The 72,089-nt window shown below is 41.5% G+C and overlaps 1 protein-coding gene and 3 long non-coding RNA genes across 4 annotated transcripts; 3 read left to right on the top strand and 1 right to left on the bottom strand.

Moving 5' to 3' along the window:
• Window positions 1-357: 357 nt before the first annotated feature.
• On the top strand, window positions 358-29,558 carry LOC311430941. Its single transcript, XR_014689128.1, has 4 exons — window positions 358-435; window positions 2,159-2,520; window positions 14,164-14,482; window positions 29,179-29,558. It is a non-coding gene; the product is annotated as an uncharacterized lncRNA (long non-coding RNA).
• LOC311430934 lies at window positions 5,504-10,650 on the bottom strand. The gene is made up of 2 exons (XR_014689122.1): window positions 9,093-10,650; window positions 5,504-6,808 (listed from the first exon to the last, which is right to left on the bottom strand). It is a non-coding gene; the product is annotated as an uncharacterized lncRNA (long non-coding RNA).
• Window positions 29,559-30,727: 1,169 nt separating the features above from the next.
• On the top strand, window positions 30,728-32,352 carry TMSB4X (thymosin beta 4 X-linked). The gene is made up of 3 exons (XM_084507892.1): window positions 30,728-30,848; window positions 31,495-31,608; window positions 31,893-32,352. The coding sequence occupies exons 2-3, from the start codon at window positions 31,509-31,511 to the stop codon at window positions 31,925-31,927; spliced, it is 135 nt and encodes a 44-aa protein (XP_084364018.1). The 5' UTR covers window positions 30,728-30,848; window positions 31,495-31,508; the 3' UTR covers window positions 31,928-32,352.
• An 18,064-nt stretch (window positions 32,353-50,416) lies between these two features.
• LOC311429639 lies at window positions 50,417-52,903 on the top strand. Its single transcript, XR_014688316.1, has 2 exons — window positions 50,417-50,462; window positions 51,792-52,903. It is a non-coding gene; the product is annotated as an uncharacterized lncRNA (long non-coding RNA).
• The last annotated feature ends 19,186 nt before the right edge of the window (window positions 52,904-72,089 follow it).

Consider the following 72,089-nt stretch of genomic DNA (forward strand, 5'->3'; position numbering starts at 1 on the left):
CATACATAGTTTTCTGGTTTTCACATTTCATTTCCAGACAGCATAATGTCTGTGGTCAAACCAGTTGAATAGCTACCATACTACAACTTACAATTTTAATGATTATGTCTTTGTGATAGCCATTTCATCTCTTTCATCTCACAGTCTTCCCATTTTTACTGTGTGTTTATCTGAATCTTTTCTGCAAGATTTTAGTAGCTTCTTTATAACCATATGCATGTATTATTTTTTATAATCATACTCTTAAACATTTCATTTTTTTATCTTTTCTTGTAAATATTATTTTTCTTCAAATCTTACTGTCATTTCAAGACTGATAAATATCTCTTTCCATGATATATAATCTTCCATTCACAAGAAGGAAAAGAAAATAATCTAACCAAGGAAGTAAAAAAGCCTGAATGCTGGTGCTACAGACCTGATCTTTCACAGTCGGTGAGAAATTTTTACTGTCTTCAATGTATTTAGGATCATTATAATGGCAATACAAACACATTCTTATAAAATTAATATAAAAATTATATATAAAAGTAACAAAATCTGATCAGATTTTCAGGGAGAAGAAAGATTTATAGCATTTTCATCTTCCATTATCAATAAATCCTATTTCTGTATAGCAATGCCTATTGTCTGTGCTGTTCGTATTTATTTAGAGATGTATATATATAATTTTTCTACATCAACAGTGAAAGCTCAGATAAATTCTGCAATCTTTGCTCTGTAAAAACAAACAAATAAAAACAATCAAACACTGTAACTTTGAATTTAATTCCCCAAATTTGCATCCTCTACCAGAAAGTTTTCTAGCTTAAAACCTCTCTAGAGGTTGTTTTGGTGCATACATTTCAATATGTATTGTTAGACCTTAGAAAAGCAAAATGTGACTAAGAATTAGTGTAACATCTGGGATAGGCAAGCTATTTCAAGGAGACCTTTCATGTTGGAGTCAAGTTTTCATGGCTAGTATCTGATTTTGTCTGCTGCACAGAGAAAACAGGCCCTCTCCCATGACATTGGGAAGGGTGCTCTGGGATGGAAATATGTTCTGCTTCCCTTCCCTTCCCTTCCCTTCCCTTCCCTTCCCTTCCCTTCCCTTCCCTTCCCTTCCCTTCCCTTCCCTTCCCTTCCCTTCCCTTCCCTTCCCTTCCCTTCCCTTCCCTTCCCTTCCCTTCCCTTCCCTTCCCTTCCCTTCCCTTCCCTTCCCTTCCCTTCCCTTCCCCTCTCCTTTTCCCCTTTTTTTTTCCTGGTTCTCTCTCTTTTTTTTTTTTTTTTCTTTTTCCTTTCCTTATTTTCTACTTTCCTTTCTTTTTTATTTTTCCTTTTCATTTTTTTTTCTTTTCCCTTCCATTTCTCCTTTCCTTTCTCTTTCTTTCTTTTCTGCCTGCCTCCCTACTTTTACAAATAAACAAATAGATAAATATGCATAATAATTTAAAAATTATATATATAAAAGCTATTAGATGGATAAAAAAATTAGATGGATAAAAGCTATAGATGGATAGATATAAATACTTGCAAGACAACCTCCAAGCTTCCTCCTACCTGTCAAACTAGGAAGAAAATGGGAAAGGCACTGCCTAAGTTATTTCTAGTACTTTGAAACCTAGGCATTGATTAGACCCATGCCAGTACTTGTTAAAGGCAAAAATCACTTTTTTTTTTTTTTTTTTTTTTTTTGAAGGAAACTTGAATACTTCAGTCAGAATTCTATTTTGAATTGGACTTAGATATTTCCAAAATTACGGTTGAGCCCAAGTATCCAATCTGTTGCCCTAGGAAGTTTCAATGAACAATTCTTCTGTCGTTCCTGGCTCTAGCATAAGTCACCTAAAAGGATTGCATACAGATGCAACTGAACTGAAACTCTAAAGCTGTAAGAAGAAAGTTTTAGAAGATTCTTTTCAGGGCCTGAATAAGCTGATGAAATTGATCTAGACAGGAATCACTACCCAAAGGCAATGGAAAGCAATGGAAAAGCCTCATGATTTATGCAAGGGGTAGAAAATAAATATGCAGCTTTTGCTGGCTGAGCAAATCCTAGGTAACTGCTGACTGATGAAAACCACTTCTGCAAAACACCATCTGAGTTTCCGTTTCCTTTAACCACTCTAAGTTTAAGAAATAATTGCATATTTTCCATCAACAATGTTTCTTTCAGCGTTTGAACAGTGGAAGAACTCCACCTGAACAAGAATCATCTTTACAATAACCCCTGAAGGAATAAAAAGATTCTGCACAGAGCACTCTTTCTTCCACACCTTGTGACCACACCTTTGCTACCACTCTCTTTGAGCAGCCTCCTTGGAGGTTGAAGCAAACTGCCTCAACCCTGAGGAGCCTGCACCTGGAGGCCAGGAGGAGGGAGGCCCATGGGCAGCAGGAGCTGTCCAAGGTTCATCCAGACACTACCACCCAACCCCATCCTCTGCTCGCCAGCACCTGGGAAAATATTGGCATTTAAGCCTCCTTCCCACTACAGTTCTCAGTTGGCTTTCTGCTCAACAAAGGATATGGCCTCAGGTGAGTTTTTACTCTGTCTAATCTATAGGTTCTCGACTCATCTTTTAATTATGGGGGAAAAAAGTGCAACCACAGGTATATAAACATGCCTAACAAGTCCTGTAACCTGTTTCCTTTCAGCAACTGTATTTAAGAGATTTGATATTCAAGAACTTTATTATGAACAGCAAAGCCCTTCAAAAATCTTAAAATCTGCTTCCCTGTGGTTTTAGAGTACTATTTATGAAGCAAGTTGATCTCAGTCTTTCACTGATCTAAGTGCAATTTCTTTGTCTGACAGCAGAATATCACCTTTATCACAGGTTAGTGACACTAGCAGGAAATACACTATTAGTAGGAAATCAGTCAAAGACAGATACAGACCTGGAGGAAATAATATTCCCTTGCCAGAAGATAAGCCCAGAAATTATATATCTTTGCTCAGAGCCCAGTGTAGCATGTTTGATATATCCTTCAAATTTCAAACAGTGCTTTCCTTCACTGACAAAGAGCAATTTGAAGGTGCTAAGAGGGTATTGTGTATTAATTTGTATTTTAATGGCATTGCCATGCTCTGAATGGTACTGCTTCTGTCTACCAATGTAATCTGAAATATTTAGGTTTGTCTAGTCATAAATTGGACTTAGTTTCTCGTTATCCTTTTCATGATCTGCTCTCATTAAAGGTGTTTAATTTTAGTGAATATAAGCACTACTTCACTGTGACAGGGATAAAAGTTGAGTGGTAGTTTGTGTGTGTGTGTGTGTGTGTGTTGTGTTTTTTTGTTGTTGTTGTTTGTTTGTTTTTGACCTTGAAAACAATGAAACAGGTTTAAGAAGGCCTAACTCTAGTGCTTATAAATGAATAAGGAAATCCTGAGACAACAGTGTGACAGTAAAAGGTCTCAGACTTTTGGGAAATCAAGCATACACAAATATCTCTCTGAAATGCTGTACACTAATGCCTGCAGCATGAGGAACAAACAGGAGGAATTAGAGGTCTGTGTGTAGTTTCTAGGCTATGACCTCATGAGGATCACAGAGATGTGGAAAGACAGCTCACACAGCTGGAATACTGCAGTCATTGGTACAGGATTTTTGGGAAGGACAGGCTAGGATTGTGAAAAGGTGAATTTATTCTGTGTGTGAGCAAGGGTAATGAGCTAGCTGAGGGAATGTGGGTTGGAATTAGCACATAGATCAACATGAGTTGTATTGTTATTGGTTAAAGACTGCTTGATAAGGAAGAAGAAATACATGAGGACTTGTCCAGACAACTGAAAGAGGTCTCATGTTTGCACATCCTGGTCCCCATGAGTGACTTCAATCACCGTAAAATCTGTGGAGGGCACAAACAGCCCAGGATGTTTCTGGAGTACATCAATGACAACTTCCTGACACAGGTGGTTGAGAAGCCTACAAGAGAGAACACTATAGTGGACTTCACTTACAAACAAGGAAGGTCTGTTCAAAGATTGGAAGGTTAGGGACAACCCTCACTGCAGTGACCATGATGTTGTGGAGTTCTTAGAGAAGGAACAAGGCAAAAAGCAGGACCCCATTCCTGGTCTTCAGAAACAAAAAAAGCATTTCTTACCATAAGGATGAACCAGGCTGCCCAGAGATGTTGTGGAGTTTCCATGCTTGGAGACATTCAAAACACCCCTGGACAGGAGCCGTCTGGTTTAGCTGATCCTTCTCTGAGCAAAGAGATTGGACTAGATGACTCCAGAGTTGCCCTCCAACTTCAACTGCTCTCTGATTCCATGATTGTGTGATTTGTAATTTAGAACAAGTTATAAAGGCATTTAATATACCTTTATAGCTCACAGAGATTATTTTATTCAACAGATCTCTAGGAAAGTTGTTTGTTTTTTGTTTGTTTGTTTGTTTTTATGGAAATCATCTCAGTTATCTATGGAAAGATGAGGATAATAATAATGTAGATCAGTTTAAAAATCTTCAGACTTTGGTATATGTTTACCTATTCCACAACTTCACAACATTCCTTGTCAGGGTTTCCTTGTTGGTTCACAGAATTTATGCAAACTACTTGTAAACAGTGATAAACTACAGTACTTTCAATGGACAGTACAGTCACAAAACTCAAATTACACACCTAAAATGAAATGGAAAACCTTCAGTATCATAAATAACAAATATAATAGCACTAATAATATTATAAATTAGTTTATTTTATTAAATATATATCTGTAGTAACCTTGCCAACAGCATTTTCTCCTTTCAGGTACTTTTGTTCCAACAGAACAAGTTACTCCAGCTTGCTGGTGGACTTTTTTGTCAACTCAACAGCGCTATTTATCCCAGATTTTTTATACCTACCTTCATCACATAAAGCAAGCAACCTTCCTGTCAAATGAATTAAATTATTTAGTGCAACTGGTCTTCAAAGGGAATCCTTCTGAATGTGCTTGAGCAATTCCTGATTTCTCAAAATGGCTGTATGTAACCTAACACAAGCACTCTATGACTGGCAACTGATTGCATCTATGCTGTACTGGGAGGTTAAATAGGTCAGACCACAGGGAACTTAAATTTATAAGCCTGGATTTATTTTCAGAAGTATACTGCTTTTTCTCTTGCTTTATTATTTTCACCATTATAACATCTCTTGTCTGACAAACTGCTTTGCTTTATGCCCATGTCCACACAAAATACTCCCCAGACAACACACAGGGCAACCAAGAGGAAACAGTGACTAATAGGGAAAGAACCAAGCTCCCATTTGGACTAGAAGAAAGGGCCTAAGAGCTGGACAAAGCTGAGGGCCTTTTCTGTCACAGTCTGGAAAAATAGGGTTCAAAAAATAACAGCTAGTACAGTAGATTTTCATTAAGTAATGGGAGAGGAAAAAGAATATTTGCTTTGGAAAGTGCTATATCAACATGGAGAAATTACCTGAATTGTGAAGCCAGTTGTACTTTCATTGAAAAGTGGTATTTGTTGTGAAAGGACTGCAGAAGTTTGAAAGAGACAGAAACTATAAAGCTTTGGCCTGATTTAATAAGAAGTGTGATAATATTACATTAATAGAAGGTCATATCCACAAATAATATAATATACTGGTGATTTGGGGAAAAGTTTTCGTGACATTTTTCAGTTGCTATTACTAAGCATAAATAGCATAGATTTATGCACCTTAAATAATTATGATCTCACTTGCCAGTGAAATTTTGAAAAGTCTTTCTGTCTTTGTCTATCACTCAACTGGTTTATTCTCTCTCTTCCATTATTCATTTTGAAATAATTGTTTTTGCAGATCACATAGTTCTCTGTCCACCAAAATGAGCACCTGCCTGTCTTTCAGTGCATTTTCCTGTCTAATGGAAACTGGATTTGTACTTTCTCTTATTTAATTCACTGAAGGAACAAAAGTAATTGTTGAAGTCCAGACTTTTCATGGTTCATATCACCAGATAAGTATCATTTATTTAAAGTGTTTGAAATAAAGCTGTTTAATAACAGACAAGAGAAGCAGAGCAACCACACAAGGAGGCACTTAGGGGTTACATCAACAGACGTAGGTTTGCTCCTTAGAATATTAATAGTGTAACAGGAATGCAACATTTCTCTTATAGAGGGGGGATGCTTCTATTTTCCCCAAAGAAGATATTAATGTTCCTAAAAATATTTTTTCTTTTCCTTTTTTTCTTGGCATTAATCTCATGGACTCCAAAGTTCTTCTTGAGAAAATAAAATAATTATTTCCATGTGAAATCAACTTTCTTTGTGTTTGAACTTTCTTTGCATCTCAGAACTTACTCCCAAAATCTGCCTGAAATTGTACTGGCACAAGTGGATTGGCTGAGAAAAAGTTATAAGAGTTATAGGTATGTGCCTTTGGAGTCAATTTGAATTCAATAGTACATATAATATAGGCTGCTGCTCTACTTCTGGGAGCTTTTAGTTTGGTGCTAATTAGGCTTATTAACCAATTCATCTCTTTTTCACCATCAGGAAATGATCTCATGTGGCATTGTCAATGCTAATGCAGGTTTCATCAGCTCCCCTACAGTCAGAAAGAGACAACTTTTTCCAAAAGGGCCACACCCTAACATCTAGGATCATGATCTTTAACTATAAGAGGAGCCTGAGAATTTGGGCACACATCCTTGTTTTTAACACCTGTTAGCGAGAATATTCCTGCTTCCACCTTGTTGCATGCTTCAGATCCTTATATTGCATGAAGTGCCTTCCCTTCACTTCCAGCATCCATGGTTTGTTGCCAAGCACCAGGTAAGGGAAGAGACTTTCAAATTTTCCTACATCTCAAAGGCTTCCTGGAAAACCTGAACCAGAAAGCAAAGAGGACATTAAATCAAGAAAATAATAAAAATAAAAACCATTATACTTTTAAAAGTGAGAAATCAAAAAAGGCACCTAATCAATGCTTCTCTCAGCTACTCAACTATATGGAATTAAAGCCATGCAGTCAGGGCTTAGTTTGATCCAGTATTTGAAAAAAAATGTAAAAAAGAGTTAATAAAATAATTTTGCTCCTTATAGTTTGAGCAGTGCAAAAACAACTTTCTACCTTGGAAAACAAAACAAAACAAAACAAAACAAAAAAGAAACATTAAGCAATTAGTCCTAAACAAGTATAGAAAACTTGTCAAATCTTGAAAATTTTCATAAAGTGAAACATATGGGAAAACAATTTAAAATTTTAATGAAATAACTTACATTTAACATTGAACAATATAATTTTTAATTCAAACTTCATGAAATGTCTAGTAACAAAAATAATGAAATATTTTAAAATAAAAATTCAATTTGATACTACTATGTGAAATCATTTAGTTTTGCAAATTTCAGATATATCACATCTCCAACATCAGTGCTTTTTTCTAAATGTTTCACTAAAAAGGTTTGTCAAAACTACAGCTTTTTCCCCTATCTGTAGAAATTTAACAAAAAGCCTATTTCACTGAACAAATCAACTCTCCCAGATTCAGGGAGTAGTTCCTCAAGCAGTTTCATATTTTGCTTTCATTTCCATTCTATTAGAAGGTGTTAAAAATAGACCAAGTATCATTATTCACACACATTTTTTATCTTTCAGTGTGCTTAATTGTGTTTAATGAAAACTTGAAAAACCAGAAGCTTTCTAATACTTGCTACTAGGTGTCACTACTTGTAGCTACTTTCTCTAGTAGAGAGAGAAAATTCCACAGTAGTTGTCAATGCATTTGCAATCTGCAGAAACACCTGATTTTCTTTTTACTTCAGTGTTGAAGTTTATAGCTAAATGAGCTAAAACTAACAGCACCACATATCTTTGTTTAACTGTTGGCCAGAATGGAGCATTGGATGGCGATCCTTGAACAGGATTTGTTCCATGATGACATTAATTACAGTAGCCTGCACATCAGCAATGAATTTACTTCTAACTGGCTCTTTCCTTTTTCAGTGCAGATTTCTTCTTTCTGGTAGGCTTTCTGGAGCAAAATGTTTCCACAGAAAATCTATGCTCCTGTGACTGGCAAAAAATTCTTCTCATGATTGATTTTTTTTTTTTCCTATTTTTAGTTATGGTTATAGGACAGTTCAATAATTCATTCAACTTAAAGCTATGATGTCAAAAAATGTTAAACTTATCTCTGTAAGCATTGATGATAGCAACCAGGTAATGAAACAAGTAAAGAGAAGATCTATGCAGAAAAAGCCATTTTCTGGACAAACCAGCACTGTCGTGTTAGTCCTAAACAGCAAATCTACTGCTTATTCTTCAGTACCAACTAATGGTACAGAATCATAATATACACATTTCTGTTAAAAAGCCAACAAGACTTTTTGCTTTGGTTTGGTCTATTTTGTTTTGATTTGTTGTTAGCAGCCCATTTATGAAGAGCAACTTGGGAAAAATTACAATTTTGAAACATGAATAAGGTCTTCTCATGTACAAAACTGTGTTCATGATTTCCAGTCTTCAATGATAGTATACTTCCATTGCCAGGTAAATATCTTGTTCTTTTGTTGTATTTACTGTTTTATTATGCTCTTTAAAAGATTCAGATTTACAAGGACATCGTTCTTGGTCCAGACAACTAAAAAAAACATCTTCACATCCCAGAAAAGAAAGTAAAATACCAGTTTTACCAATACAAATAATAGCTAACATATAATTTTCTCTCCCTAAACAAATATCATGAAACACCTTTTATTGGCTTTTGTCAAACATTGTTTATTTTAATGCTGTGATAATAGCATGGATCACTGCATTTTCCAGTTCTTCTAAAATAACGGAACAATAAATATATTTTAACAAGTGTGGGACATTATTAATCTTCCAGATATAGTCAAGGCAAAATTTAAGAGCTGTCTGCCTGTAGCTGCCCTTAAATATGAGCTACCCTTAAATATAGCTAAACAAAATATTTGTTTAGCTATAAGACATGGTGCAAGCTGGAAAATGAACATGCAACCTAAAATTGCAGTGCAACCTGTAATGCTGAAGCAGAAAAAAAAAAAAAAAAAAGAGAGAGAGAGAGAGAGAGAAAGAAACCTCTGCACTTCAACAAAAGCAGTAAATGCTGATTTTGGTGTCCTTCTTCTTTGCCTCTTTGGTCATACCTCTCCTGATTCATACAGCATTGCGTAGGGTCTTGAAAGTGGTTAGCCTGTTACTGCAAGGCTCAGGAAAGCATTCAAAATTTCCTCTTCTGATGACTTTGTTGGTCTCTTGTAAAGTAAGGAACTGGCATGGCAGAACTGCTGCCCAGACAAATGTTTGCTGAAGAATTAGTTTAACAAAAGACCACGTGCACTTGTTCCTGTTCTGCCAGTCCCCACCCGGAAACCTTTTCCTGTGCTGAGGTCACCCTCTGCAGCTGTCCCCAGACAGGACTCCTGGGACTCATGCAAGGCAGACAGGGGGAGAGAGGGGCATCAGGGATGTGTTCAGTCTATCCTGAATGAGACATTCGTCAACTCACTCTGTCCTTCTGTCAGACTCCATTCTAGGAATACTTTCGGTTTATATTTCAAGCTTCATCCTTTCATCCACAGTATTTCTACAGGAGGCTTTCCTTCTGCCCTTAGAAGGAGCATGCAAATCACACAAGGTTTGTAGGAGCTGGGTTCAGAACAACTACAAAAAAAAAGGGTGCCCATGAGGCACGGATTATCTGTGGAACTCCTTGCCAAAGGAAGCTGAGGATGCCAAGTTTTTCATGGGGAGGCTGAGCAAACACATGGACATAGCCATTGAATGTTAATGTACATGCAAAACATATTGAAGTGGAGATTCCTTGAACTGAAAATTGTCATGGGCCAGAGGAGTACTTGAAGTATCATCAGATACATTGGTCTATGTGTCCCCTTATGGCCACCATCAGATTTTTGCTTTTACCATGAATGCTTTGTAAACATTCAGTAGCTTAACACAGACATCAAGTGGCCTCTTAGTGATGAAAGTCCAAACAGGAACTCTCACTACAGCAGAGTCTCTGTGAGCAGCATATATGCCATGATTTCTCTGCACAGGGCCAGTCACTGCAAAGGGAAAAAAATTGGATTCCTGAATGGAGACAGACAGAGGAGGCATAACAGGCCAGTGAATGGAGACCAGTGAAGGCCTCTCTCTGCAAAGCACATATCAAAAATCTGGTGGGTTTCCTCTTCTCCCTCCAGTTATCTAGCAATGGCCAGGCTCCTGCCTTCCTAGTACTACCTGTACCTTGCAACTCAGGAGCTGGGTTGCAAAACAGGGTTGTGCTGGCAGTCTGGAGTTATTTGAAGGGAAAATTAAACACTGAATGGGGAGTTACAATGTACCATCCAGCTTCCTCATGGTAAGAAAGGAGAGAGGGAAGGTCTGCAAATTTCAGATACCTGCAGAGGGTGGATTCTCTGCAGCCAGACTGAAAATCTTGTGGGCACAGACAGGTAAAAACAGCTGAATCCAGTGAGGATTCAGAAGGTGCCTGAAGCCGGCAGGCTTGCACCATTAAGTCTTACTGATCCTGAGCACAATGCATGGGAGCATGCACTTGCACACCTGACTAGGTGTGCAGACACCCTGTCGATGAAAGTACTGATGGGCATCTCCTGCAGGAAATGCTAGCAAGAGATCTGCCAGCTGGTGGAATTCTGGTTGACTGCAAAGAAAATCCTAAAATCATGCAGAGGGAGGTTCCCAGCTGCCTTAGTAAAAAATACTGCTATTTCAGCTGAAATGCATATTACTTGTTCCAAGGCAACACTCTCCCTTTCTCAGGTTATCTACCAAACGGTTTAACACCTTGTCTCTTCATAGCTACTGTGGGTATATATAAGAAAGGCAGAGGGACAATAAAAGATTTTCTTAGGAGCATGAGCATGTAAGCATGTTTGGCAGCAGAGGACTTGCAGAGAGGAAGCAGGTGACAGATGATGGTCAAGATTGCCATCTAATGGCCAGAAATCGGAAAGTGGAGAAAAGGAATTGGTGATAGGGCTGCAAGGCAGTGAGGCAGGATGCTAGGAGCGCAGGCTTGGGTCTGAGGTTTCCTGCTTGGATTTCTAACTGGAAATTAAGTTTATAGGATTATCAAGAGATGGAAAAGGGCATTTAGATTTTACAAGTAACTGCAAACTATGTGAAGAAACAGCCAGTGCTTATCATATAATTACTTATTCTTCACAGTGGTAAATGTTAGAATCTCTCTTTTATTTCCTTTAATACCTTTGGTTATATTTTAGAAATTAAGTGGTGCAGAGAGAAAGAAAGAAGTCTTGTTCTTGTTTATAGAAATGCTGCAGACAATGTACTTCCAAGTTCAAAAGTATTAATTGCTCACCACTCATTAATTGCTCAAATAGAGAATCCAGTTTTCTTTCCCAAGACTATCCCAGAGTTACATGATAGGGGAACAGTTTTCACCTGTAGGGTGCAGTGTTTCCCTAAAAATATAGTTGTGTAAATGATCCTCAAAAGCATAGTAAAATGCATTCTCCTATTCTGTGCAAAAAATGTTTTTGTTTTTGTTTTCCCTTGAAGTCAGCCTTTACAACGATTATATTTTCTGAAATAAGGTGCTTTTATTAATCTTTAATCTTGCTAATCAGGAAAATTACTCTGTAAGGTTCATATATGCATTGCTGTAACAATCTAATTACAGCGACACTTTTTGACAGCATATCTGTGCTTAATAAAGTGCTTAAGTATTACATTTAGCATGTGAATAGACAGTGAGAATAATCATGTGCTTAAAAGTTAAGCAAATTATTAAGTTTCTTTGTTAACCATGGACAAAGTTAATATCCAAATTGCTGTCGGGAATTTTCCCTTTTTTCAAACCAGAATAAAATTAATTGCTTTAAAAAAAATGCTAATGATTTTAAAACACCTATCTATTTCCCTGGAGGAGTTACTGTTTTACCTGGAACACCAGCAGTTGTTGCTGGAGCTTTCTCAGAAGTGTTAGCAATGTTATGCTGAGATTAACATATTTATTTTTTTTTAGTTGGAGGAGACAAAAACTTTTTTTTTTGAAAAAAAAATCAAATTATGAGTTCTGTTCAAGAAATGTAGCATATAATTCAAATATGTAGCCTGAAATACTCGGGAGCAATCCTTCAGGCAAATATAATGAGTAAATACAGTCAAGCAAATGGAAGAAAAACACAATTGGCCCCCACTACAACAATGAATTCAACATCCATTTAACCTGTCATGATGCAATTTAGTAGGAATTCTACTTGGACCAGAGATGTACTTGGACCTTACAAGTGCATTTATAACCCTCTTGCTTAAGAAATTAAAGCACAAAGAACATTGGCCACACTCAAAAAAAAAAAAAAAAAAATCAGCAATTTTATTTTTTGGCATCTGTGACACAGTGAAACTACATTTTTCCCTGGTGTATCAAGTAGGGGATGCCCCACCTTTAATTTTAATGACTAGGCTGGGCTTTGGTTGTAGTCAGTGGTGAGAATCACATACTGCCGAAAAGGATTTATCTGACCTGCATTACACACTTAATTTAGTCTTTAGCAATATGTATTTCCATTTACAGATGCAGAAAAGGAGCCTGAGGTTACTCTGAAGTCATAGAATCATGGTTTGGGTTGGAAGGGACCTCCAACCAGCTTTCCTGTAGGCCACCTTTAGGTACAGGAAAGCCACTGTAAGGTCTCCCTGCAGCCTTCTCCAGGCTGAACAACCCCTACTCCCTCAGCCTGTGCCTATAGGAGAGGTGTTCCAGCCCTCTGATCATCCTCATGGCCCACCTCTGGACTCGTTCTAATACAACCACGTCCTTGTGCTGGGGGTGCTAGACCTGGACACAGCACTCCAGGTGGGGTCTCAGAAGAGCAGGGTAGAGGGGAACAATCACTTCCCTTGGCTTGCTGGCCACGCTTCTTTTGATGCAGCCCAGGATATAGTTAGCATTCTGGGCTGCAAGCATGCACTGCTGGCTCATGTTGAGCTTCTTATCAACCAACACCCCCAGGTCCTTCTCCTCAGGGCTGCTGTCAAAACATCTAGATGACTAACCCTTTCAGACAACAGCTTTAAAGAAAATAAATTCTGATCTTATCTTTTATTTCAGGAACCTTTACGCTTAACATGTCTGACATCCTGAAACAACAACAGCAAAAAATAATAAAATAAAAATAAAGCTCTTCTGCACTCTGTATTTCTCCTTCAGTTTCTTTCTCAGAACATATGCAGGGACCAAGAATGGCAGCTCAGACAGCCTCACTCAGAGCTTTAGTGTGACACAACTATGCAGAGGTGGCAAATGAGCGTATGATAAATTCAGCAAAATGTTGTTGGCTGCTACTGTTCTGAAAGGGCAGATGAACATGGAAAATAAAGCAAAGCCAGACTTTTTTGTTTGAAACAGAAAGAAATAAAATTATTTTTTTTTCAGTATTTTTAAGCGTTTGTCCCTATTTTAAGCATCTTTGTACTTTCAAATCCAGTCTGGTATTAATGTTAGAAAACTAGGATTCAAGTGAGAACAGTTGTGCTGGCAACTATATAAACAGACTGGCAGACACACAAGAAATCTTTCTGTGGGCAGAGGAAGATTCTGACAGGTATGCAATTAAAAAGAAAATGGGAGAGTTAGGAATATGTGAGAAGGCCTGGAGAAGAAAGGGGATCAGGCAAAAGGTGGCTCCCATAAGAAAAAATAAACTGCGATTTATTTTGTAGTAAAATACAAATGTATATACACATGAATGTATATACATGTATATACACATGCTTAAAACTGCTTGGCATGGAGATAGTTTGTTATATTGAAACATCTGGCTATGGAAGACCCGAAGAAAGTACATAGTGACCTCCAAAATAAAATCAGGATACATTTTTGTCTTCATGAAACTGCAAGAGGTAAAAGAGCTCCTTTCAGTTTATGTGGATATCCATTGATCCTGTAATAACTGTACAAAAAAAAAGAATGAACACAACAATATGCTTCACAATATAATGAAGTTCTAAAGTTCATAGAGTCTTACAATGCACCACATAATATTTAAACAGGTGTGAGTGACCTGGGGTAAGATGATGCCATCCATATCCTGCCTTGGAAATAACTTACTGCATTCACAATATGAATTTTTCCCTGTAAGAATAAAACACTGGTTTCCACCATATTAACCCATGGATTTTTGTTTGTTTGTTTGTTTGTTTGTTTGTTATTTCATGCAGCAGGAAATTCCTGGATGACGCCATGGGGCAAATGTACTAATTTTAACCGCAACATCAGTCAGGATGTGGAGTCCTTAAAGGATCTAACCAACAGCAGGCTGTCTGAGTGAGATCAATTTCTTCCTACAGCTGGATAGAGAAATACAGGAATACACCTAAGCATTTGCCTGTATATTCTATCAGCACAGAGGGCTTAAGTCTTTTGAAAGGGAACAACTCATTTCCTGTTTCTTTCAAACACCTCATCCTCTGCCAAATACACAGGAGAAAGTGTCCTGTAAGAGGCTGTGAGTAATCTCTGGACTAGGGAAGGAAACAGGTAAGCAACTATCTTTTGCTTCATTTATCTTATTTACAAGGCTTCTGTCATACTGGCATCTGTTAATAAGATCCTTGCTCAGACCTGTACTTTTCTGATCGTTCTTTTATCCATATGATCATTACAATATGAAGTAAGATGGTTTAAGTGCTGGAGCATTTCAGGCCAGTCTTTCTCAACAGCAGCTGCCCCTGTGGTTATTCACCATCCTGTGGCTGCTTCATCATGCTCCTGCAGCCTCAGCGACTCCTTTGTAGGAGGCCTTGGTGATTTGGCTGAGGAGAACCGCAACAGACACCACAGACACTTCCCTCACAAAAAGAAGGATGACACTTGGACCCACCTTTGCATCTCATTGTTGTTATCTCCCTCATGGGAGAACCTTAGCATATACTGTGACTTGAGTCTCCATTCAAACAAAAAGGAGAAGCCAGTCCTTTGACCCAACTTAGGCAGCTGGTCTGTCTGGAAAGACAACCCCAATATTCATCCTTTGTCTTTACTGAAAGACCTGCTGGTTTCAGGCGATATTGTGGTGGGACAGAAGCCCATAGTCGTGGCCAGCTGCCATGGGTGTAGGGAGGACTACATTTCTGTGGAGGTCCAAGGGCTAATAGTGGGGAGAGAAGGCAGGCAGGTAGTGTGGGGTACAGCAGTGACCTAGGCTGCCAGCCAGCAGGAAACACTTGCTTTACTCCAGTTGTAATGAAGATGAGTCACAGAAAATGAGTGCAAGATCCTACCCCACTTCTGTGAGTGCTGCAGCTTTGTCTAGTAGTTAAGACGTGGCAGAAAAGTGTGTTAAAATAAAAAATATAAAAGCAGGACATAACTTGCTTTGAAAAGTAGCGTGGAAAAATCTTTGGGGTAACAGAGCTCTCTCCTGACCTTTAATGTGGAAAGGTCTGCTGTTCTTTTCAGACAAACTGAAAAATTATCAGTGTAATTCTTCATTAGAAGAATTACCATTATTTGTGGAGCCACTGTCTCTCCTGAATATCATCTTACTACAAAGGACCAGGTCTAAGACATAGAGAAGTCTTTCTATTCATGGGCTATTTCTACAAATATATAATCTGTGGCTCTTTATTTTACAAGACTTCCATTAACATCCATGCACCTTAGACCAGGGCCTATGTGAGAAGAGGATGTTCAGGGCAAAGGATTACCATTAGCTCCATTGATTTTTTTTTGTGAAAATTATACTCCTTTCCCACTCCAAAATACTGCACAGACCATGACACAAACTTAAACCTTAAGCTTCATACTTCCTCCTGAGAAGCTATAACTAACCAGTAACTAAAACTATTAGATGATGACATGAACCTGCCTACCAGCCCTCAGTGAGTCCAATGATTTACCTGGAAAATACAAGAATAGGAAAGAGTATGTCCATGGATATCCTAGTTCTTGTGGAAGATCATCAATCAGTCAGTAGATCCTGGGACAAAAAGTTAGCTATTTAAAAGTTAAGTGGCTTCTCTAAGGTAGTCCCTCTATACTCCCCTACAGGCAATGGGATGGCAGGGAGAGGAAACGCTGGGGAGTGATTCATTTCCCTTAACCTAAAACACTGTCCTTGAATGGGGTGAATCACCCAAGAGGTGCCTTTGTACTGATTTTGGATAGAGCATGGACTACAGCTGCATAATGACTTGAGGTTGGATGACTCTCACCTCCCATGACACTTTCAACAGCACCTGGGGTAACTGCGAAACATCCATGCTACACAGTTGGATGTACATTCCTGTCCATTACTTCTGCAGGCAAAAGTAAAGTTTCCAAGCTGCTTCTGTTTTATTGAAAAAAACCTGTGTCATCTAAGCTATTAATAAACTCCACCCCCTCACCTTGGTAGAGAATCAATTGCTGATTCTTCCTCTTAGCAGGCACTTTTCCCACGTGTTTCTCATCCTGGACATATTTGCTGAGTTTGCCTATGAGTACACCACATAGGAGTATTCTCCTAGGTCCTACTACAGTCAGAATGTTTTACACCTACTGCTTTCTCCTTATGCAAAGAAATAAATTGGATAGGGTTAAATCTCTGTTGATAATCATTTATCATCACATGATCTTCAGCATATTTAATTTTTTCCTGAGGCTTGAAGTTAGGTTGCCAGGTCTATAGTCCCATGTTTATCTATATTCTACTGTTAAAAATGAGTATTGTCTTTGACCCTTACTGCTTTTCAGAAACCTCCCTCGTCTTTTCTGCATTCTTTGAAGAACCCTCTATGCCTATGACTTTACTTTGGTTTACTCTATGAATATTTTCAGTCAAGTTTCACCAGAATGGGTCGGCTTGAACACATTTATCTCAGTCACACTGTCTAACCCAATTTTTCCTCCTTCAGTTTTGTCTTCATCTGTCTAAATTAATGTGATTAAGCCCTTGGCACAATTTACCTTTTTGAAAGACTAGCGCTAAAAGACACCTCAGCCTTTTCTAGCCCATCTGCTTCTCACTCTTTCTCTTTACTTAGCAATGAGTTGTGGCATTCCTGGTATGTGCCTTTCCATAGAAAATTCTGGAGGAAAACAAGGGTGAATTTATCAGATATAAGATTAAAACATCTGAGCATTGGTATAATTTTTTTCTTAACTAGTTGTTAGGAAACACTATGCTTTATCATTTAAACAACAATGTTAGGGACTGATAGAAAAGAGTACCTTTCATGTATCAAAGCAAATGGGACAGATGTGTGGAAAATACCATAAATATTTCTGGTGTTTTCAAAGACATAGAGAGTTCCCTCGTTTAACTTAAAATTTCTTTGGGGGTTTTAGTTTTAACCACTCATATTTGCTCAGAAGAATTTGTTTCATGGACATAAATATTTATCACTCTGTCATACAACATATTGAGGCAGATGGGCCTCAGCACTTCAATAAAATTAGGGGGGTTTAGGGAATAAGACCAATCACCTTGTAAGAAAAATCTTAGGAGGTACAGCAAATTTGTGGTCATAGGAGCTCCTGTGTTTTCAAGCCAGGTCCATTCTTGCCCTTTGTCCTTGACCTTACACTCATGCTTGTGCGATGTTTCCATCCCACCAGGGCCGGGACTGAGGGTATACATAGGGTTTAAGATATTATTCTGGGATGTTAGAGTAAGGGTTTGGGGCAGAGGAACCTGATTCACCTGGAGACTGCCGCATCCTTGGAAACCTTGGTGCAGAGAGTGGGCAGTAGCATGTGCTGCACCTCTGCTCCACAGAGGTCCAGGGGACATCACTGGTGGGGTCAGTGGTGCTCAATATTCCCCTGAGCATCAGTGCAAGAGGTGGGGGAATGGACCACCTGTGGGAAATGCATGTGGTCCTACCACAGACAAAAAAAGAAAACACATTTACAAGCAGAATTCCTCGTCTTTTGCAGGCCTCCCAGGTTGTTCTCTGTAGGTTTCAGGAGATGTGTGGGAGCAACACCATGGAAGGCTTGATTTTCCCATGCTTTTTGGTCTGCCTGCTTAAAGGTTCAGTGAAGCATTACCTACGTTGGTCATCTGAATTATGGCATACTGGATTTCATCCATCAAGTGCTGCTGATGTATTTGTAAAACTTCAGAGGAATATTGATATTAAGCAACCACAAGAGTGCTTTAATACATCATTTGAAAAGTGGCAGATTTATATAAACTATTTAAGATGTTGAGAGAAAAATTATCCTAAATTCTCATTTATATCAAGTCATTTCATAGTGTCTCTTGAATTCTTGCCCAAAAAAAAAGGCTTAGGCCAAAACTTTGTGTCAGAAAATAATTAATCCATTCTCTGAGGGAGGCTGATCAGTTTCACTTTATACTTCATTCTTTCTCCATTACCAGCACCTCCTTTATCTTTCATTTCTTTACCTTGCCCACTAATTGAAAAATATACAGTAGCTTTTCCTCCCCCAAACAGTTTTGACTCAAACTGCCAAAAGTAATTTCTGTTTTCTCCCTGTCTTAGTTAATGTCAGACCCACTCAGACCTACTTATACTATGGTGGTAGCAGGGGGAAGGGAACAATTTGACCTCTTTTGGCAGTAAACCACAGGACAAAGGTGAATGCTAATGGAATACTAATTTAGATATTATCCATAGCATATCTCTGCTTGTGCAAAAGAAATAATGGATGCTTTTAAAATTTTAAATTCAAGGTAAGTTACTATTCAAGCTGGGTGCAGATGGGCAAGCACCCAGATTAATAAGTATAAGTGACTTTTTATGCTGGCTCACTTTTCATGTTATCTTTCACTCATTTCTAATGGGGCCTTGGATGTCAGAAAGATGGCTCCCAGAGTCAATGGCTGAAATAAACCGAGCTGTCCCTTATGTGAGTTCTTTGTCTGTGGCTAGGGAGAGGAGAGGAGAGGAGAGGAGAGGAGAGGAGAGGAGAGGAGAGGAGAGGAGAGGAGAGGAGAGGAGAGGAGAGGAGAGGAGAGGAGAGGAGAGGAGAGGAGAGGAGAGGAGAGGAGAGGAGAGGAGAGGAGAGGAGAGGAGAGGAGAGGAGAGGAGAGGAGAGGAGAGGAGAGGAGAGGAGAGGAGAGGAGAGGAGAGGAGAGGAGAGGAGAGGAGAGGAGAGGAGAGAGGAGATACATAAGGTTTTGATAGTCTGTAGCACCAGTGACCATTTGCTGCCTTTTGCTGTCTTATTCATGAGCTCTGCTCTGTTGCTCTCCGTAAATGGAAACAATACAATGTATGAGCAATACAACAGCAAGCAATAAACCTGAAAACCTCAGCATGTCATTAACTGAATGACTAGTTTACTCTCATCTGGGATAACTGCCTAGGCATTCAATAGCAATAATACCTCTATGGCTAGAGAAATAACTCCCAGCTACAACTGAATGGTGACCACCATGCCTTGCTCCATTCTCTGCCTGACAAATAGAGACTCTTTGAGAGGCAGTCTCAAAGGCATGACAAACATGTGTAAGAAGGGAACCTAATCAGACTGCAAGTGGTTACTTTCAAAAGACAAAATTAAAAAAACAAACAAACAGGGGGGGGGGGGGGGGGGAGGGATCCTGGTGAAGATTAGAGAAAGGAAACAAATGACACATAGTGAAAGAAAAGTAACAGAAAATATCTCTTCATCTCTTGTCCTCATGCAACAAAAGTGGGTCTCCAGGGGACCTGGAAGATAGTGCATATGCAATGGGTAAAATGATTTTTCAAAAAAATTTTTTTTTTCAAATTATCAGATGGTTGTTTTGGAAGTTCTTGTTAGAAGGCATGGAGGAGAGCTTAGTAAAATGCACAAAAAACTTTATGAAGTAAATGTATGGTTGTGTTCTTTGATTTTCTTGAAGGAATATAAAGCCTCATGCTTCACTCCAAAGGGCAGTGGGGTTTCCACATCAATACCAAATGTAAATAACAACAGTGGTCTTCATATGGATCCTTGCAACTCTTCCATGTTAATCACCTAACATACTTGAACCTGTGTATTTCTCTCTACCCTGTTTTTGTTTGTTTGTTTGGTTTTTTTGTTTGTTTTTTTTTCCTGCTGCTAATCTATGGCACTATTTTATTTTATTTTTATTTTTAACTATCTCTTTGGAGTACCACAGGTGAGGTCTCCCATAGGCTTTTTTTAAACTTAAGGTAGTTACTGATTCTCTTTTACCCTCTGCTATTATAACGTGTTAGGAAGTAACATCTTAATATTTTACAGAAGCAATACTAGCTCACCATAGAATATTTTCCTGAGCATATGTTAAAACTCTAATTATAATTCAGCTAATGAATCCATATATACCTTCAATTAAATAAAATGTAGGCAGTGCTGTCTACCCACCAATGTATTTGCCCAGCAGACAACTGCAATGAGATTATGTGGATTTCTAGCAAATCTGCTTCTTCAAAGCTTTTGGGGAGACTTATTGACTTACAGAGTTTCAAATGATCACATTACAATTTCTTGCTTTTCATTTGTGCTACAACTTCTGTACCTCTGGCTCAGTGACTGTCAACCTGCAAGCTGTGGACTGCTGTGAGCTGAGAACAACTGTGAAAAGGCTTGTGGAAAACTATAAGAGAAAGCAATTTAAAAGAATGATCTTAAATGAACTAAACAACTTTTCTTCTAAGAAATTTCAAGGTGTTCACTGGATAAAAAAAAAAAAAGTTAAAACCCACTTATTAATGCTGATGCATATACATTTTATTGTGCTGGATTATACATGTATTTTGGAGCAGCTTCCCAACTGTGGAGTGGTGAAGATGATGAGAATGCATGTCCTGTATCTAATGTATGCTTATGTTCATAGCAGTGACTTTCCTCCTGTTGCCAGAATAGTCTGAGAAATGTTTTTACTGTAACCACTACCAAATTAGTGCCCCTCTCACCTGACTACAGGTTCCCCATCGCTGGGTCCCTGATTCTCACTAAAACCAGGAAACTGAAAAGCCTCAGTTTTCTCTTCACTAATTCTTTCCACAGTCCCTGCTTTTCTCTCCCCCATTAGGAATTAAAAATCCGTAAATGGTAGGGTTTCATCTTTGGTTATGCTGTGTGTTAGTTTTCTGTTCTGTTTTGTTTTGTTTTTAACGTTAAAAACAGACCAAATTAATCTTCAAGAATCTTTGTTTCACCTTCAAAATAAAGTATATTATTTTCCAAGTATTGTCTAAACAGCAGCTGCCAGCAAGACCAACAAATCTAGCAAAAGTTATTTTTGGAGCACATAAACATGAAGCTGGAAGCCTACATGCTGTAGATAGCTAGAAGATGCCGAAGTGATTGTGCTGTAATATGGGCTGAAGAAAGACATTTGACTGAACATCAACAAAATCTTTTATTTCTTGTTATTCTAGACATTCACTCAGCCAGCCAGCAGAATATCCTCCTGTAGCTAGTAAAGTCATATTCTTATTGTCTGCTAACCTCCATTATATATATATATCATCGATATTATATATATTATATATATAATGTATAGAATAAATATAATATATGTTCTATATATTCTATAATATATATATATCATTATATGTGTATTATATATTTACTATTTTTTATTATTTATTTATATTTCTACATTATTATATATAACATTATTCCAGGAGAGGATATATAATTTCAGTTTCTTCACATTATGTAATGTAAGAAAAGGAGCATTGTATCTAATGATTACCTGTACTCCCTTAATGTTCAGTGTCTTGCTCACAGCAGATTGTCCAAACAGTAAGCACAGAATAAAATGGCCCACTGCCATTGGAACTGGGGCAGCTGTTTTTCTCACCACGAAGTGATAAATTAAGTTCTTGCTAGGGCTCTGCCCAAGCACCAGCAGGAGAGGGTCTCTTAGGACCACTGTAAAACATTTTCTCTCTCTCAACAAGAAAACCATCCCACATTTATACAGTCCTAGTCTTGAAGAATCCTGCTCTGAAGAATTTGAAGAAATTTTGAGATTGTTCTCTTTCTAGCAAAGATGGTGATACTAGCAAACTACATTTGAACATTAAATTTGTTCATGAAACAACTCTGTGGTTAATATTTCAAGTCAGTCTATATTTTCATGGGTGAGGATTTGTGGCAGGGTGGATGGTAGAGTTGAACAAATACTGGGGTTGTGCTTCTGTCATGCAAACAGCAGCACATACTGCACCTGACAGTACTCAGGAGGGATGGGGTGCTACGGGATGATGTATCTTTTCAGGAAATCCAAGTTCATGAGTTGAATTTGTCCCCTTAAATAACTTTGTCTGAGTCAGTTATCCATCCAAATATGAATGACTTTCTATTGCCCTGCTTTTTTGTTTTCGTTTTAGTGGTGTATAAACTGGACATACTGCATTAACCATTACTGCCTTGATAGGATTTCTTTTTTTTCCAGCAAGATAAAAGATGTTAATCTGAATCTTCCTCAGCCTAAGAAATATAGCTAAAACCATGGAGCCAACATAGCATACTGCAATATAATACAGTATTATATTACAGTAAACATATAGTTATTATATTACATCATATAATTATATATATAATATCTGCATAAGATATTTTATATATTATGTATTTTGTATTATTATAATGTGTTATATATTACATCCCTTATATATATTATGTATATTATATATATATATGGAACAGTTTGTTCAGAGAAGCAGTGAGGTCCCCATCCCTGGAGGCATTTAAGAGACGTGGACATGGTAATAAGGGACATGACTTAGTGATGAGACTCTGTAGGTCAGGTTGATGGTTGGACTTGGTAATCTTGAAGGTCTTTTCCAACCTACATGATTCTATGATTCTATATACTGTATTTACATATGCATATATGTAAGGATCATCATCACCACAATCTCTGGCCCTATTTTCAGAGAAAATGGGAAAAAAAAAATCATATTTGAGGAGTCAGGCCTCCTCGTTTGTGTTAACACTATGGCATTCTCAAGTGATCTCACTTCTGGATCTTTGATAAACTTAGTCAACAGTGATGCACAGGTAACATACATGTATTTCAGTACATGTATGCATCTTTTCTTCTGAAGCTGATGTTCAGAAGTTTGTGTTTCCATGGATAACAATGTCAAATCTGTGCAAAACCATGGTAATTACCAGGAAAAATTTAATTCCTACAAAACATATTTCTGCCAAGCATGCCAGTGTGGGAGAACTATCATTCCCAGATGAGCTATGAAGTTTATCAGGAGAAAATGACCCCTAAGAGAATTTGTGAGTGTATCTAAACCAACAAAGTAACTTCTACATTTGCTGTGTATTGCAGAGGCAGCCATGGCATTTTTGGTCTTGGACACAACTCTCTATATCTGGCCTGTGCATTCATGGTTTCATTTAAGACCTGGAGTCCTGGAATATTTTGACTAATATTACCAGTATGAGGAACATTAAAATTGTGTGTCAATACAAACCGCAGCCCACTGGTGGCAGTAGTTCGTTACTAGTGGACAAAACTCTGCTTGAACGGCGTGGGCTGTACATATATGCATGATTCATGGAGAGAGACGAACTTTCACATCTCAGTCTACCGGGTTGCTCCTCTTTCTCATCCCACAGTTCTGATTTTATCAAGACTGTAGCTTCGAAATAAAACTTATTTTACAGGTGTAGGAGACAAATCAGCAGAAGATGAAGAGGCAACACAAATAAGTTAATATCTGTTCCCTTTGGAAGCTTTGATATGATCCCTGGTTTCACATGCGTCCTCTTCAAGGCACATTGAATAACTGAAATAAATGGAAGTGGGGCTCAATCTCATGCTTACTAATATCAGTAGCAAAACACACATGGAACAACAACAACAAAAATTGAACTTGCTTTTTTTTTTTGCTCTTTCTGCTCCTGTGCAATAGTTTGCATTCAGGTGGAAAGTAGCTATACTCCTCCCTATAAAAATGAGCTCTCTGTCTGCCTGCCTGCCGTGACATGTTTTAGCAGTCACCCCACTACGTCAATATGTATTAGTATTACTGTTGTTGTTTTTCCTGTGCATGTGTGCAGTAACTTCCTACCAGCCCTAAACCATGCCAGGAAATGCTTTTGTTTCAGTTAGTTATAAACAAACTTGTGCCTAGTGATAACGAGCAGCAGAGGTGACATGAGCAAGCAGATGCAATGGACCCTGCTGCCACCAGACACTGTGAGCAACTCTGAGGGCTCCTCTTCCTGTAAGGAAAATGGACTCCATCTGCCACTTCTTTCCTGCCAGTGACTGTGTCCTTGTGTGCATTTCTCTAAGCCTGACACTTTGAACAAAGAAATCACAAGTGTTATCAAACTTTAACCACTATCTCTGGTCCATACTGTTCTGTGGAATAACCTGAAAACTCCCAAGCAATTTCAAAAGTGGTGCTTTCCCAAGCCCCCTGCCTTATTTGTCCCAACAGTGACAGTGAGATTGTTTGAAAAACTGAGACACAAACAAGCCTGGAAAAGCCCTAAGTGCCTGCTGTGCATGGGGTACTCTTCAGCCCGCCCACCCAACATGAGCCCACCCAACAGGGCCATCCCTCCCAGTCCCACCTCTGATAGGGCTCAGGCTTCATAACTCCCTCCACCTTGAAAGGAAGCATCAAGGCAAAGAACAGGAAGCCTCGGAAGCTGTGTGGATGCCAGGATGAGCTTTTGTTTCAGGCATGTTGGTGGGGTGATGAAACCTTCACGCTGTGAGAGCTGCGCCTTTTGTTCTCAAGAAGGAAACCCCACACACACCCCAAGTCCCTACCATTTGTGGAGCATGCCAGAGGTAGTTGAAATGCATGGCTATGGCAGTCAAAACACTTCTCCTCCCTTGCTTTTCACAAACTGGTACAGTGAAGAAAGCATCCTGTCAGTAAGGTTTAAACAAGATGTGCTTTACCCCAGCAGCTCCATCCTTTACTCCCTAGCCTGGTGAAAGCTCACATAAGGATATGAGTCAGGTTTTGAGTGGATTTCATAGACATCTGGTCCTACATCTACATCTACACCAGATTTCTACATCTGGTCCTGCAGCAAGTTTACAGTTTTGTTGTTGTTGATGTCTGTTTGCTTGCTGGAAATAATTTAAGAAGGGATTAGTGGTGAAAAACAAATAGATAGATCAGATAGGTAAACCCCCACAAACTGTGGAAAATCTTGCCTGCTACACTCTTAGGAGAGACAAGAGAAAAAAGATTGTTGCACTTGAATGGGCTTGGGGAGATGAAAACACAAAGGAGCTGATGGCTGAATACACTTAAGATGGTTTCAAAATGAATGTCTCGGATAGGGCTAGCAGCATTCAGCACAGGCAAGTAAACCCGCCCAAGAAAATCAACACAAAGCAATAAACCCAGTGTGACTTCCAGGCTGCTGTTTGTTTAAAGTTAGCTCTGAGATAGCTATGCAAGGCCTGTGTAGCACAGGTGTGTTCTTTAGGGCAGTGCTGTTTTCCAAGATAAATAAGTTGATCCTGCTGCATGTAGATGCACACTGACTTCTGCTACTATCATGTCGAGACGGGAACGTCAGCTTTGGAGGGTGGGAACCCCGATCTCAGCACGACACAATTCACCCAGCTCATGACGTCAGGCACATGCTGTTATTCTGCAGCTCACAGTATGGGTAGATGCAGTATGGGCATCCTGGGGAGGTTCCTGGGCGGTGTTACCCTATCTCTGTGCTCTCTCCTACAAGCAAGAGAAACAGCAGTCTCCACTGGTGTTAGCCCACAGTTGGCTGCTGCTAGCCATTGCTTCATTCAGCCTGTTTGTTTTGGTCATCCCCTTTTCAATGGGATCCTGATAAGAATAGCCTTCTTGTCTTTTGTATACATGCACTCGCTTGTGTGTTGAATAAAGAGACCACAGTATTTTGCATGTATATCTAGCTTTATCTTCGCATTGAAAGAAACTCATATTCAATGGTAACATAACAATCCAGTCTCCCCGTTCCCTGAGATTTCTATTTGTACTCTCTATTGACAGCCATGCGCATGACTTGTAATTAGCAGTTTAACTTAGGAGAAGCTTAGCACTGGAGGATCGAGGGGTTGCTGGATAGGGCTGAGTTGCACTGGGAGAAATTATGCATTTTGCTTTTATGGTGTGTTATGCTGATGCTGTTATTTATGCACTTTCAAAATTATTATTTTCACTCATCTAAATTAGAGGAAAGAAAAGTTGCTGCAAAATTCAGGAAAGGATGACAAGCACTTGTGAAAATTTGGCACCGAGATGCCTTCTTCAGGCAGGAGATATGCTATTGTTTTCAGTTTTCTCAGATAATTAGTAAAACAGCCTTTTTTTTTCTAGAGATAGCTTTCAGCCTTAGCTTTTACATATAGATCTGGTAGCAAAAAATGCAGACAAAGGAGGTGGTTTGGACACTCTTAGTCCACAGACCTTTGCAAAGTAGCCCCAGTGAAATGCGTAAGACAAATAACCCAAAGCTTGGTGGTTCCCTGCAGATTTAAAGAAATCTTTCTGTGGGCTGGAAACATAATAGCTTCCTCTCAATTTATTAAAAATTTCCGAATACAATGAGAGTAACTTCTTAGCATCCCACCAAAGCTGGAAACCACAGCTGAAGGCTTCCTCATCTTGTTGGCTTTGTTATTGGCTGTATGCATGCAGCCTTCGCTCGGTTTCAGATAGCCTAGCCCCCAAACTGCAGCTTTGCTACAGCTTCTGCATGTGTTAAAAGTGAGACTCAGTGCTCTTCCTTTATTATTCATGGGTGTAAGGAAGGCAGGGGAACCAGATTCAGGCAGATTGGTGTGGGAGAGGAGCATCTGCTGCTCTGGGGTATTTAGCTTCCTGTGCAGCAATCTGAGCTTCCCAGGCTGGCTTCTCCTCTCCCACAAGCACCACTTGCTTGAAGTCCTGACCTGTTGCAAAATTCCCTTTGTCAAGCACAGTAGAAAAAGGAAATGCCACAATTTGTAAAGCTGAGAAGTGCCAGTATCTGTCCTGCTAGAACAGACATTTTGCAATTCCTCTTCTGAAAACTTTGGGGGGATGGGAAGGCTCTTCCTATACACGTTCTGCTCCATGAATTGATTTTTTTATTTTTTGTCAATAGCATTTCGTGGAAAGTGACACAAAACAAATGTTGTGCTCTGCCAATGGACCAACTGAACACCCAAACCCCAATGTTACCATAAAGCCACTTCTGATGCTGGCAGTGAGGTAGTGCAGCCAGAAACTACAAAAAGTGATTGTCTCCTCCTCACTTGCACTCTCGGGATTTCTGCCAGCTCGAGTTTCCTCTAACGGTATATGGAATGAGAGAAAGCATTCTCTCTCAGAGAGTCAAGCCTGTGAAAATAAGATTTCACATGTGAAACTGAGGCCTGGAAAACAATCACTTGGCTTCTCTTCCTCTAATTTATTTTCCATATGATAGAGAAATTTGCATACAGTTTATTTTTATCTTAAGAGTCATCTGATGTGCCGGGGATCCCATTATGAATAATAAGCTGATACGGGAATTAATTTTGGGTGCTTTATCACACAGGCATTTTGTGTCCCCTCAATTACTCTTTAATTACTCTTTTTTTTTTTTTTTTTTTTTTTTTTTAAAGACTGTATGAAAGAACTAGCACAAGGTTAGATTTGTGTTCCTGATCATGTTTCAAAACATTCTTCAGTCAGAGCTCAAGCAAAAGCTGAAGTCAATTTTAGATACAAACACTTTTACTGACATCAATTAATATCTGATTAAGCCCCTCTGTTGCATGCCCTCAAGCAAGTCTTTTATTATCTCAGTCTCACAGTCTGACAAATGGGAATAGTTTATACTTACCTGGAAAAGGAGTGTTGATCTTTTTACAAGGCTTCAAACACGGCCAAACAAATGAGACATAAGAACTATGGTTTACCACGTGCTGTTTCCCACTCCATGACTTTCCGAAAATGCAAGAAAGAACTTGCTGCCTTGACATAGTGCAGCCCCTCAACGTTTTCAGCTGAAAACTGTTAGCGAGAGTCCAAATTCCTTCTTGCAAATGAGGTCAGCAATCTGCTGAAAAGTGCTCTCCTTTAACATGCAGATGGCTAAGAGAGTGCATGCCTAGAAGGGTACCACTACCTCACCAAATATTTGGTGACTGTAATTTTTTTCTAAATAATCACTATAAGAAACTGGTGACATACAAAAAAAAAAAATAACAAATGTAGAAGCCCATCAATATCCAAAATAAGAACTCCTAAACTAGTTATCCTTTATGTGGCTTATGCTATGTGGCCTAGCAAATGTGCTAAGGATGTCGGCTTTGCCACATCCAAGTGCGCAGTGGTGTTTGTTATCCCCAGGTGCCATTTGGCATGGGGCAGTCTCACATGACCATGAATCTTCCTCACATTCTCCATACAGCAACAAAAAGAAGCAGGCATAAAGAGATATACACAAATATGCAATTTCTGTAATTATACCACTAACACTAAATGAGTGAGCATTTACTTTTACAGAAATTAGCCTATGTCCTGCCAGGGAAATGAAATGCTTACATTATGCTCCAGTGGAACAATACAGCCCTCATACACGTAGCAAGGTACACATGGCATTTCCAAGATGCTGTGCCTATCTCAGTGATAATCCACTGAAAGGGAAATACAGGAAGGCAGAGAAGCAGCAGAAGTGTAAACCTTTTATTTGTCTCTGTCTCGCAGGACTGTAATTGAATCTAAACTCAGCAGTGAGGCCTGGTTCACACAAATCAGTGACGCTCCATTTAAGTGTGTGGATCACACTCATTTAAGAGATCTATGGCTCTGTCCCAAAATGAATAGTGCTACCACTGGACAGGCTGCTTCTGGAAAATCAGACCCCAGTCCCACAGACACCCACCATTCTGCAACGTCAGGAGAGCATTTACTGCACTCAGGTCAGGGCAATATTGATGTGCTCAGACACGTGCATGAGTGATTACAATAGCCACAGAGGAGACAAACTCTAAAAAATGTTTATATTGATTTACTATCACTTAAGAGGCCAAAAAATCTTCAGTGAAACCAAAAAGTCTGAAGCTGTAACATCATTGGTGATGCTGATAATTAGGGAGATTTCACAATTCCCAGTCACATGGTTCAGTGCTCAAATGTGTCGAAGCAAAAGGCCATAAACTCATTTTGAGGAACTTGCTCAAAAGCTAGCTAGCAAATTTAGCCCATTTCCAACACAGAAGATCCCTCTGCCATGTTTTTAATGCTGTTATTATGAAAATCTGTAAATACTCTCAAACTATATGATATGTTCCTTGCTATTTCTTTCCTCAGTGATTCCTTTGGCCATTGGTCTTGCACCACTCCTGGCTTATAGGAGTTACCATCTCTCTCAGCAATAGACTATTCTTCCAGTTTTTGAGGCTGTCATGGACCGGGGGAATAAAGCAGAGTTTATACACTGCACCACCAAAAGTGAAGGAGCTCGGCTGTAGGAGGACTCTGGGTGGACTGGAAATCTTCATTCACTACAGTGAAGTATTATTGGAATCGCCATGGGGACAGGATTTTACCCCCGTGACCATACATCTGGAAACGTTAGGAAAAATGGCTGGCTAAGGGGGAGAGGACAGCCGCGGAGCAGAGGAAGCAGCAGCATCCCCGGAGGAGTTGACTGCAATGCATTTACAGCTCTCCTGGCATACATTAATACGGTCCGTGAGCCATGGCTTCTGCTTCACCACCAGCCACGCTCGCATCAGACGCAGTGCTGGAGGGCAGGGCGCAGGGAGCGAAGGGCCACACGGGTGCCGCGCAGATGTCCCCAAAGCAGCAGCAATTCATTCCCACGGGCTCCCACGAGCCAGCCCCACCTCGCACCTCCCCTCGCCGAGCCGCTGCCAGACAAAGACGCGGGGATGTCCCCAACTTGTTGCCACCCTGCCACGCACCCCCCACGGATAATTCAGTTTATTACCCAGCGCTGCAAAAGCACAAACCACAGCCACCCGTGCGCCCCCAGCCAGCCGCCTTACACCGCTTTTAGGGCTGCTGGCGGCTCGCAGCTCGCCGGCTCGGGTCCCCTTGCGGCACGCTGGGGACATTTGGTGCTGCGGCGAGGCGGGGGGCGGCCAGGCTGGCCGGGGCGATGCCCCCCGGCTGCGACCCACGGGGCCCGGCAGATGCCGGGTGGGGCGGCACCTGGCCCGGCTATTGTCTGCTGGCCCGGCACGGCTCGGCACGGCCGTGCTCGCTTGCTCTTCTTTGCAGCAGGCTCGCAAGGACAGCGATGGGGTTTTTCTCTCCCTGCAGCCGGAGGTTGGGGGAGGGAGGGGAGGCTCCCGGAGCTCGTAAAGGACCGAGAGGTTCGCGTTCGCCTCCGAAATGAGGAAATCCGAGTACCACCACCAGCCGGCTGATATTGCCCAACCCGCGGGAGAGGGGCACCCCGGGGGCTGAGGGAAAAGCTCCCCAAAACTCCCACCCGGCCCCGGCCCCGGTCCCAGCCCCATTCCCGGTCCCTGCCCTGTTCCTGGTCCCTGCCCCAGCCCCGGTCCCGCTCCCGGCGTCGGGGCAGGGCGGGGGCCGGGGAGCTGCGGGCAGCGGCCGCCCCCCCAGGGGCGCCCCCCCCGAGGTCCGGGGCGGTCGTGGGGGGTGTGTGTCTGTCTGTCCGTCTGTATGTGTGCGTGCGTGCGCGTGTGTGTGTGTGTGTGAGTGTGTGTGTGTGTGTGTGTGTGTGTGTGTGTGCTGGGGGAGGTAGGGCTGGGCGCTGGGGGAGGGAGGGAGGGGAAGGAAGCAAAAGCGGAGGGGGGGCGGGGGGGAGAAGAAAAAAAAAAAAAAAGAGAAAAAGGCGGAAAGCGGCAAAATGGTTAGCTGATGACATCACCTCCATTTGCATAGGCACAGGGATAAAACCGCCCCGCCAGCGAGCGCCCTTTATACTGGCGTGCGGAGCGGCGGCGGCAGCGAGCGGCGGGGCTGAGCATCACCGCGCGGCGACACCGGTGGGTCCCGCCGCCCCCCCGGCCCCGGCAAGGCCACCCAGGGGCCCTGGACGGTGCCCCCCCTCCGGGGGGGGACCGCGGGCAGGGCAGGGCAGGGCGCGGGGGCTATTGTCCGGGGGGGGCTATTGTCTGGGGGGGCTATTGTCTCGCAGACGAGCCGCTGCAGGGCGGTGGCGTACGACCCGCCAGCCTCCTTCGTTGCAGCCCGGCGGCTTTAGTTTAAAATTATTATTATTATTATTATTTTTAATTTTACTTCCTTATCGAGTTTAAAACCAGGCGGGCGCCGGGCGCTGCCCTTCTATTGTGCTCCACAGCCTGCAGATCCTGGGAGCTGCCACCGGCTGGGGCTGGCGGCGAGCTGCAAGCAGCTGGGATGCTGGACTGTTGGCTTTTTTTTTTTTTTTTTTCTTATTCGTATTTATTTTTATTTTTATTTATTACACGCCGGGGATTAAGCGCCTGAATTTCGGCGTGCGTGGAGTTTTCGGCTCCAGCGGCGGCGCCCCCCCTGTGGATGCCGCTGGCCACCTTCGAGGCGCGGCCCCGCTGGGGTCGGGGGGGGACCTTGGGGAGGGTCGAGGGGGGTCCAGGCGGGTCCGGGAGCCCCGTCAGGGGGTAACGGGCTCTTCCCTTGTGCGCGCAGATTCACCTGCCAACATGTCCGACAAACCAGACATGGCCGAGATCGAGAAATTTGACAAGTCCAAATTGAAGAAGACAGAGACGCAAGAGAAAAATCCCCTGCCTTCAAAAGAAAGTGAGTGGGGGGGGGGGCAATGGGGGGAGTAGGGGGGTGGGGTGAGGCGGGGAGGAGACAAAGAGGGGCGGCGGGCGCGGGACCGGGCGGGGCGAGGGGGGATGCGCGGCTCTGCCCAGCCCGAACCCCCCCCTCGGCACCGGGTAGCCCTTCGTGGGGATCCATTGGGGTTTCCATTTTGATAAATGCCCCTTCACGAGCCATAGAAACTGACCGACGGGTGCGTTTTTTAGGTTCACGATCTTTATTGCTCCTTTTCTGTTTTTCTTTTTCCCCCCTTTTAGCAATTGAACAGGAGAAGCAAGCGGGTGAATCGTAATGAAATCTGCCCTTCCAAATTATGCACTGTACATTCCACAAGCATTGCCTTCTTATTTTACTTCTTTTAGCTGTTTAACTTTGTAAGATGCAAAGAGGTTGGATAAAGTTTAAAATGACTGTACTGCCCCTTTCACATCAAAAGAATAGAGAGAACTACTGACACTGAATGAAGGCGCTGCCTTTCCCTCTGCCTGTCTGGCTTTGGTCCTGGTGGCATGAAAGAGCTTGCATGTTGATGAAAGAAGAACTTGGGTGGGACTACAGTAAACTAGAGTAACACACGAATAAATGCAAAGCTGTACCAAGGTCCTGCGAGCTGTAAAATGCAGTTAATCGAGTGCCATTTTTTTTTTTTGTTCAAATGATTTTAATTATTGGAATGCACAATTTTTTTAATATGCAAATAAAATGTTTTAAAACCTGGATGGTATTTATGTCCTCTGTTTGGAGAACCGTACCAAAGGATACGAAGCATAAAAGCCAGTACTGAGACGCGGGATGCTAGAAAGCCTTTGGAGAGGATTCAAACCTCAATCACCATTCTCAATTTTTTGATACACGCTCTCACCAGTAGATAAATTTGCGTGCCTTGAAGCTAGCCTTTAGAAAATTTCAGTAAAAAATTGCGTGTCTTAAAATTTGTTGTCATGTGAGTATATCACTTTAAATATTTCTTCTTTAATAATTAATGTAGAGATTGATAAAGGCAAAAATTTGGCTATTTTTCTTGCTTTGCCCCACCCATAGCGTAGCTCTCTTAGTAAGAAGCTTTCTGTTTTGCTGCACAGATTCAACGCTGGTTGTATAAACCCATAGTTTGTTTAATTAATAATTAAGGCTTGTTCTGCTGATACAGTATTTAAAGGAAGAAGTAACTTGAATTTTCATTCCATAATTGAACATCAGCTTTTTAATATTCTAAAGTAATTTTAGTGGATGGAGCCCCATGCATATTAAAAACATTTTACTAAAATGTTAGTCATGTTTGGAGCACTTTTATGATCTCTTTAAGGCTATTCAATCTTAAGAATTGGTATCAAAGAATATAAAGCTACAATTTCCCTCCTAATTCACAACTAACCATTTGGGGGCAAAAGCTTCACAGTAATTTACAAAATTAGGAGTATGATAAATCCAACATGCAAATAACAACACTGCTGCTGGGTTATGGCAGTTCATTCAGGCCTGGGACACTTTTTGGTCATTTTTCATGCTCAAGTAAATGGGTAAAATCATCCAGAAAGGTCAGTGGGACTTGACTTTAGTAGCCTTAATTTAGGATTTTTTCTTGTGACTTTGTAGTGAAAAATACTTAATGTTATGGGAAAAGCTGTCAAGATATGCCTATAGCAGGGTGGTGAGTGTGGTTCTTCAGATCCTTGGTTGTATCTTCAGGGGTTGAGCCTCTATTTGTTTCAGCCTGTGCTTATAAAGCAAAACCAGTCCCTCTGGGCAAGTCTGGGTTTTGCTGGGGCTGCTTTGAGGAGGTCACGTAGATTCGGGGATCTGACTAGCAACAAAGTTTGTCCTTGAGTGAGGACATCAATGAGGGTGGTGGAGCTGCCCTGCTTGGAGGCTTGGTGGATGTCCATGCAGCTGGAGGAGGAGGCAGCCCTGGGGTGCTGTGTGCTTGCGGCACAGCCCCTGGGCCCCCCAGCAATGGAAAACTTGCAGAACTGAGTGTTTGATGGATTATAAACTAGGATTCCTGTTTGAGATGTTTTGAAGCAGTCCACAGGAAGATTTTGGATGTCCTGGTGGCAGAAGGACCTTGCAGTAGTTTAAGCCAATGAGCTGAAGACTGAAACGAACCTTTGCCTCTGGTTGTATTAAGATTTCATTTTATTCCCCCTATATAGTGGGAAAAGCACAGCAAACTAAGCTGAGTTTCTGAAAAGACAATTAAACGATCAGCTTGCAGCCACTGATCTTAATCAGGAAACACAGGATGTAACATGACTAAATTCAGAAGCATTATGGTCTGAACTGTACGTGCGCAAGTGAATAGAGGCGAGCGCTTGCTTACGGTGGATTCACCTATGTGAAGGAAACCAAAGCAATGCATCTCTGGAGGAAGCAGAGCATTAGACATGCATAGCTCTTTGTAACTCAATGAAAGTGTGTTGCTGTCAGCCAGCACAGCTCAGCAAACCAGGAAGAAGATACAAGGCGTGTGCAAGTCCAACTGGATCAGAGGACAGAGCTGGCTGAGGGGTACCACCGTCTGTTGAGTGTGTGGTAGGAGGTGATGAGGCTCATATCTGTTTTCAGGAGGCAGGGCAATAAGCTATTGCTATTGTTAGCTGCTCTATTTATGGAGTCAAGGACTGAAATACAAAATTACCAGGAAGGTAAACATTCCACGTCAAATTCAGGAATTGCTGGAGCTTATCATGCACTGCTTTGCTCCTTGTTCAGCACTTTTTGTAGAATCAGAGGAAATGATGGCAGATACTCTGCATGCCTTGCATGGGCAATATTGAGGTGGTCACATACGACAGCCACTCTACACCACTACAATTGATTACATGAAGAACGAAGGCTTGGATGGATTGACTGTAATACTCAGGGTTGTGTCTACACTGGTTTTTCACTGTGGCCAATAGATGTGTCTGATTTCTGTCTGTCAGTCTAGAAACTTTCACCAGCAACAAATTGTCTAGCAGGGAAAAAAAAATGGTCATGGAAAAGGGTCATCAGAACCAGAAAGGCACATATGGTTTTTGATCTCCCAAGCTGTTATCCCAGCCCTGCGAGAGGCAGGCTGTACGCTGCTGGCTGATGTGCTCCCCGCCCCCAGCAGCCAGGCAGCCCCATCCAGGCTGCACCGCGTGGCTCTTCCTCCCTTCATGGCTAAGGAGCAATTTTCTCTCTCTTTCCTGCACCTCCCAAGATACCATCAAGTGTGTGTATATTGTACAGGCAAGCATATGCTAACAATATCCAAAATAGATTGTTGTGGTATTAAAATTAATTTAAAAAATGTTAAGACCTTAAGGCAAGCATTTTGGTCTTGTAGACTATTTTTGTGCAATGCTGAATGTGTGATAAAACACCACTTCCCCTAGTAACCCTTTACTTCCCCAGAAACAGTTTAGAAATGAGCAGTTCCTATTGTGTATTGTAATCATACATGGCTGCCACATACAGCTGCTGAAGGAAATACTTTCCTTAACAAGGAGCTATGCTCTAATCCAAGCAGCATATAAAATACCCTGAGCACATAATACGGCATGCAGTTCAACGATTCTACGGGGCTGATACTAAAAGGGGTGTGAAGAAATAAAAAATGGAGCAGCTGCTTATTCGTTCATCTGCAGTAGTATGACTATGCAAAGCAACCTATGACAGGCTTGGAAGAGCTGTCTGCCGTGAGATCATCTGATGTGCCAGCTTTGTGCATTTTCAATTCAACAGGCAAGGCAACTGAATTGTAAATAAAATAAAAAAAAAAGGGGGCTATTTTGTTAATTTATAGAAAGGCAATTCCAGACAACATCTCTCTATTATTTGTACACTGTCTGACAGATTAATTTGCTATTGTCCCTGTGATATGATTTCTTAAAAAGCTCTGCTCTTTACCGTGGCACCTCTTTCAAAATTATGTGACTTATGACAAGAAAGGGCTCATTTTTCTCTCTGTTTTCAGCTGAGGTTAATGACCCGAATTTCAGTATCGGTTTTACTAGGTTTTAAAAATTATGTCAATCTCCTCTCTTATTTTCTTTTCTTCCTGTTTAGAAAAAAAAAATATATATATATATATTTTTATTTATATATATATATATTTTTTTTTTCAGACATAGTGGGTTCTGAGAGATGCTTTTTTCCCTTTGGGTTAATGAGCTTTCAGCATACTCGGAGAGCAGTGAAGATACATTTTTTATCTCGTTTCTGCAATCACGAGGACTAAAATATTCCTTTTTTTCCCTGTAATCAAAAGCTGGGGTTCTCAGGAGATTTTTCAGTCGCCTGGAGCCTGGCTTTATGAAAACTGTCAGGCATGATGAGATTCATGCAATGTAAGGAGAATTGGCAACTGGGAGAGCCTCCAACCACTGCTCCCTCACAATAAGAGGATGATGATGGCAGGGCAGAGTAAAATCTATAGCATTAGTTTCAGGCCATTTTGTGCAAAGAATGGTAGGCTAAAGCTGCAAAAAAACTAATTTTATTTATTTGTTTGTTTGTTTGTTTGTTGTCCTATGGCCTCAGATTTTCTGATGGCTCTGGATTTATCCTTTACCTGACATCAACTTTTCATTCACCAGTATTTTGCAAATGAATTGATGTATTTGCTCTAACTTAAACATGTTTCCAACATTTGAATAGTCCTCAAATGTTCACAACATTTTTGATAAAAAAATTGTTTTGAAAAAAAAAAAAGTCATCACTTCATTGACCAAAGGCTTCTTGGTGACAAAGGAACTTTTCCTGGTATTGTTACTGTAATCATTTTATCTTTGGCATGGGGTCCAAGGCTTGAAATTTGGGCCTGAAAACAATCTCTTGTGACTTTGTAGACAGCATATTTCATGAACAGACATTTGCAGTGCCCTTTGTTTGCATAATACGTGTGAATATTGAATACACTTACAAATTGGCTCGAGATGTGCTGAGGAAAAAAATAATAAGAAGAATGCATTTACATGTTCCATAATATTTGCCATAGATAATTTAGTTATCCCTAATATCATCTTGTGGTTTGAAGCTACAGCAACAACATTCAGCTCTCTAAAATGAGGGATGCGCTAGCTGAAATCTACTTATCTCTAGACTGAAAGGATGAAATCTAGGCTCCCAGATGGTTCAAATCTTACCTAAGGTCTTTTATAAATTTTCATAAGTATTAGTTTATGTTTGACTTCCTATAATGGTGCTTCATTTCCATATGATGTACAATTGTAGATAATATAGCATATTTTATTTAGGGTTATACTTTAAGATATTTTGAAATGGAGAAATATTTCTTCAAACCGTCACTTGCAGCTTTGTAATTTGCTTTTAAGGACCAATACACAGCTAGATCTTGATGCAAGATGATGTAGACTCTTCTGGAGCTATATAATAGACTGAAGAATTACTTGCTGGATTACTTTTTCGTGCATCTTGGTTCACCTCACCTGCACTATATCATCTGGCTTCTGTAAGAAAATTGAGCCAACAGAAGGTTATTCTCCCTGCATCCCCCAAACTGAGCATTGCCTCTCAGAAATGAGACTGACCCCCTGTGCAGTGGGAATAGCAGTCAGTATTATATATGCGATGAGGTCTGACAGGGCAGAATATCCATCCTTAAGGATGGAAATAGCAACCTTTTGGCAAAGGGCTCATAGTACTTGCTTACTAATCCGAAGGGTCCTAATTGGATTGGATAACACTATGGTATTGGATAACACTATGGATGAAAAATAATTTTAGGTCAGCTTTAGAGGCTTTAATTTCTCTCTCTATAGTCTGAGGTTCTCTCTCAGACTGTAGAGTTAGAAATATCAAAGCAAAAGTGTAAACCAGGTGGAAAAGTAGAAAGAAAGCTTTTCTATGTCTTTACCAGGATGTCTTGTGTGTGATTCATCACTTAGAAAGGATATGGCTACGTGAAACTCAGACAGTAAATAGAAGATATTAGTTTAGGCCATGGTGTCCAGCAAAGTTGGAGAAGAGAATACGCTTTTGAGCTTTTTCACAATTATTTTTTCAAGGTATTTTTGTAACACCTTGTCGTCTGTTATAAAACCAGGGATATGAAGACATGCATAGTGAAGAACCTGTACCTGTGCTAATGTGAGCACAGATCTGGTGAAATCAGAAGCCTGAATGGGAGCTGCCTGCAGCAAGTACAGCTGGGTCATACAAGAAGCAGTGCTGAGGATGCAGCACCTTGCAGCAGGGGCAACACCTTGCTCCCGGGACTATGCTCTGCCTTGAACCTGCCACTGCCTGCCTTCCCTTTTCTCCAGGTGTCTGATCCTGGTAGCAATATTGTGCTTGTAGTAATATCACAGTGAAGGCACCTGAGGGGCATTCCCAGGACACTGCCCAGGGCAGCTGAGCCTTCTATTGTTTTAATATTGCTATTCAGCTTTCCCGTCACCTCATTTCATGGCAAGATGATCTGCAAGCTGTTGTTCAAAACCAGCCAACTCCAGCCCATCTCAAGGTTGGTGTTGGCTGTGTGCTGTTGGTTTTGGGTGCCATGGGCTCCTGCATGCCTGTCACGCAAGCTCCACAGCCCTGTTCCTTTGTGTGTCTTGCCTTTGTGTGCCCTTCAGGGATGCCCAGATGTCAAACCATCCTGTGTTTTTGCTGACTAGCCTAGATGTCAGTGAGTGACTGTGGGTGCTCAGTCTTGGATTATCTTTTGAAAAATACATCTCAAGGAACCTCCTAGACAAATATATTGCTTGTTATGTGCAGTGGCAACGTGTTTTGGTTTGGTTTGGTTTGGTTTTGGAGGGAGATTTTAGACAGTGAAGCTCCAGGCTATAAATTTTGAGCCAGCTTGTAAAACGCCAAATGGTTAAGTCTTACCAGTACTACATAGGAATAAAGAACAGCCATAACTTCAGAAATCCAGGCTCAGTGCTGGATTTAGGGCTGCATTGAGTCCCAGGAAGGTAGAAAACCAGCTCCTATACAAATTCATGATTTACAGACCTGATGCTTAGGTCTACAAAAATTACGATGCTTAGATTGGATGAAAGGTTAGAAGTTCATAGGAAAAACAATCACTGAAGGCATAGCAAATGAATTCCATGCGAAATGCATGGCGAACTTAACACAAGCATATTTACTCCATAGCATTAACAAACAGAGAAAAACAAAAATAAGTGAGCTGATGAAGGCAACAGTGATTTTAGTCTCATTATATCATTTCAGCATTAATTGGGAATAAGAAATCTTATAGAAGACTGTAGTATACCCCACTGCTCTGACATGTTAGGGCACTATAGATGGATCCCAAACAGTCTCATTTGCAGATCTCATGACTCTGATGCAGCTGATACATAGTTTTTTGATGCAGAGAACAGCACTCCCAGGAAGAGCTTAACATTTCTTTCTTTTTTTTTTTTTTTTTTTAATTTATTTTTTATTTTTAAGCATTTTTAATTACCACCCTGTGAGATACATGGGGGTCTGTTGCCTGCTTTGCTCTTGGTAGTTGGCTTGCCAGAATTAAACGGAGGGGGAAAGGTGAAGCTCTGAGAATGAGTAAAGCTATTATGGATGGCCCTACTTCTTGGGATCTTCTCTCAGTATCATCACCTTTCTGTGAGAAATGCAGCCTTTTACACAGGTCCATGGACTGTACATACCCATGTACAGATGCTTTCCTGATACTCTGTTAAAGTCATCTGTGCTGTATGTGGGAGGTGTGGGTTACACTGAGAAATGCCAAAGTAGCTCTCAAAGTCCTTGCTGCATTTTAAAGGTTAAAACCAGAACAATTTGGCATTCTATGAAAGGTCTCTAAATGGAACAGAGTTGTTTAATCACATGTATTGCAGCACAAGAATGAACTCTTCTCTGTCCTTTTCAGCTGGACTTTGTGAGCTGATAGGGACAAATTTATTTATTTATTTATTTATTTATTTATTTATTTATTTATTTTTGGAAAAGGCCACAATGTGGCTATCTGTCCACAGTTTTGTCTCTCAGATCAACAACAAAAAACAACAACAACAACAACAACAACAACAACAACAACAACAACAACAACAACAACAACAACAAAACAAACAGCAGACATTGTTCTGAGACCAGGAATAATTTCCTGCAGTTTTCAATGCGGTAGCCTGAATGAATCCTAATTGAATATTTAGGAGTAACACAAACTGAGCAATTGGATGCTCACAGCATCCCAGGAAATATTCCCCCCCTTGCAGAAGCTAAAAGGCCCTGTGACCTGTCAAGGAGCTGAGTGCCTGTGCTTGCCTTCTTTTCAGTGATTTTTCTAGGTGTTTAGGGCATGTGCAAGTCAGGCCATTTTTTATCTGAGTGCCTTATTTAGAGTAGTAATGTAGTTTTTGTCCCCTGTAGCTCCCTCCTGGTTTATGATATTAGCTTCTACAGGGTCTGTCAGATAAGACTCTGTCACCACAAGCACTTCTCAGAAGGAATGGGAGTATCCCCTCACCATGTCTTTTCACATTTTCTTTCCCCTTCAAAGACGAATCCTGGCTCCTTCTCTAAATTTCTTTCCCTCCCTCTGGAGGGGTGCCCTAATCACGCCACTGTTACAGGCCCAGGAATCTTGGTCTTCTCTGTAGCCCTCACTTGTCATACGCAAGCTGCGCGTGTCACTCCTGCCAGCATCTACTCCCTGCTTCAGATTATATTTCTGACACTTTCATCCAGTCTAATCGTCTGCCAGACTGCTTGGTGTCTTCAAACCTCTCGCTCTCAACAAGAGTCTGCTGCCAAGTTTTTGACAGGGGACTCCATCATCTATCTTCTGCCTGGGATGTCTATGCCTGTAAAATACTCTGTGCAAAAGCTTCACTCTTTCCTTTCTCCTCTTTCTTGAACAGACAAAACAGGTTCCTAAGAGCTGACCTAGCAGAGGAAGCAGCAGCATGCCAGCAAACTGGAAGGATCAGGAGCTGTGGGAGCTGACCATAAGGAAGAAAGAGCACTTATCTAAGCTTTATGCAGTCCTTCTCCTTGTTTATCCCTGCTTCACAGCAATGTTTATTTATTTATTTATTTTTTTAACGAGCCTGTTTATTTCTCATGATAAGTCCATAGACTTACCCTCTTTCATGCTGCTAGCCAGCAGCGGGGAGGTTAAAAATGCAGTCAGTTACCAGTGGCAACATACTAGTGTTGTAAATCCTGCCCACACATCTTCAGATCTACTGACATTTGAAACATCTAGGCCTTTTCTGTTAGATATACCAGTGTAATTATGTCTCAGTATATCTTTTTTCCTACATGTCATCCTCCAGGAGTGCTCAGACAAGTATATATGAAGGATATATATGGAAGGAGAAAGAAAGAAAGAAGGAGGCTGGAGTTATAGAGAAAGAAAGGAAGCCATTACAAATTGTTCACCAGGGATTTTGAAAGAGCAATATCACATATTAATAGTTGCCATCTAATAGCAGATTATTGATTTCTTTAAATTATTTTAGTATCTTGCCTGTGAACAGCCAGTCAGGCCGTGCCAGTGAAATCAATTATATTTTCTATCAGTACTGTATGCTTATCTTGCGTAGCAGAGATGTGGAGGTGCTGTATGTCTTCCTTGTCAGTAGTGCCGTAAGTTAACAGACTGTATGCAGCAGGACTGGCACGTATGCTAAAACAAACACGTATGAAAGCTCAGTGTGGAGGCCAGGGAAAAGTTGTTCCTTCTCATTAGACTCAGCAGACAGCAGATAGCTTTTCTGATGGTCAGGATTTGACCCCTTTTTTTATAACACCCACTAAAAAAGATTGAATTTCCATATAGGCCCATAATATTTCATTGACACTTTCTGCCTTGACCACTGCCTGGTTCAATGGCTAAGATAACTGGGAACTAGGACTTCATGGGAACCCACCTCAGTCCAGGCAACAAAATACAGCTGGAGGAGACAGAAAGGGCCACCACAGCTTCAACTAGGAAAGGGAAGCAGCAAGCAGCAAGCTCCAGATAGGGTCTTGCCTTTGGTGGCTTTCTTCTGCACAGCCCCACAAAGGAGGGCAGAGGGAAAGGGCCATCCATTCATGCCCAGCTCTGGGACATAGAACTGATGGTCTTTTTTGTTATTTCCTGCTGGGACAGGGACAGCAAGGGGGGTACTACCTGCAGCATGGGTTCTTCTGGGATGAAGCATCTCACCCAGCACCCTTCAAATAGGCTTGTATCCGAAGACGCACCTAGCTTTTAAAGACAGATAGAAAACTGGAGTAGCATGGAGTGCTTAACATCTGTTTTAAGATTCCCTTTTATTGATTTTTATATATAAGTAATACAGCTTACATTACAGCTGTATTATGGCTGTCTTAATCACATGTCTTCAGGCATGGGATCATTCTAAAATGTTATCAGTGTTAAAAGAAAATGGGCCACTAGAGACAAAACACTAATAAAAGCTCACGGTTATGAGAAATTCACCCAAGCAGTTTACACCCTTTACCATTCCTCTGTGGTGGGCTGTTTCAGGGACAGACATGCTGCATGTAAAGTGGGCAGTAACTAGAGGGACTAATCACATGAGCGATCACCATGTTGATGAACAAGGATTTGGCAGGATTAAGCACCCAGTTCTTCTCTGTGCGAATAAATCAATTTATTATCTGATAAAGGCCTGCGCTTTGTTCTTTGCAAATGTGAATTATTTATAACACCACACTGAATTTCAGCCATACACACTGAATTCTTTCAACAGATTTAATGAAGTCTGAGCCTCTACCTGGGAAATGTCTTCATATGAGTGAGCCCTTATAGATAACTTCTTCTACAAATGCAGAGAGTGGATTTTTGCCCTGGCAATGGACTGTCCACTGCCTTCAGCCACTGTCGTTGTACCTTCAGTCACAAACCTCCCTTTTTGATGGTAATGATTACAAATTCAGCACAATATGTGCACAGTTTATTTCTTACATAGAACGACATATCACAGGCAGATGTTTCTTCCTCATATGCAAAACAGTACTTCCAGTGAGGCAAACATACTCGATCCTTTATGAACATACAAACATTACAGCGTTTGATAAATGAAGAAATATCTCCAGCATAATTTTGCAGTATCTGATCTATCAGTGTTTATACTGTGCAGCTTAAGGCAAATGATATACACAGGAGATGAAAATGGTTAATTTGCATATACCATCTTGTGAATATTTTAAGAATTACTGTGTATTTAACCAACCTGACAAATGTTCCCAATGTTAAACTATGCTTTAGTATTATCTCAACAAGCAGGGGGGTGTTCAGCTAGCTACCGTAGACTTCTCTTTTGACTATAAAGGGAATTTGTTTGCTAATTTTGGTCTTTTGAATTGCACAGAAGTTAGATCACTGAACCAGCCTTAAAATAGACGGAGTGGAGACCCTTATAACAAGAAACTGTTATTGCATTCTTTGTTTTGCGAGATATGTTTTAAATACTTATCTGGACTAACAAGGGGTGGATGACTCCATGGGTGGAGCTCAGTAAAACTGTGGAGATTGGTATCCACCGTGGGCTTTTACTGCCTGGCTTTGCTAGCCTTGGTGAGGAAAAGACAAGACATGGACAGCTTTTTTAACAAGCAGAAGGAAAGGGATGTTCTTTCTGTGGGAACAATGGCTCCATGCTCCCCATTGACATCCCCACATCTCATAGGTGAGGAGGCTGGTCCCCCATGAACAGTCCCTCCTTCTCTCACCCCTCAGCAACTAGCAACATGCTCACCAATGAACCTGAGGCTTCATTATCAGTGCTCAGCAAGATGTTTCAAATCTCAGGGTTTGTCAGAAGACAGACAAAAGCTGTGAACTCAGCACTTAGACACATAAGGCAGCCCCTTTTATTCCCTCTAGATCTCACGGTGTTCGTTCTTTGCTTTTCAGACACTCAGTCATATGTGCATTACCCCTTAAGGCAATGATGATTTTTGAAAAAACCCACACTTTTAACTCAGTCAGTAGTTTAATTGACAAGAATATACATACTTTACCACCTCCAGAAAACAGGCATGAATACATGAGGAATAAAAGAAGTTTCAAAGAGGCAGCAGTTTTATTATTCTCATGTTTTCTATACTTTTCTCAGTTGTGACCAGTGATTTTGTTTCACAGTAGAAAGTCATATTCCAGCAACAAAACAATAGGATTGGAAACAAATAATAGCCTTTGACTGGAAATGAATAACTGCTTCATGGTATCTTAAGTGCCTCTAATTTCACCTGGCTTTCATCACTTATCCTTTACTAGGTCTTCTGGTTAGTTTACCTTAATGGCAAATGTCCAGTCATTTTACAGCAACTGTGGAACTCGTGTGATACAAATGTACACCTTTGTTATGCAGTGTGCACCCATGATTTATATTCTCAATATAATTTCACCAGGTACCAATATTAGTTAGAATTTCTATCATTTAGAAGATAAAATTTGGAACAGGGAAATATTTTTTTTTTCTGTTATTAATACTGAAATATATGGATGTTATTTGGTTGATTGCAACTTTTGACTTTGTGACAAAAACATAAAAACTTAGTCCACTTTAGGCAAAGCAATCTCAGTGAAAACATTATGAAACATATAACTCATAAATCACCTATGAAATGAACCAAATATCGAGGGTTGTTACCATCATTAACTTCATGCTGTCTTAATTTTCTCCCAGTAACTTAAAAGAGTGTTAAAACATGTGCATGGCTGATCTCCCATGGAAAAAATATAACTGATGGTGTGCAAGCCATTATTAGCTTTTTTTTTTTTTTCTAAAATTCTGTGCAATTATTTTAGTAGGTTTTTGTTTTGTTTTGTTTTGTTTTGTTTTGTTTTGTTTTTTATATAGGTCTGTATGCTGCATTTAGCAGCATATGTATTTAAGCCCCACAGAGCATAAAATTAAGAAATTCTAAGTATAGACCTTTTATAGTTGTGTGAAGCATGAATAGGCAATATATACACTTATATGCCCTATTTACCATTACCCTAGTCCTACTACTTTTATGAATATGGATTTTCTCCCTCTTTGCCTTTCAGTTCTTGAGTTTATTCCCATATGTTTCCTGATTTACAGTGTTTCATGCTCTGCTCCTTTGTGCTAGTCTGTAAGGACAGCCCCTTGCACTCTTGAGAAAATGAAGGATCTCAGAATGTCCATGCAGACCAGCTGAGAGGGACCATAGTGAATATCTTCTAAATGAAAATTGTGCTCAGAGTGCTAACAATGTCAGCAACTGGCATTTCTTTATATATATATGTATAAAAAATAAATATCAAAATAAATGAGTAACAAAATAACAACATAATTAAATAAATAAATGGAAAATTGTAAATTATACTGCCATTTTTCTTGTTTAGGCTACAAACTGCCCTGGATGCCTGGACCATTATTTACATTATGTTCACACAGGTTCTCAGAAATCAGTTGACTTCCACAGCCAGGGACAGATTTGCAAAGGTATCCAGTTCATTCTGACAAATATATTCTTTAAAACCCTGGCTTGATGTAGTTCTAGCTATTCTGTAAAGCCATCCTTACAGGGTTTTTACAAACTGGGTTCAGGTCGAATTTGAAAAAGTGGATCCTATGGAATCTATCCAGTGCAGTGGGATCTGTAGGTATTGTGGTGGCTTGGGGAATAAGCATTACCTCACCTCCTCCAGTAGGTAATCCAATGCAGGCTTCATTCCATCTGTACCTAGGTCAATTTTTTCTTTATTCATATAGATAGCTTATCTCATTTCTATGTTACTACGAATTCTTAGATCCCTTTCTCTTTGTCCCTTTGTTCAAAGTTACCAAAACTCCCCCATTATCTGACATTATTGTGTCACTTCTGATAAAAAATAGGTTCTGTAGTCCCATTTTTTGATGTTTATCTGAAAACTTCCTATTGGTTTGGTTCTCGTTAGCTGATCCTATGGATAGGTAGATCCAAGGTAATTAAAGATTGCTTCTGTTTGATTGGGTAGTTGTTTTGGACATTTTGCCCTTTGCTTGATACAGCAAAAAGAGAAGCTCATTTTTATGAATCATTAGCCATCGGGCTTCCATAATGCTTAAGAGTTAGTACATGTATTCTGAGAACTAATAGTACAGAAATTTAACGAAACAGAAGAGGAAATGCAGTCCAAGGCCTTCAAACAAAGAGAGCTCTCTTGAACAGGGACTTATTTTTGTGATTGGCATCTTAGACTTGTCATTTTCTACATGGAAAAAAGGTGAAAAGGGTACCTTAGAAAATCAGGCACCAAAATCTGCTACATGGGGTTCTGTAGCTCCACTAGAAAGCTTTAGAGCTGTGAAGATTGAAAAGGATTAAAAAGTCTCTGCCTTCTTTTAAGTCACCCCAGCAACATGTATCCCGAGCTGAGCATTATTTTCTGAGGAGCACACCAAGGGTGAGACCTAAGCACACAGAAGGGCACAGGCCAGCAGACACTGGCCCGATATGCGTCTCAAAAATTCCCTATTCCAAAGAATACCAATGCAGCTCTGGTCCCAGGGAGCAGCCTGGCTGACAGGTGTCACGGGTTTTAGACTGTGTTTACACATTTAGCAACCAGCTGTTACATGGTTTAAGTACTCCCACGTCTCCCTCTCACCACCAAACCCTGATAAATTACACCTCCACTAGCATCATTTCCTCCACTGACCTGGTGGGGTGGTTGATATGGCAGATAGTGACCCTGGTCAGGGTGAAAAACAAAGAAAAATATTCTTTTCTGGCTAGGGCATTTCCCTACCCAAGCTCTCCAGGCAGTTGCATGAAGGCTTGTGCTAACTCAACAGTGATGTGTAGAAGGAAAGCAGGGGGAGAAGGACTGCGGCTCTCCAGCAATAACCCAGGATGAAAACTCATTGAAGCCAATGTGCCTGCAGAGATACTGCAGCTTTCTACATCAGCTGAATGGGAGTTTCCACTTTCCTCCTTATTTTGTTCTCTGAAGGTGCTAAGCAGCCAGCAAGTGCTGTCATTTTGACTACTGCAGTGCTAAAACATCTGGGGACCCCAGTCTGTGATGAATGACAAATATATTTATATCGGTATAATTATATGGACAGAGAAGACTGTTGCTGCCACTTTGGCATATCTGAAGTCAGATCTAAATTCCTTCTCTGAAATAGCTGGAAGAGTGGCTAAGTATGACAGATTTACTCTGAACCTCCCACCAAGACACTACTTCCAGTTCTGGCAGCTATCTGTTCCCTGTCCTTTCGCATGTTCCTTTGTGGCTTTACCATTTCCCTTTCTTATCACAACATGGGACTCCATACCAGGGCGAGGAGAGGTGGCAGCATTCAGGAAGGAGCTCAGCCGACTCCAGCCCTGCACAGTTGGGTGTGCTTTGCACCCCCTCTGCCCCACTAAGCATGTAATTTGCACCCTGCAAGAAACCGATTCTCCTTGACTCCCACTCCCAGGTGCTCAGTAAGACTTGCTGACACGTAATATATGGCTGCTCGAGTGGGGACCACAGGGTGCAGCTGACTCAGAGCTGTCAGCTCCCTGCCAAGGGGCAAAATAAGAGGTGCAGGCTACAGAAGGTAGAATTCAAAACACCGCTCGTGATAAATAGCAAGCTGAGCCTGCCATAAGGCAAGCAGATGGATGTGTCGCCCTTTGGTTCTTTCCAGCTACACAAGTAGTTCTTTCTTGAGTCATGCATAGCAATGGTACAATTATTTTTGGATCACCACCAAGACATCACTGATATAACAATCTCATCTGTGGTACAACCGCTGGCAACTACTTGTTGCAGCAGTACATAGCACTGTGTTCAGATGCATTACTTTCTATTTTTAGAGGTTTTTTACAGTTCAACGTCCAATTTTCTGAGAGTGTCTAACAAGACAGAGCATGATTGTGTTTGAGTGCCCCACCTGAGATACATTAGAGGACCCTGAATTCAGTTAAGCATCAAAAAACTTCTCTGTCAAAGAGAGAGACAGTGGGACACTCAAAATACATGTTTTTTTTTTTTTGTTTGTTTGTTTGTTTTTGTTTTGTTTTTGTTTTGTTTTGTTTTGTTTTTCAGTATATTTTCTCCAGAACCTTGGGTATATTTCATAAAAATTACTGCGGGCAATTGAACTCTGCAAACATTTACTTTTCTTGGTATATTATTCAAGGACTAAGTGGGTACTCTGTGATGATGATTGTGCATTGCTGTTGTGTGTTGATTTTATCAATATATTTGCCTGTGTAGTGGTATTAGAAATGAGCCCTGGGGACTCATCCTAAGATGACCATTTGCAAGGGCTAAGGGTGAGATCTCAGAACTTCATTTAGCTGAGCTCAGGCGTCTAATTCTTAAATGGTGCAGTGCTGAGGGTCTCCATACAGCCAACGGTGAGACATCATATTTCCATCTACATGGCAGGGCCTAGTCTAAGGTTTTCCATTGTTCTAGGCAGGTATAAAACCACTGCCCTTCCTCTCATCCTACTGCACTCACCTCTGTGTGGGCTACTGCTGCCATCCTACCTCCTCATGAACTTCAACGTCCCACAGATGTGGCCAGTGCCACATGTCTGCTTCTGCACTTCCTCATGAATGTAATTTAATTCTAGAACTAGCCATTAGGAGATCCTAAGCATTGTTGTGACTCTTATTCTTTGCTGGAACTTATTTACCTGACAGACAAGTGCAGAATTTTTTTTTATCGTTTAAGATCTAGAGCAAATAGGAAACACTATGAAGAAGCTCTGGTGCTGATTTCCAGGACATTTGGGCAGGATTATAAACCTCTATTTTCCCCTCTTTCCCTTCACACCAGCAGTTGTGTCATATGCTCAGCACTTGACATGGCCACAGCTGAGCAGCAACCCATTTAGATCCGGGCTGCATCTGCCTCTAGAGACACAGGTGGAATTTGAGCCATCTGTCTAATGCTAAATGCAGAGACAGCCCAGGGATCATGCCCTTACATGACTTTTTCTTTTATTTCCTTTAAATAAATAGATTAACTATTCTTGATCTTTTTGCAAGTTTGAAAACAATGGAGAGTTGGAAACTGCATCTGGGAAAATGTTTTGGGGGGCTCCTAAGTACAATAAAGTCATTGACATACTGGAGCAAGTCCAGCAGAGATCAACCAAAATGACTAGAGGCAGAGCACATGATGTAAGAGGAAAGGCTGAGAGAGCAGCTGGGTTTGCTCAGTCTGGAGGAGCAGAGCACTGCTTAATGGGATGTTACAAAGAAGATTGAGCAACTTGATATTAGAATCAAATGTGTGACGATTAGAGAGGTCAAACATTGGAAACAGAAAGGCTGAGGAACCTCCATCTCTGGAGATATTCAAAACTCCAAAGACCCTGAGCATCCTGATGTAACTGCAAAATTTGCACTGCCTTGAGTGGGGTATTAGAGCAGACAACCTCCAGAGCTCTTTTGTAAACTAAATTATTCTATGATTCCACAACAGTTTAGTATGGGGCATGAAGGCAGGAAACCAGCAGCTGCTTGGGGGGACAAGCATGAGCACTGGGCAACAGAGGCCATATAAAATTTACATATTTTATTCATCATGGCAGTATTTCCGTCCTCTGTCACCAGATGTGTTACTGGACTACAGTGACCACATCAGATCAGTGCTGCAGTGTTCCTTGTAATGTGTTGCTTGGCTATGGCCTGCAGTCATTCCTTTTCTCCAAGGCGTGAGATGAACGTTGACACTGTGGTGACTCCTCTGGTGTCCTTTACAACAGATAGGTAACACCCAGTCACTCAATAACTTCAGTGCTAGCCTCCTGAAAAGACGATGGTTACACCAGCCTCAAAGTTGACAGGGCAGTTCTTTGACTTCCAGAATGTAAAGGGTGTATTAAGACAAACGAATGTATTACTTGTGTTTCAACATTCTCACCTAATGCATTAATATCTTGTTATCTGTTATCACACAACCACCATTGGATCCCCTCCAGTGGCAGGGACACCCATCTGACTCTGACATTTGAAATGGTAAAGATCCCTCAAAGACCTCATGTACTCAAGCCTGCACCCATACCAGGCAGTATCCTTGACCTATATTCCATTGGCAGAGATCCTTGTCCCGGATGCAAAGTCTCTTAACATTTGTTCTTAATTTAAGAGCTGGAGTTGACTCTGTCTACCCCACGATCTCTCAGAGCTCCTTCCAGCCCCTTTATTCCAGACTTCCACAGTATTAAATGTAAACCAAAAATGCTAGCTTAGCCAGGCTAATGCTGAAGGGTTGACATACAGGAAGGCAATGAAATGATGGAGTCGGGATCCATGAAGAGGAACTTTGGACGTGCTTGGAAAAGAACACATATAATCTGTTCATTATAAACACAGGAAATCTTCTTTGACTCAATAAGCACTCAGACACCTGGAGAGTGACATGTGATACAGGGAATACTGAAATCCACACTGGAAACCAAATTTTGTGCTGTCAAACTGGCATATATATTTTTCTTGTGCAGTTGAAAACCTTGTACCTAAAAGCCTAATAAAATACAATAACTGATACAGTATCAGTCAGTATAAAAATAATAATAATAATAATAAAAAGATAAACTCAAAAGGGGTATGACTTCACAAAGGGATGAATCATGGATAATTTAAGGAACCCTCTACTGGTTTCTGCCAGTTGCATCAGGTACCTGAGTGAGTAACACCTTAACTGCTGCCGCTCCTTGCCAACTGGTTCAAGAGCTCTTCTCCTGGATGGAAGACAAACAGGAGGAAAAAACACACCCCGGGGCTGTATTTAGTGACATGAGTCAGGGTGTGGGGCACCTCTGCTGGAGGCACCTCTGTTTCACCCTGTTTGTTGCAAGGGCTTAGGAAGGTGGGTTTGGCCAGTTACTGCAGAGGGTGGAGGCTTCTTCGAGGGTAAACGGCCACATGAGCACAAGGTAGAGGCCAACAGGGTTGCTTTCAGGATGACTCAAGAGACTAGGAGGAAGGTGCATAGTGGCTGTCTGTGGTGGTGCCCTGCTGGCTGATTTGGCCCCTAAGCCTGCTCACGGGGAAGGCTGGGGTGGGTGGTGGGAGCTGCAACAGCACTGTCCTGGGGCAGGGCGCTGCCACTGAGTCACCACCAGCCAGACAGGCTGACACACTTCGAATCTGCTAGGCAATAAACTGAGTAATGCCTGATAAACTGAAGGCAAAAGGCAGTGTAAATAGCACACGGCTGCACTGCCACCCCCTTCCCCTCCCCCCCCCCCCCCCCCAGTCTCCTTCCCTTGTAAATCCACAAGGAAACGTCCACAGGTGTCCATGGTCCCATGGTCAGGATCAGGGTTTGGTCCACCCCACTGTGCCCGCTTGAAAGGTGGTTGTGGGACTAAGAGGTGCTGCCGCTGGCCCTACAGAGCCTTAGGTGCTAACCTTTTGTCCTTTAAAAGGTCACTCCCCTCTTCAGTGCTTAGGGGTGATAACAAGGGTTGATGGTTAACCTCAGCTGTCTTGCTCTCATGGTAGTAACCACCACTGAAGTTTATCAAGGGTTTGGCATGGGGAGTGCTGAAGTGTAACAGGAAGTGAGGAGAAAATGTGTGCAAAAACAGGAAAAGGAGGGGAAACTGGGTGAATTTAAGAGGCCAGGGCTGCGTTGGACGGACTAAAGGCCAGACTGAGCCTCAGGGTGGAAGAGGGAAGGGGGCAGGTCACATCAGATGAAATGGAGAGGGCAAATACAGGCAGCAGCCAGGCTATCCCTGTTACTGGCAGTGCACTTGTCTCAGGCATGAGGGTGCTGCTAAGGTTTGCGAGGAGATCAGATTGGGAATCTTTATTTTAATCCTGTGAAAATGTTTGAGGTTTCTGAGCAGAAGAGCAGCCGTCTAAATGATGGAGACAAGAGCCAGCTCCATAATGGACTGTAAACTCCTATCTTGGCTACATGAGTGACAGTCTGTAGACGGGTACTTGGAAAGCATTCTTGGAGAATTCAACATTTTCCCTGCATCACCAACCCTGCCCTATGAAGTGGCTGTGCTTACAGGGCTATCCTCCTAACTTCAGTGTAGAGCAGGACAAATCCCAGGGAAATCAACAGATTTTAACTTCCCAGAAGCCATTCATGAGAAAACTACGGCAGACAACACTAAAAGCTTTTTAATGCAGAGCATCTTGAATGCAATCCACCTCTGTTGCTGCTGCTGCCGTTATTACTATTAACACGTTTAATAATGAATCGTGCTTTCTCCCTGACAATTGCATTTGAAATGTTCCCCCAGTAGGAGCTGGATGAGCTGCTTTGCCAGAGAGGAGGATATTTCTAGGCTCGTGCACTGTGGCAGGCTGAGGGGAACAGGCTCTCCAGACACCCTGCTGCCTGGCACTGCTTCTGCTCCAGGGTGGCAGGCGGGGAGCTCCACTGTTGTTGGACAAGAGTGCAGCCTTGCCCTATAGATGAGGTCTTATTTCGTCCAGAATTTTGAAATGAGAAATGCAGCAGACATGACTTCACAAGCCTCAGCCCTGTGGGAGAAAATAATAATAAAAAAAACACTGCCCCAAAACACATGTGGTTGTCCTTGGGAAAAGGATGGATTTCCTCTTACTGTAGACTTCCTGCTGAACTGCACGGGGATTGCAGGAACAGCTCAGCATGGGGGGATGGAGCAAGCCAGCCATACCTCATGGACTCCCGTAGCTGCACCTGGTACCAGGTCTCTCCCTCTGGCCACCCTCACCGAGCCCTCACTGAGCCCCATTGCACCAGGAAGCCCAAATGGACACAGCTGAAGTGCTCGCACCAGCATCCTGTGCTACATGGGCACCCAGCAGCCTGTGCCAGCCTTGAGGCCCTGAGGTGTTTGTGCACGTCCATGGGCACTGCTGGCACAAAATGGGTCGTAATAGGCACCCTGCTCCTGAGGTGTGAGTCTAATTTGAAATTGTTGAGACACTGACCTTTATGAGACAGAAAAAAATGCTGTAAATCACAGCTTACATATAGCATTTAAAACTGATGTTCAGCTTGCAATATGCTTCCCAGCAGAGCTATGCATGAACATGGAAAACATCTGCATTTTAGTTTAATTTTCATGTAGAGAGTGCTAAAACTATGTTAAAAAAAAAAAAAAAAAAAAAAAAAAAGCCCTTCACACAGTGCTTACTGCTTTTGTGCTCAATGCTGAATTTTTTTTTGTCTCTTAATTGGTTTTGTATCCACTATAACATAACCTCACTTAGGCAGCACACAGTAGGTGCTTTGGTCCTTTTACCACTTTACTCAATATGTGCACTGGGTGCATTTGCAGAAGCTCGTGCTGTGTTTTAACTAGTTTTGACTCAACTGCAGAATTCTAATTTGTCAAATAAAATTGGTAAGACAAGTCTGAGGCTCAGCCTGTTGTTTTCAAGGTAATATATAAGTGTATGCATATTCGCTTTCCAAAATATACAATATAAAAAAAAAAAAAAAAAAAAAAAAAAAAGGAGCAGGAAGGCATAAGAGATGTTTAAAATATTTTCATAAACTGCACAATGATCGGCTCTTCCGGGTTCAGTACAATCTCTTTCTCTGGCCAAACATGGTAAGGAAGTGACTCTGTTCCCCCCAGCACACACTTCCAAGTAGCTCTTTTCAACAGCTAGAGGAAGTGAGAAAGGTCTGCTCTTCTTTACGGCTGCTAGCTTAGCTTTAAAAAGAGCCAGCAGTCTGCAGAGACATCCTAATTGTATCAAACAAAGGAGGAAGTGATTAAAAACAGCTCGTTCCAAAGATTCATCCCGAACAGTGGACTGTTCTTAGGTTACCCTGAATATGAAGATAAAAATGCACTCGAGATCAGGATTTCCATAAAAAGGAGCCCAGAACAACATAAGGTCCTGTGCCAGCCTGCCCCAATGCCCGCAGCTGGTGGCAGCCCCTTGCTGTCTTCCGGGGTCTCCCTCCTTCAGCTCCTGGTGACAGGACTGCGACACTTCAACTTGCATGGAGCCGCTTCTGTCCCTGCTTCCCACCCCAGGCTTGGCTGCTGTTCTGGTCATTTACCCTAGGGCCACACTGTTTATCCAAAACAGCATTTCAGAGCACTTTTTTACTTGTATGTGTGCTCAGGTCTCCAGCGTGGGGGTCAGGTGGTGGTGCAGGGAGGAGGAGGGTTGTTGTCAGCCGGTAATTGTGGCAGGAAGCGGCCCTGCTTCATGGCTGGGCCTTTTCCCCTCCTCTTTCCCCTGCCTTCACAGCGCTGCAGGCTGCTCCCCGCTGCCCTGCCCACGCTCTCAGCCCCACACCTCTCATGTCCGAGGGGCACCTACCTGCTCCTCAGCCTGCAGCTGGGTGCTTGCCAGTTTGGTGACACAGAAATGAAGCAAGCTGGTCACAGCAAGCAACGATTTAGTGGAGAAAAAAAAAAAATGGAATTAGTCAAATTGGACATTTGGGATGGGATCTGGCTCATGAATCATTGTCTGCCTGCACAAGAAATGCCTAAGGTCCTGTGGTCATTAGTGGGAAGCTGGTCACTGCAGGCCCAGGAGGTGAGGGAGCGCATACCCAGGAGATGCTTCCAAGTGGCCACTGGTGTTGCTAAAATTCAGTGTGTTAATCCGTGAACTAAACCTTCCACACTTTGTGAAATAAATGAACAGTGTATATTTTTACTGTGTGGTGTGAAAATGTTTGCATTCGCTCGTTTTCATTGTGCTTGCTTGATTTCTGGTGAAAGCCTGTACCCTGCACCGTGGTTTTCCACCTCAGTGGTTCACAATCAAAGCGGTGGGGATCGGTCCCACTCTCAGGGTGTGTGCAAGCATGCCAAGAGGCCACCAAAAGCCACTTCTACCTCCTGACAGTGACCATGGAGCCCTCGTGCAACCCAGCACAGGTTGTGCAAGGAGGTGCTGAAGCTGGCTAATGGCTTTGTGACCCTGGTATGGTGACAGTGCCTCTGAGGTGACTCTGGAGACCAGCCTGCCCTGAAGTGGTTGCAGATGAGTGTTTTCTTCTGCAAGGAAGACACACCCAGGCTGGAATCAATGTTAAAACCTTGACTCATTAAATGAATTATAGCTGCCTCTGAAGGGGAGAAGGTAGAGCTTCAGCTCTGGTCCATAAGGTTTTCTTGGCTATATGCATATGTGGACATAAAGCCCTCACTGCACCAAGTCACAAAAGGTGTGATCACTTATCAATAAGAGAGGGTATGTCTGTAAAGCAGGGCTGGACAGAAAATAATAGAATAGCCTTTGTTTGTATCAATAAAACACTGTCTGAAGTAACATAATGTTCAAGTAAGTAATGAAAAGCTTAAAGAGAGAGACTGGCAGAAGACTGTGGTCCCTTGACAGGAGGAAGGCTGAGGCCTGTTGATTTGGGCCATGCATTTCAGCTGGGCTCCACTTGAAGCCTTCTGGCCTCTCAGGAAGGAGCATTGAGCAATGTTTCTGAAAGATAGGGAGCGACAGCTTTAGGGACAACTGAAGGAATACCCACAGAAGCACACTCCATATTTTTATCCTCTATCCAGAGCTGCTGAACTTCATATGCATCTGTGAATCTATTACTTTCTAACCATAAAACTGTGTTTTTGTGTTTTGATATGAATTGATCTGAGAATTTCACTGAACAGTATTTATTTTTAGATAATTGAAGAAGAGGCAGTTGATTGTAGACCTTCACAAGTGGTTTAGCAATTAAATAGAAAACGAATAAAAGGATGACTTGATGTTTTCAGTGGCAATTTGGCAGCAATTTTCACAGATACAATAGTGCAGCATACAAAATGTATCTCTTTTCCTATCATGGCTGGCAGGAGCCAGATATCGTACTTCCTTTTTTACCTACAAATACATCTCAGAAAATTTGTATTTTGAATATTTATAATGCAATGTCAGAAAAACTCACTGACTAATGCTCTTTGCGGATTTTCCCATTAATAATAGCTTCTGGAAGTAATTCCTTATAACTGAATAATGTATTGATTTGTACACTAGAGTCCTGCCCTGAGTTTTTTTAAAAGTAATTTATGACTATAATATCATGTGAAGTTTCAAAGTTCTTCCACTTAGCAGTTCACAAAAACAAATTGTTTTCATGTTTTTAAGAGGAGTGAGAAATACAGAAGGATGAAAAAATTCAATAAATATTTGCGATATGACAATTTATGAGGAATTATTAAAGTACATGACTTTCCTTTTAAGTTATGTTCAGTTGTTACAAAATTGCAGAGCAATTGTTCTAGAAAATCTGAACTTTAAAAAAAAAATTACTCCATTCAATACTTTTTCTATAGCTTAGAATTGTCATTATTTACTTATTATTTATTATTCTCATTAATGCACTTGAGAATAAATTATTCTCAATAGTATTTATATTTAGTAGAGATAGCTTCATTGCAGCTTTTTTTTGGAATTGACCAGAAAACAATAAAAAGTTATATTTGTACCTTGTTAAGTTCTCATTTCACTCTTTTGACTTTTACATTAATAAAAAGAAACAACTTTCTATATCAGCCTTTCACTAGTTATTACTGCCTTTATTAGTACTTCTATTAAAAGGGAAAAACTATTTTTTAAACCCTGGAATATTTTACTAAACACTTATTTTCTGTGCTTTCTGTGAATAAGCAGTTCACATGCCTTGAACATTGCTGAAATTTTAATTGCAAACATTTATGTCATGAGATTGAGTGGGTTTCACACAGGACTTAGAGCAGAGACCAGGTGAGAAGGTCAAGGGGGATCAGGATGAGTGAGGTTAGCAGCATGCTTCAGGGACAGGTTTGTAAACCAACAGTATCCAATTTTCTTGCTATTGACCTTGGCACAGGAACTTGATATAAGCTCAAGACATTTGCTAGTAATACAAAGTGGCATGGGGTTGATAATGCTGGAAAGGACGGGATCATCGTCATCATCCTCAAAACACTGGAGGACCCTGTGAATTGGAGCAACAAGAAAAGGGTGAATTACAGAAGCATAAAGTGCAAAGCCATGTACATGGACTCATAAGAAGCAGGGTTGCCATCTCAGAGGCAGCAGGAAAAATGAAGTGTGAACCAGAAGCTGAAGATCAAGATCATCAGTGTGATACAACTGGGATTCAATCTAAAGGTACAGGGAGAAGCAGAACTGAATGGTTTGTTGTAGTCCCAGGTAGTCCTTTACCAGCCCTGTATGGCTGTGCTTCTATGATGCATCAATCAAAGCATTTCAGCAGAAAAGAGAAGTTTTAGTACAATACAGGGAATATGTATGAATACCTAAAGAATATTAGAGTTACTTTATATAAACCAAACCAAACCAAACCAAACCAACCAAACAAACAAACAAAAACAAACAGAAACAAAATAAAACAAAACAAAACAAAACAACAACAACAACAAAACAGCATTGAAACAGGAGAAGAGAAAAGCTACCAAGGTAATATATCAGGGAACTTAGAATAGCTAATGAGATGAGATTATTGGATCCTGCCTTATTTAGCTGAGCAAAAAGAAAGTTGGGAAAAATAGGATTACTTCTAAATACATTAGACTAAGAGAAAATACTAAAGAAGCATGTTTGAAAATAGAGGATAATGTTAGTGATACAGGTGGTTCTGGATTTAGAAACTAAACTTGTGAAACATCACCTGCCAGCTTCCTCCTTAACTGAGTAACCAGTTTTGGGAAGACATGCATGGGGATTTCTACCTTTGCCTTAACTTGAGATGTTGGCCACAGTTAGAGATGGCAAGCTGGACAGGCACTGCTGACTGCTTCTTTGGCATGCCTTGCTGATTTGCTCAAGGTTAAACTAATTACCTGATTTAAGACCATAAGCAGATTTCCTTGACTGGATTAGAAGGGACTTCTAGGGGAGGGAAAATGCATTATTATTATTATTTATTTATTTATGCACAAACGGAGGGGAGAAATCTCTATTGACACTTCATAAACTTGCTGCTAACACAGGCGCCTAGGATGGTCATGATGGCTTACACTTGATTTCTCTGTCAATCCAGAGGGTGGACTTTTGTAGAACTCCCTTATTTGTGAATTAGAATGCTGAAAGGACTTTTGTGGCTTATGGCAGTGACCTGTGGGTTGGACTGAATTACATCTCTCCTGTGAGTTACCTGTGACAGTGGGCTGGGCTGGACTCAGTCTCAGACAAAACTGAGCCCTGGATGCCAGGTCCTCCAGAAGATACAGTATCTGGGATGCCTTGGTGCTTGGGTTTTGCCTCATGTGGAAGCAGCAGCTGGGGAACCTGTGTTTTGCCCCAGAGCGAGTTACATCTGAGTGTGCTAGGCTGGATGCAGCCTCAGTGATCCAGCCTGACTGCTAATCTGCAAGTAAATCATTCAAATAGAGAGCAGTCTCATAACAAACAATGTTTTATGGTTTCTAGTGCTCTTTGGGTTTTCTCAAGGATTTCACACAAGAACTGAACTGGCCCTGTCCCGCATAGTTTGTTAGATAAGATGAGCTCACACATGGTTATTGCCAACATATGTGCAATGAAGCACAACAGAAAGAGGAGCACTGAGCCCTTTTTAGGGCATCTACAGTTTGGACAGAGAGAAGTTTGATAATGTCTATTAACAGACTGGGAAAGAGCTACTTTTTTTTTTTTTTTTTTTTTTTTTTTTTTTTTTTTTTTCTGTGTAAACACAGAAGTATGGTGAGAGTCATCACCAACTTGAGGAACTATTGACTTTAGAAATGAACTGCTAATCCACATACACTAGGAGCTGAGACCTGAACTGTTGTTCTGTATCACACTGCTAACCAGATCTGTCACCATGCTGTTTGCTCCCTCTTTGTCTCCCTCTTTTTCTGGGAGTTCAAGATCAGTTCCATGTGCTTTTAGGCAGGAGATAGCATAAAGGAAAAAAAGACCTCAAAATATAGCTCATTCCTTCGTGAGGTGTGTCCTATCTACATATGTCTAGGTGAATAGTTAGGTGGCAGAAAGATATTATTAGGAGTAATTGCTGGTGATGAGCAGTTGCAGACTCTCCTTTAAAATGTGCCCTTGCATGGAGATATTACAAAAAAAAAAAAAAAAAAAAAAAAAGCTTCATAAATATTTTTAAAGAACCCACTCTACAGTACAGTACAGAACATGCCTGTTTAAAAAGAATACTGAGAAAATTGTAGTTTGCAATAAAAATGCAGTCTTTTTTGAACCTGCAAAATATTGCACTGTATATGAAACAGTCATTTATAATAAACACAGCACTGACTCCATGAGCATCATTTACATGCTAAAATCAAGGGGGCTTATTTATTCTAACTTAAATTGAAAAGATTATTTTTTTCATGAGGATCAAAAGCAGAAAAACTCATAAGAATATTAAGGGATATTCATGAGTGCCAAGAGAAGAAGAAGAAAAAAAGACAACTGTGAATGGAAAAGCGTTTTGGAGTTATTTGCTGCAAGCAGTGTCTGAATTTCTGCAGATATGTGTATACATCTTCCGGATGTGCACATTCTGCCTGTTATTGTTTAAAGTTCTCTTATTTCAGATGTTTATACCTGCTAAAAATTAGTTATCCACAAAGATTACTGTTCAGGTGAAATTCTGCAGGCAAGTGCTTATCTCGGGAAAGACATTATTATTATTATTATTACTAATCCAGCTGCATTGTGCAGTTCTACAGTTTTGTGTGAGACTTGCTGTACTTGTTTTATGTAGTGCATTCAAAGAAGCTGCATGTTAACAAGAAAAACTGTAAGAATCGTAATGACCTGATGTGTTTCGGTGCTGTACTTTAAATTTAGTCTCTGGTCTCTTCACAACAGGTATTGTTCCAGGTTTGCTGGGGGAGATAAATCTCACTAACTTTCATGAACTGTAGACAGAAGCAGTGGTCCTGTGCAAAACTTCTATCAAATTTGAGAGTGAATTTAAAGAAGTGGGTGTCTGCACACAGCACCATTTTACTTCACAGTGATATTTTAGTAAGATCTTCTGAATCATTAGTAGTAGGACACAGAACTCCTCATTGATAAATTTCAAAGACCAAATTTTTATAACAGTGTCTGGAAATTCTCAATGCCCTCTGTACTACGGTTTGGAAAAGCCTAATTTTCATTGCATTACATGTCCTGTAAATAAGTCAGTATCTTCCTGGGTGGGGTGAACTAAGCCAGTGTGTTTTTTTTCCTGATGAGGAGCTCACCTGAACCCTCCTTCTACCTATGTCATGGAATGCAGGGAATGAGTTTCACTTGAGGGGCCAGGAAAGGGAAGCCAGGACAGTGCCATTTTCAATCAGAGCAGCTGTTTGCAAAATGAACATCTGCTCTTAGATTAGCGTGTGCATGCTGAGAGGTGTTCTGCAACATGTAATATAAAGGCTACAAAATCTGAGACAATGGGATAAATTAGGAGGGGGAATGTTGACAGTGTTATGGGTTTGACTTTGTCCATTGAGTCCTCAGGCCTTGGGCATCATTTTACTGGGCATTGTAGAAAACACAGTATAAAGTTTCTGTTGCTACCTTCCCTTAGTGAGCACCTCCTAGCAGGCATGAACCACGGTCTATTTGCCTGTGAAGGGTGGATGTGGAAGGAGGCTGTCTCTTTCCCATTGCCCTGGCAAGGGGAGCAGTGAGGCTGTCAGTCACTTTTTCAGTCTTTAGAGAGCTTGTCTGCAGCCTTTACCTGGTGTAAGGAGACAAAGAGAGGGCCCCTGGATCAACAGCTCAGGCCTAATAATAGCTGCAGGGCAACCTTGAGAGGCTGTGGTAGAGTTTACCCTGTATCCCGCTCCCCTCCCCCTTGCTTCGTTTTGCATCCTGCATGCAGAGGAGCCTGATACAGTGATAATCAACAGGCCCTGGGCCCTGACAGCCAGATAATCCAGGAGCTAGAGAGGCTGCTTTGCAAGGGGAGGCCCTGAGGGCTCTTCCAGCTGGAGCAGCTTCAGGATCCTGAAACAAAAGCTGAGTAGATGAGGGGGACAGGGAGGTGGCCTACAACCTCCCAGCTGTCCAAGGAGTGGACTCAGTTATTCATTTCCTCAGAGTGCTGAGGATAAAATGAAAAGGGCATCTGCTTCAGCCTTTTTTTCTCCAAGTGAGCACAGTACTGTGCCTGCCTATGGGCGAGGTGATCAAGCAATGCTATGTCTGGCTGCTAAAATGGGATGCTGGGGTGTACTAGTGAAGATGAGCATACTGGTGCCACGCACAGATGCTGCCTGAACTACCAGTGTCCCTCTCCTGCCCAAAGCCGCAGCTGGCAGCTGGAACCATCGTTCTTAGTGCCACCAGCACTTGGAACCCACTTTCTCACCCATCCTCCTGGGATTTATGCAACGGTCCTTTAATATCTCCACCCACGTGGAAAGACACCCTTAAAGGAGAGAGAAGAAGTCCAGCTGGTGGGGGTCATTGCTTTTTGTTCTGTTTGTGCAGTGTGAGAAGTTCCTACACGCAGTAATCTCCCCAGCTGACAAAAAAAATTATGGACTGTACTATATGAAGCTGTGTGAAAGCCAGAAGCAACCACATCTTCACAAAGACTTTTCTCAGTGTTCACAAATGAGAGGAGAGAAGACCAAACCCCAAGAGCTGCTCTGAACTTTAACTCAGCAAGTGTTTAAGCATGTGCCTAACTTTTAACTGCTCAGATAATCCCATGCTTAAACTTGCTGCTTGTGTTGCTTGACTGTGGTCAAAAGGTCCTTGGGACTCTCAGTGAATGAGGACTGAGGGTATTCAGGGAACTGAAAATAATAGTTTGACTCCTGCTTACCTAGCTCAGTTGTGTCATTCCATTCACAGTGTGAGTGCTCATATAAATAAATTGAATAGGATCTGATCCAGGCTTTGCACCTAGTAGGAAATAATCCCTCTTCTGGGTTTTGAGAGCAGTTTCTCAGACAGCTTTTATTTGTTCGGCCCCTAAACAGATGGATTGCCTCCAAACCCTATCAGATTCTGATTAAATTGTTGTGCAGGAGTCAACAGGTACATATTGAATAGGCTGTGAGATTATTTGCCATCCTGAGTGACAGCACCATGTTTAATTAGAGAAAGAGAAATGAGGCTGGAGTAACGAGACACAGAGCTGTGGCAGGAGCTCAGATGGAGCCAGGGGAGTGGGTACCTAATACAGTCTGCAGACCTTTGACCAGAGGTTTCAGGGTCTTCTCTGAGGATTGATTAAGCTGCATCTTTTATTTTCCTTCTGCCTGTTTTTCATGCAAATTGAGCATGCCGTAAGAGTGAGCAGGTGGTGTATCTGTAATGTGGCCCAGGCAGTAAAAAGAGAAAAATTCCCTTAAAGAAATGCTAGACCTCTAAGAGGATTTTGAGCTGGAGGATAAGGAAGTTCTGAAATCTTAAAATAGGAAGGAAAGCCTTTATTCGCCTTGCTGCTGATGGTTGTACTTCCTGTTGTGAACCCTACAGTGTTTCATAACAGCTTGGCTACTGCTAAGTCTACTGCTGTAATGAGGAACAAGGATTCCTAGTTCCTCCACTATCTGCCAGAGTTAAAGGTCTCTTTTATCCAGTGCTGACAGAAATTATAATAGGAACTGAATGGAAAAAAATATGGGGGGCAAAATTCCCCACTAGTTGAAGAAAAATTATGATCTCCATGTTCCCAGAGCAAACCTCATGCGGTTCGTGGGTGGAAATGACCACACTATTTTTTTAAAAGGCTTTGTAAAAGTTGTCTGTGCATCAAGGCTCTCAGGTGCACTCACTGTTGGAGGAGAAAAACAAGGGCAGGATGGGAGGCTGCAGACGGGGAGGTAGCTCTGAACCATCCCCAGGACTGGTGCCATCTCATGCCAGCTCCTCAGGGGCTGTTCTGCCACAGCAAGGCAAGCGGACTCCAATGTGCTGTATGTAGCCTTCTCTCCTACTTCTTTAATCTGCTACTCTGACCCTTGCTATACCCTCAGGCTGTGGCCAGTGGAGGTGGGGGAGGGCCGGAAAAGAGAAAGAGTGAAATTTTTGATAAAGAACCTCTGTGCTGCTATACATGGTGGTTATGCACGTGCACACATGCACACAAGCCTGGGCTCAGAATATTGCTCAGAATATTGCTTAAATGCCTTTTGGACCTTTTGATTCAGCTTCTGAAACTTATATGGATGTCTAATTCTCCGCTTATGCCTTTGTACTAACTAGCAAGAGGAAGTGCTACAGCCTAAAGTGCTGCAGAGCCCCTCAACAGATCTGCAGCTCTGTAAAAGGAGTGGGGGTGGGAACATAGTATTTGTATATTGATAAGGCATAATAACTTCCACAGCGGTTACTGCAGTTTAAGTTTACAGTATTTTCAAAGTAAATCTAGTTAAGCTTTGTTCACTAGCAATACACCCACACAACAAATACCATGGTAAGTGGCAATAAGTTAAAACCTGGAAATACAGCCATGGAACACAATAAAATACCTGTGGAGACAGGTAACACATAAGTTACAGAAGTAGTTCTGAATCATTGTATTAGCAGAGAGATGTCTTGTTTGGCTGTACTTTATCCTACAACACTACTGAGACAAAGAGTTTACATAGCAGATTTGTTAGCTAGTGTCCTTTAAGTAGATAATAGGAAATGTCCAAAGAAATTGAGAGGAATTTGGGAGAATAAAAGGGTTTAGAGCACAGCTTGTGATGTTTACCAACATATCTGCTCTGCTGAAAAGCTGTATTTGAACAGAATAATGCTGTTTGTCTTATGATTCAAAATTCCTACGCAGAATAGAGCAAGCTTTCATTTTCACAGCATAGTAATTTCATATGTAATCAGCAGTGGTCTCCAATGTTTATCAGATTTTTGCCTTTCCTTTCATTTCCCCTTCTTCCCTTTCCACATTCTTTCTCTGTATTAGGAAATTTGTATTGCATTCTATTACTGAAACAGAAACATCCTCAGATAAGATACTCCTTTCTGTATCTAAGAAATCTTTCCTGATCAAAGTTACACTAAAATTGCTTTTCTTCAGAAATTGTTCAATTTGCAGGGAAACTGCATTTCTCCACAGGCTGCCAATCTCACTTCATCAGAAGGAATCCTGACCTTCTCTAGCCTAAGTTCTGTGAAAAGTCATTATCAAGCTGCCTTGAAGATGACAAGCATCTACCGAGTAGGTTATTAACAATATGTGTTATACAGGCTTCCCAGGGCTATTCAACACATCTACCTTTTCCTGACCTCGGTGGACAAACTGTTATCAAGACTTCCAGAAAATTGCTAGCCCCTACCAGGGGGTTGGGAGACTATGGGTTTTGTTGCAGTAGGAAATATTTCCATCCTTTGGCTGAAGTAATATTTTATCCCATCTTGGAGACTATTGATGGACCACAGGTAATCAGAAAGACAGAGCCCTGCTGCATGATAGCAATGGACAGTAATGAAGTGGTCTTGATAAGAAACTAAGATGGAAACCCAATTTAATTTCAGGTGAAGATTTAAAAGCAGACATCTACAGGCATGATCATTTGATGTGTCTCAAGCGGAGCCAAAAGCAGGTTTTTACCTTAACAGGCTAGAAGAGACTCAGAATTTTTCCTTTTGTTAGCAAAATTTTGGATATGTTAACTGCATCTATTTGAAGTCTGAAGGGGAAGCTTTAATGAAGGAATTTTGAAGCTGAGAATATGGGCCTGACTAGGAAAGTATAACTATGTCGTTGGGTTGAACTCTCATTGACCTCATTTACTCCTCATACCTTTCCAGGAGTGGAAAGAGGTACCCCACCCTCCCACATCCCAGAGCAGAGAAATTTCAACAAGATGAAAAATCAGAGACCTAAATTTGGAAATGGGATAATAGAAGAAATATACATATATATATTTCAGATTTTTTCCCCAATGATTAAAAAATAATAATAATAAAATGTGGAGCTAGAAAGGAAGTAAAGAGAAGTCAGCATTGGTGGGATGTGAAAACAGTCTTACTCTACCTACTTGGTCTTGGAGAGTAAAATCCTGTCAGTGCAGAAGGGTGGTTTCCTGGTATATCTCAGCCTGTTTTGAAATTCAGTATATGTTACTTTACAGCGACTCAGCTCCTGGCACAGCCTGAAGAAAGTTACAAATTAATGACTTACGGGAAGTGTGCTGCTTATGGCAGAGAGTAAAGCCAAGGTCAGAACTGCTTCTGTACCGAAGAATCAAGCATCACCACCTGGATGAGTCCCAGGACTGACTGGCAGCAGCAGAAGTATCTGGGAAGCCCTACAAACCTTGCCCCCCACAGACAAATCCACCTCCAGTGGGAGTAGACAGAGGGATGTAGCCCAGCTGAACAGTAGTGCAACAATTTTACAGTTCTTTTGCAACTTCAAAACCTCAGGTGTGAGCTGATCTGCTTGAGTAAATGAGAACGTAGACAATATTTTTTTTTCCCCCAAAACGAGTGTTGCCAGGTAAATGGCCTCTTAAATTGGTATGGGCTTGTCTAAAGCTGGCTTAGGTGCTACAATCCGGCACTGCAGTCTGCATTCAACCCACCATTTAATGCTGTCTTGGTCCATAAAATTTTTCCAAATGCTTCCCAGCTGGGCAGTGTGTATGAGATAACGTCCCCAGAACAGATTTATCAACAGGCCTGTACAGCTTCTGGATGTGCTGGGACTGCTCTGCGGTTTTCTGCTAGCTCAGGTGGTTTTCTTAAAGGGATTACATTCAATGCTTGCAACAAAGAATCAGTCAGCACCTTTTACAATAGGTATAGGAAAGTCTCAGACAAAATTACTGGAGCTGAAAAGCCATTTTTCAAAGTAGCTTTGAAGTGTTACAGGTTCACCATTTTCTTCTCCAGGTATTTTTAAATGGGTGTGATATAATTCTGATTTAAAGGAAAAAAAAAAAAAAAAAAAGAAGAAGAAAAAAAAAAAACACAAAAGGGTAAAGTGAATATTTCTTGGCAAAGACCAGCAGAAGGATGTAGCTGCCAAAGGAAGCTGCCTTTGATTAACCTTTACATTCAGCATGCACTCATGACTCTTCATTTGTGTCTCTTTGCAGCAAATGCATAAAAAGGCCCTGATTAATATGCTTGCCTTAAAATAATTTATATTTGTAACAGCCTCCAAATATAAATCTGCATGCTCAGGACATCTGGGTGCTGGTTCTCTCCCTGCCCTTCCCGTAAGTGCCTTGCAGAGGCTGTTCTTGCAGGGTTGGTGAGAGGTATGCACGAGGTTGTGGATGGGGCAGCAGCGATGCCTCTCCTTCCTCCAGCAGCTCCCCTCTGGCAGTAGTGTTTCTGGCATGCCTAGCAATGAGTGTTTATGGGGATGGCCTTGTGAGATCTGTGTTGATGGGACGTGATCTACATCTACACTGCCAATGGGATTCATGAAGTGGGCATCTGGGAGCAGGAAAGCCAGGCAGCACTGAGCAGAGGAGAGGTGAGTGCCTGCCCCATTCTAGGTATGGCTCTGGTGGTGCACCCATCCATCCTTCTGCTTGGAGTGCCAGCCACCCACTTTCCAACATTACATGATGCCCTGTACATGATGTACAGGGTGTTTTTTTTTCTGCCCTCAAACAACCTTTCCTTTCTTGAAACTCCAGATGAGTTGCATCTTGGTTTTTTTTTTGTTTGTTTGTTTGTTTTTTTTTTGTTTTGTTTTTGTTTTTTGTTTTTTGTTTTTTTTTTTTTCCTTCTTCTTCATTCTCCATCTCATTTTTTTCCTTCACCACAACTTTGTCCTCTTTCCCAGGTCTCTTGCCACCATGTGCTGCCTCAGCCAGGTGCCAGTGGCTCTGGTGCAAGCCTGGCAGCGGGAGCAGCAACAGGCAGGACTCCTGCCTGTGACAAGCCCTGGCCCAGCACTGGTGGGGAGCACAAGACAGCAACAAGCTCAACAGTGCACCCACACCAGGGGCTAACCATGTACCCTGAGTGTGCACATTTAGCATTTGAAGGTAGCTGTCTAGTCTGAGCTAAACATCACAGCTGCTTCTCCAGTCCTTCTGAGGGAGGTGCCTAAGGTAGGAGGGATGAGTCTTCCACTGCCGTTGCTCATATTTCCACTATTGAGTGACCTTAGACATCCAGCTTTGACTAGATAACCAAATTTTGGATGACTAGGGCTATGTTATAGAAATCTGCCTCTAGGGCATAGAAATTAAAGGAAGGTGAATAATTCAGATGGATAACTCATAAATGATTTACCCTATCAGAACTCAAGTTCTACCAACTCTTCCCACTAAGGGTCTTAGGGCATTTAATTAATTTAGTACAATAACCACATATTATCATGCCTTTCTCCTACAGGTGCCTGAATAAAGCATAATCACTTCCTGATATTATCAGCTAATGGAGTTACTCCTGTGCTAAATAAGTGGAGGCTTGTACCTGGGAGCTGGAGGTTTCCTACACATATCCCACTGACAATTCATTGTATGCGTCATTACACAAACCCTCAACAAAGCTGCTCAGCAGCCCATGAGCCTGTAGCATACCTATCCTACAGCTCAGCTACCAAGGGAGCGGGCAGGTTAAGGGATTTGCCAGGTCACTGTAGAACCAAGCACTGGAGCCCAGAGCATGGCTAGAGCAAGGTGGGTTTTTTGGAGCACAGGTGACACTGCCATCCAGAAGCAGAGCTGTAATTTGGTATGTATTAGCTTCCAGAAAGAGCTGTGGCTGAATCTTTTTCCTGCAATGAAAATTTGTCCATTTCCAGAAACACTGTGACTAGCTGTATGAAACCAAGGAGGAATTGGGAAATTTGTCTGGCTGTGAACACAGAGAATGGCGAATTTTTATTCCAGTTCCTGAATCCTGATCAAGCTCAGATGGCAAATGTTCAGTCACGGTAGGAGCATTCTACGCGTGCTCAGAGATACATCTGTAGGGGTGGAAGAATTTAAAACAGAGGCAATTAAGGAAATAATTTTATAAGAGTCAGGGGCAGTGGCTTGTTTGCTTGCTTGTTTTAGTGGTGTTGTCCCTAAATCCTAGAGCTAAACTCCCTAAATCCTAGAGCTACTTCTTCAGAACTGGTCACTGGCTGGTAATGCATTTTGTCCTGACAGCTGTGTAAAAGTTGTATGAAATATGTATTGGATTTGGGATACTAAACTCACTTGGATGAGTTTCTCCTCTCAGCTCAGAGTGACTGAACTGAGATGCATCATCTCCCTAACCACAGTATTTCCCAGCAAGACGAAATAATCATGACATCAAGCCAGGACTGAAACAACACAAGGCTGGGGCCTGATGCCCTACTTTTGTCCTCTCAGCAGCATCCTTTTCTTTTGCAGCCCCTTGTCTGCTGGTGGGTGGAGGCTCTCTTTTCCCAGTAACTGTTGCAGACATGGGACAATGTCTGATTCAGGCCCAAAGCACAGTGAAGAACTAATCTTAATGCCAGCATGCATAATACATCCAAACTACTTTACCTGTCAGGAGCAGGTTCCTTAAAACTGCAGTGCTTAGTGGTACAATGGACTGGGTGACCTCTAAGGTTCCCTTCCAGGCCAAACCACTCTATGATTTTTACCATCAGCAGTAGTGTAATAGAGGGAAATGCATGCAGAGGCTAAGAAAACCACACAATATAAATGCACAGGGACAGTATATGCGATGTGGAGGATGGGAAGATGGGAACAGGATTATTAACCAGAAGAGGTCCTGTTTTTTTCAGAATAGACCACCAGTGTAAAAGATCTTCGTTGCTTCATATGTGAGACTGAAGGACCAACACAAGACTTTCAGCATGAGCTTTTCTGTGGCCTCATTTTGAACAGCTATATTCTTGTTGCATCGTCATTTCTCAGATGTGTTAAGATATGCTGAAGGTGCAGGGTGACAGCACAGTGCGATGACTGTGGCAATTAGAGCAAGGTGTTAATGGCAGGTGATGGGGCTCCAAAACAAGGGATGCAGAAGTGGCAGAGAACTGGGCATTACTGTCCTGGGGTTAAATGAGACACAAGAAAGGATGTTCTTCTGATGAGTATGACGACTCAGTGAAATAAAAACCAAAGAAAGGTTTGTCAGCTCTTATTTTAACCAAACTAGTTTTCTCTTCCTTGCTTTCAGAGCACAATACCCAGCATATTCAAATGTGTGGTTACATGCGAACAGTAAGCATGCTCTGCGTTTGGTTTCAGTTGAGTTCAGAAGCCATCAGAAGTCCGATCTCCATAACATGTGTCTGTGTGTGTGCATGTGTTTCTGTGCATCTGTATTCCACTAGAAAGGAAAAATCCCCATTAATTGCTGTGGGCGGGCTTGTGGGCAGGGATCTGCAGGCAATGGGGAGATCACCTCAGGGGCAGCTTCTCGCTCTGACAATAGCACTCAGCCTGCAACAACTTCTTGAGAATAAGCTGTTTAAAAAGACAAAAGACAGATGCCTCATTTCTGTCAAGAAATTTTGTACTTAAACTACATTTTCAAGCGAAACGTGCCCTCAAGGAATCTCCCTAGTGATCTCAGACATTGGCATGCCTCGCTCACAGAGGTGGCGAAAATGGAGGAGAGCGAGCCAAAGGAATTGAGAGCCTCTCCCCCTTGCACCGCTGTAATTACCATGCAGAAAGCACTGCCCGTCCACCTCCTGTCCCTGAAGTGCTACGCTGTGGCACTCCTCACACGGTGCTGTCAGCAGTGAATTTCCACGAGCCAGCCGTGACCTACATTCGAGGCAGCAGCCCCGCTGCCGGCGCTGTGAGTGCGCGCAGGCACCCGGCCTGGCTGCCTTCCAAGCCAGGCTTGATATTCGCAGAGTTTCATTTCCTGGCTCGTCCCCGACCAGCTTCGCTGCGGAGCATTCGCATGGGAAGGTCACCGCAAAAGGAGGGGCTGGAGTGAATGTTTGTGGGAGGCTTACACGCTCGTCTGACATAAGTTATAAAAATATAGCCTACAATGAACACAAATGAATAGGCGGTGAAGAAAGTAGCAGGCTAGTTAAAGTCTGCGACTATAAGAGTCAACGCTGTGATTCAGTCACAATATGGTTCTTTCAAGCTTTGGGAAACTCTTTTCATTAAGTGAACTATTGAATTAGAAGTTTACTGTTTGTCTTTGATGCTTCATCCTGCTCTGTGCATTCACTTACAGATTAAGCTATCTGACCTGCACAGCAGTGAAAGAATATTGGATAGCCAAACATAAGCACAATTGCAAACCTCTGATGATGACAAAATGAGAGCATGCAAGTTGACTGCATGGTAAATTTATTAATGTATTACTTTAGTTCTACAACACCAGCAACCTGGCTATGAACTTCCTATTTATGGTTTGAATTTTGTTCTGCAAATGAAGCGGTTGCTCAGAGGGCTGCAGAGAGTCATGGTGAAGTGTGTGAATCATCAACATTTTTCAAAGGGAAGCTCTGCTCTAAGTGTGGCTGTCCCAGTGGTCTGGTGGCATGGAGACTGGGCGTCTCAAAGCCAAAGCAGGAATTAAAGAAATGAGCCAAATCTGCTTAGAGATAACCATTTCTTGAGAAATTCAGAATAGCCCTTGGACTCACACAGCACAACTTGACACACACTTCAGAAATGCGGCACTGATTTCACTAACGGCTCCCACAGCTGTGAGAGTGACTGAGCATTAGAGCATGTGGCCTGGGCTCCAGAAGAGAGGTCACCGTTCAAAGTCACCTCCGCCTAATGTGAAAATGTGCATGAGACAGGGGAGGGCATTCTTGTCCACTCTGCTCTGCCACACTTCATAACCACACAGAGAGAAAGGCGAACAAAATAAAGAGAACAAGTCAAACCATTCACCAAAAATAAAATAAAAATTAAAAAATCCCCCCAAAATTACAGTCCAAGGACTGAAACTTTCTGTGACTTTGGCAAACCAAGGAGAACTTTTCTTGTCTAGTGAATGAATAGGGAAGATATGTTTATGAATCTTTCGGGTTTTGGGAAGGTGAGCTCAGACTTCAGATCTTGTTTCAGGAGCTAGTTTCAGGCAACGGACAGCCATTGGAAATGCTGAAGAGGCAGAATCAAAATGATGAATTATCATGACTTCGTGAGCATTTCTCGGTAAGCTCTTTACTTACTGTGAGGCTTATGACAGTGGGGAAGTGCTAGCCTTTGTTTTTGCTTTTCTTTTTGTTTTTGTTTCTCTTCTTAACTTCAGCTAACTGGGGCACCTATACATGAAGCTACTTCAAAATAAAAATGGGTAAGATGTGATAGGAATACCAGCTGTGACAGGGAAGCTTGGCGATTTTGCATTTTTTAATTCCTGGCTATTCCCCTTCAACCAGGAGGGATTTCCCACCTTATTTTCCAGTAATCTCCCTTTCCAGAGTGCCCCACTCACTACTGCTCTGCCCGACCCAGGAGAACAGGCTGGGGCAGCTTTAGTGGCTGTTTGGTGCAGTGGTGTCTCTAAACAGCAGCTGGGCTTGTGCTGGGAACTCACAGCGGAGCAGAGCTGAACTGCTGTGGCTGGGCTAGTGTTAAGTGTCCTTCCAAACCCTCTTTCACTTCCATTTCTGCTTTCACAGCTCCAGCATGCTGTGTGTCTTACTTGTTTCTCTGTCTTGCTCTGGCTGCTTCTCCTTTTCTTTGCTCTCTCTCACATCTCACATCCGACTCTTTTCTTCTTCTCACTCAGTGTGTGTTACCCTTCTGTATGCTTCAGAAATTGCTGCTGTTGCTCTCCACCACCAGCACTCATGGAACTTCACCCTTCTTGAGCATTGAGCAAGACTATGAGTTCAATCAATACAACAAACCTGGTGGACAAATTTAATCCCAGAGATCTTTTCTGGTTGTTGTGCTACAGAAAAGGTCATTTGGGGCATGAAGCCCTAAGGCTTGCCAGCTGTGCTTTACCTGAAGAAATGTAGCAGCCCAACCTACACCATGCTAATATTAGCTGCTAGGTCCAAAGCTAACACTATGCTAAGCCAGGATTTTAATCTGCAAAAACAAACACAAATGTAGAGCTGCATTGTCCAGCAAAGAATTCAGTGCTCTCGTTTTTCATGAAAAAGTATGGGAAACTGAAGAACAACACTCTGCCACCAGGCACAGCATGAGGCAAGATAAAGAAAAATTAATAGTACCAGGCTGCTTTCTTTACATAATTGATGGGGAAAAACACCTAAAGCAAATCTGAATGCTAAAAAGTGTTTGGAGGGATAACAATATCAAACAAATTTTGATTGTTTTGTTTTGTTTTGTTTTTAATAAGGTGCCAATACTTTGAAACTTGACCATTTCCTCAGTACGTAAAAATGAGTCTGCTTAGATTCCATCTCTCGTGTTGACAGCGTGAGAGTAAAAGCTTTTCTGAAAGAAAGAAAGCGCACTTGTGTATTCACTTACCATTCAAAACAACAAATGCTTTTCCTTCTAAAGCTGAGGAACTCAGAAGTGCATCTTTGCCTATAGCAAGCTGATAGATTATGTGTTGGTATAAGCAGCCCATGCCCTGATGTCTCTAAACCTTCTCTTTCCTTTCTATCCAGCCTTCTGGAAACATTTCAGGGTAACACTTCAGACAACTGAAATGCAATTCTAATACTAATATCCCTTCCTCATGCTTGTATAAATTAAAAGAAATCACTAAACTGAGAGCATGCATTAAACATCATTAATAAACACAGACTGCACCAGGACATCAAAAGAAAAATC

Source organism: Aythya ferina, assembly GCF_964211825.1.
Source record: "Aythya ferina genome assembly, chromosome: 1".
Classification (NCBI taxonomy): Eukaryota; Metazoa; Chordata; class Aves; order Anseriformes; family Anatidae; genus Aythya; species Aythya ferina.

Bases quoted from the DNA above. Each gene is read 5' to 3' on its own strand.
- TMSB4X (XM_084507892.1), top strand. From the start codon at position 31,509: ATGTCCGACAAACCAGACATGGCCGAGATCGAGAAATTTGACAAGTCC. The intron at 31,609-31,892 runs GTGAGTGGGGGG...CCCCCCTTTTAG, and splicing joins TCCCCTGCCTTCAAAAGAAA to CAATTGAACAGGAGAAGCAA.